Here is a 72,089-nt window from a genome sequence, read left to right on the forward strand (position 1 = left end):
ATGTTCAATAAATCCCAGTTAATAAAAAGTTAGAATATTATGGGACCTTAGAAAAAACCTAACCCAACTCCTTATTTTATAAATTCATTCAAAAATACATATTGTGAATGCACTTACTATACATCCTCATAAGTGCTGATGTGTATTAAAGTCTATTTGTATATGGCATCTGGGAAACTGGAGCCAAGAGAGACCAATTCACTTGAAAAATCTCATGTTAATAGGACTGGAGCCCAAGTCTCCTGACTTAAAGTCCAATGTTAAAAACCCATGTGACTTGCCAGGGTGCTATTCTGTGTAGTAATAAAATATAAGCTAGTCTGACCTACTTATAGTATGTGCTAAGCTTCATTCATTATCCTTGTGGCTTATAGAAAAAGACGGTACTAGTACTGACATGTATAATGCATTTATACCTTTTGAAGCTTAAGATTTTTATACAGTTGGTTTTCAAATTTCTAATCACAGATTAGCAACATTTTGAGATAGTTCCAGTGGCCTTGACTGATTTGCAGCTCTCTCTCTCTTTTTTCCCTTCTCATACAAAAATAATTCTTAAGGTCACATTATGTGTTCCTGAAACTAGCATTTGTATTCAAGTTCAGTAAATCTTACTGTCAACATTTTGTGACCGTTTCTGTTGAATTCTGTTGAATGCTTGATGTTGCATTACAATCCTTAACATATAAACATGTTCTAACTGGGCAGTTCAAGGATATTGTTGTTTTGAATTAAAAGGGTAGAATATTTTTAGTGCATTACCAGACACCTTGATCTCTTGCTCAGGGGCACCATTTACTGACCATGCATCTTCATTAGCATGGAGGACAAGTCAATGTAATGGAAAGGGAACTGGATTTGCCATGAGATGCCCTGGGCTCACATGACCTACTATTCTTGGCTTTCTTAAATCCTTGGCTTATGTGTCTTAAAAATGGGCAATAATATCCATTTCCTCGGGGTTGTTTTAAGATTTAATTGAAATAATGCATGTGAAAGCATCTTGGCACATATAAGGAGTTTAATAAAGCTAATTTCCTTTCCAGTTTACTTAATGTTTGCTACTTTCAAAACCATTCCTTCCCAATAATGTAATAACTGGCTTTGACAGCAGTAACAGAGCCATACGCAGCGTTCATGCTCTTTCCCTGAAGACCAGCTTTCTTCATTAGTATCTGAGCCCAGCAAATCAAAATCCTTTCTAAAATCTTCTAAGTGACTTCAAAATCCCTGTGTGCATTAGTCTGGATCACTTGAGTGTATCTTGTCCATTTAATTAAACCTTTTATTTCTGGAAACAAAAACAAAACATTTAGGAAGGAAGGGCTGAGAGAAACTGTTGCTTTTCCAGTAGTGCAACATGTGAATAGTTTAAGGAATCTTTTAAAGCTGTGCTTTATTTTAATTGGTTTCTGAATCCACTCATTTTCTGACTATGCCTTTATTTTCTTCACCTTCCATTGCCTTTTGCCACTTCTCTTTGAGGATATCCGTTATCCTTAAAAAAGGGACTAGATGGGAATTAATTTGCTCCTGACCATATCCATTTATCCACTTGAAGATCACCATGGCAAACTATGAAAAATGTGCTAGTTTTGAAAAATGACAAAGCTCCCAGGATTGAAAAGGTGCTTATCCTCTCACAGGAATCTATTTGTTCTGTTATTCTTGGCAGCTAGAGCTGGAATCTTCAAAAGGAGATGCAGATTCTATTTTTCTTTATCTTTCCTGCCCTGAAAATTATGTCTTGCTTCTGCATTGGGAAGGTTTTGGATCAAAAGTCCTTTCCTATTTGCACTGCAAATAAAAAACACAACCCCATTGTAAATTGCGTTAACACCTTTTCAACAATCTAAACCTCATGAGGAGAGGTATGCCGATTATTATGTGTACACTCTGAGTGCTGTGCACAGGTGTGTTTACAAGGAGGCTGTGTGTTTGATCTCGTCCATTCCTTAGTCCTTCCCTGAGCATTATCGGCATGTAGAAAATCGAATCTATCTAATCTGTTCCAACTGAGTTAAATCCATCAGATATAGTTCACTTTGAATTTCAATTGGACCAGAACCTTTGTCTTAGTAATAAAAAGTTAGCCACTTATGTTTTCCATCCTCTTGTGTTACTTCCTTCACGATCCAGGATGATGCCTTTGTTTCATTTTGGACAAGTTCAATGCCAAGTGCTCCTGTTCTTCAAACCCATCCACGGCTGCCCAGATATCAGGAGACACAAGTCCATTTCCCCTAAGAATCCCCTCATGCTCCATTCTTGTGATGACATAAGTCCTGTGGAATCCTCCTACATGGTTGGGGAGAGGGAAGAATAAGGAAATGAAAGGGCAATGCTAGAGCATTCATGTTAGACTTAGTCAGCTCTATTACAAAAATGGCCTTTCATTATCTTTAATTATCTTATATAGCTAGGCTGGAGGTAGATAGGGTTTCAAGATCACAATACCGTGTTTTGACTACTTCTTGGCAAGTCCTGCCTAGAGGGTCTATCTTCTCTCATTAGAATGTGAGGGTTTTGCCATCCATTGCTATCAACTTTGAGAGGTTTGGAAAAATTCCATTAACATTTTCTATGTCATGCATAACTCTGATAAAATAAAAACAAAACTTTAAGAGATAAAACCTATAAAGAATAAAAAACAATGATGGTAGACTTTGGTAGAAATTTCCATTGTGGCACAACCATGAGACTGACTCCAGCGTATTTTTCCCTTTTGCTTTGATTAAAAGTGCAATTTCACATGAAATATGTGATATTTCATCTCCTGTTTCCAGGGAGGCTCTCTGGAGACGGTCATTAACCAGTGTGGTCAGGCGAACCAGCAGCTTCCCTGATTAGTTTCCCCTGCTGTGCCGTATAGACAAAACCTTAATCATAGGACATTCCAGAGAGCTTGAGTGTCCATTCTCCAACTGTGCTACCTAGAGAACTGTCAAGTGCCTGTAAATATTTTGCAGTTCCATAGGAAAAGGTGTTAGCCTTCCGAAAACCAGCAGAGTGAGATTGTGCCTGCATCTAGCCCTGGTTCTTGGTGGATTTGGCTTGCAGGCTTGCTTTCGGTCATGTCATCTATTTCATGCAACCCATATTTGTACCTCCCTCTTATCTCTTTGTGTGGTTTCTGCTAAAGAGTATTTTTCTTCTGACACTTTATCTTTTTCCTAAAATGTGCAGGATAAACTGATTATCCTCGATTGATTCATTCATGACCTTAGTTGGGACTAAAAAGCCAGGCCACTGGACAGGAGAAATAAGCCTAAATATGAAACAGGGAGTGGGGGAGAGAGCCCATCTATTGCTCCTCACTATTTTCGGGGTTGATCATGCTCATTTTACTTTCCCCCTCACTTCCTTAGTTCCCATTGTTAAAGTGAAAAATGAACTTGGTCATCATTACATTAATTCCAAGTTCATTCCGATCATCTTGCCATTTTAACATGTTTTTGTCCCATTTTCTCTCCCAGATGGTGGGTTTGTGTCCTCTGAGAAGAATGACTAGCAACTTCAGAACCTTAAAGTGTGCATCCACCAAATAGAGCTATCTGTAAATACATTGTTTGTTTTGAACAAACCTTCTGTTCTGGTTCTATTTGATTAACAAGAATAATCAAACATCTAAATAAAAATCATTGTCTGTTACCACTGGAGAGTGTCCAACTAGTCACAGACAGCTTGGAAGGCTGGCAAAAGGCAAGATGCATTGTGCTGGGGGACATCCAGGCCAGTATGGAGGGACCTGTGTGCCATCTGCCCCCACCCCTTCTGCTCAGATCGCAGTCCAGTCATTTTAATCTCATTAGAGCAAGATTCTTATAAAGCCAAGAGATGGGATTCAGCTGTAGCTCCCAATTTTGCAAACTACAAAAAGCCTCACACTGAGAAAGCCAGCTTCTTGAAACACCTTGGATGACCTCCTGGCTCATAGGCACACCGATGCCTCCCAATACTGCATATTCTGTAAAGGGTTGAGTACCATTTCTCTGTGTTTTACTTTTTCACACCGTGAGAGAAGTTGAAACCTTTCAAGTTATAATGTGTATGTTCCCCATGCACAGTGCTGGGAGATGTTATGTGCTAATTGTTTGTTGCTTTAGAGCAAAGCAGGCCCACTGAGAAGCTGGCCCTTTTATGGTATTTGTAGAGCTGCATTTCCCAAGAAGCAAAGTTCAACAGCAAAAAAAAAAAAAAAAAAAAAAAAAATGACTTGAAACCCTTTCTTCGCAAAATAAGAAACATTTCTGACACCCTATTTAATGACAACATTCAACTGTTTCTTTTCCATCTTTATTTCCCCTCTAAGTTTCAGCTTATATGCTCGAGGAACATGAAAGATGATGAGGACATGGAATTCTGGCTCAGCAGTTTGGGAACCCAGCCCCCACTGGCTCAGCCTTCCCCCCCCTCCTCTCTCGCTGCTCTCCCTTCTTCCCCCAGCTCTCCCGCCTCCTGCTGTAGGTCTCTTTCTGCTGCCTGGCAACCGCTCCACAGGCAACGGCACGCAGGATTGCTTATTACAGCTTCAGAGAAATAAACAGGAGGGGAAAAGCCTTGCTGTTACCTTAGAACACTTATGTACAAATGCACCGAAGCCAGGTAATTCCAGGAGTGATATTATTGTAGGATTCTGCACCACGGTGCCTAGGTCTACCCTTAACGTGGGGAGAGAGAAGGGTGAGGGGGAAATAAAAAAGAGTTTTTAGATGGCTTTTAGCCAGTGGTGTATTAAATATATCCATTCTGTTGGCATAGACCTCAAATATCACTATTTCTGGGCTTTAAGGACTGTAGCAAGATATTTTGCAGTTGTCATTTGAAAAGTGCAATGTGCATGTGAAGAGCACATTTCTGTTGCTTATCATTATAATCTTGACTTTTGAAATGATTGCGTAGGTGGCTTTAACAAGACTTAAGGGTATCTCATCTGGTATCTGTGAAATGAGTTGGGCCCTGTCTTTCTTCAATATAGTGTATTTGCTAATATGAGGGTCTTTTGTTCTTTTCAACATTCACTGGTTCGTTGCTTCCAGCAACTGGCAGTGATCGAGCACATTCTTTGTATCCAACCCTGGACACGACAGGGAGCAGAAGGGCCCCGGTGGCCCTCCCAGGGATCACACCATCCCAGGGAGGACTGACAATTAGGCAAATCACTGCAATAAATTCTGCTAGAGGATAAAAGGCGAGAGCGGACAAAAAATGGAAAAGCCTGTTCCATTTTCCATGCAGGATCCTTTGCCTCCCTGTGACAGGAATACCTCTAAATCAGGATTTCCTTCTGTGCCCTATCTCCTTAGCCAGGCCATGGAAGGAAACAGGTTTCTTCCTCACTCAGTTTCCTGAGCATATCCAAATAGCACAAACACCATTTGAAGTGTATCTTATCTAGAAATCTGAACTCACCTTTAACTTGATTGTTAAATCCTTTCATGTTCCAGGTCCCTATCCTCGCTGGCCTGAAAACAGGGAGGGAGACTGGCCTGTTTGCTAGGACAAGTTCATGGTCAGTCCTAACTAAGATCTTACCCTTCTCTAGCTCCTCTTGCCCACAAATCAGTCTTAAAGGAATGCGTCTCCCCAGTGCAAACCACAGTATTTGAGAGCGTGCAGGGAACCCTAGGCACAGTGGGGCAGTATCCTATGCTGATAGGGCAGGACAGGGGTGGTGTCAGGGTTTCTAGAAGGGCTACTCACTGGTAACGGGTGGGTGTCCAAGATATAGGTAAGAAAAGTCAGTGTAGAATCACTGGTATGATATTGGAATCAGTGACCATTACCAAGGAAAACTGCTAACAAGAACTAGGCAGAAGTTTCAGGTAACCAAAGTTTGACAGCTGGAGTTCTGGACTAGGCTCACTTTTCAGGGAGTGGGAGTAGGAGAAGGAATAAGTCAGACGTCCAGGCAGGCAGACTGGTCAAACATTGATGGGGAAGATGGGGGGCCTCAGCCTGAGGCCCATACTGCCAACCAAACCAGAATATTCACCACCACGACCAACAGGTACGGTCTCAGCACCTCTGACTATCCATAGCCCCTCCACACTCCTAGAATTCAAGTTTGGCAGCCGGATGGGACTTCTCCTGGAGGGTGGGGGCTTCTGGTACCCCCAGCTTGTGGGGTAGGGCACACTGGGGAGAGGGGAAGCAAGGCTGGACTGCTAGCACTGAGTCCAGGCAGTTTGTTCAAGGCACAAGCTTCGTTTAGACAGACATAGCTTTGAATTCCCAGTTCTGACAATGGGACAATTACTCAAGTTTCCTGAGCCTCAGTTTCTTCATCTGTGAGCTTCTAATGGATGTCAGTAAAAACCATTTGATTAAGATTGCTATTATACTTCAAAGGACCAAAAATTGGTACTCAGGAATTTTTTGCTGTAAAATGAAAGAAAAATAAGAAGGAATAGAATTAATCCATCTGAATGTATGGGATTGGAAAATGATGATGTGTGGTATTCACGACATTAAGATGGCATACTGGTGAGAACTGAAATTGCAGAATGTATGTCAAACTCAAAAACTGTCCTTCTTCAATCCCCTGCCTAACTCCCACTTTGCCTAGCACATTGCAGTATGTGTGCCTGGTGCAAAAAATATCCATGACCTTGTCTTACTGGCTAAAACTCTTAGTCCAGTTCCCTCCCACTCTGTGCGACCTGGGAATTGAAGGGTTAGTGAAGGGCTTGCTGACTATTATATATTGTCACAGCATGTTCCTGGTACACTATTTATGGGGGGCAAAACTCTGTCTGTTTGCATTGTTACCACCTGGGCAAGTTTAACCTGCCCCAGGCAGTTTCTGAAGAGCTTGTGGTCCCATTTAGGAAAACCTCTGCTCCCATTCTAGGCTTCTTTTGTCCTCCTGTTACTGTATTCCTGGTCTTCTGGTTTCTTTGGCTCTGTCTCTGCTTCCTTACCTATACTCTCCACGTGGTCTTACAATAGAATGTCCAGAAGTTTTCGCTTTCAACTTGCTCATCAGCTGGGCTTCCTGATGGTTGACAGGTATCTCACATGACTGAGCTGTACTCTTAGGGAACCCAGCACTGGCACCTAAGTGACAACATTTGGTTCTCCGTTAGCAGTAAATCAGATAGGTACGTATCTATTTTTCTCAAAATTATGAAAGGAATTACAAAACCCACAGCCCGGTATTTCTCAAAGTGGTTCAAGGAGCAGCTACATCAACATCACCTGGGGGCTTATTAACAAATCAAGATTTAGAACTGAAAACCAGATTTACCAGCTAGCTTCCCTAGCTGATTATTGTGAACATTAAAGGTTAAGCCTCATTGCCATAATCGTTTAGAGATTTGGACAAAAACAAACCTTTCAGGTGACTAAGTGACAATAGAAATCCAAATTTTCAGCAATAGCAATAGTTTTTTTGTTTTGTTTTTTGCTGCTGTTTAAATCATATCTACCCAGACTTTTAGGATGGTTTCTCTGTAAGGGTGTAGCTATCTCCGTTTAAATTAGTGGACCACTGATATCAAAACAAACAAATGAACAAATAGCATACATAATTCATAAATAACAATAAAACCAGTCACATGATGACTTAGATTATCTTATTTACCCAGGACTTCTGAACGAGACAGACAAAGTCACTGTCCTCACTGAGCTTCCATTCTCATAGAGGAGGCAGGTGATGGACCGCTTAAAAAAAAAAAAAAAAATTCCAAGCAATAATGATGCCATGAAGAAAAGTAAAGCAGCATGTGGAGTTTGAGTTTAACCAGAGACTGGAGACATAGGGGAGAGCAGTTTTAAAGGGGGAGGGAGCAGGGGAAACTTCCCTGGGATGGTATCTCAGGAAGGACCTGGATGATGTAAAGGAGAAGTCTTGAGGCGATCAGAGGAAAGAGTGTTCCAGGCAAAGAAAGAAGCAAGTATCAGGCCGCGAGGGGGGGTTGGCCTTTGTGTGTTTGGAGGAAAGCAAGCAGGTCCGGGTGGCTGCAGCAGCGTGAGTGACAGGGAAGTGGCAGCTGGAGAGGCATAGGAGGCCATGCCAGGCTTTGTAAGCGATCGTCAGGAAGCTGTATTTTCCTTGACTTCTAATGGGAGCGATTTTAGAGTTTTGACCGGCAAGTTACATCATCTTATGTGCATTTATGTTTCAAATCACTCAGTTGTATAGACTGTCGAAGGGAAAGACTGAAGCTAGAAACCAGCCTAGGGGTGACTTCAGTAGTTTATGGGCAGAGATGATGGTAGCTTGGGTGAGGGTCCTGTCAGTGGAGACGGAAGGGAACAACTTCAGGATATATTTCGGAGAAAGAGACAGTCGCACTTTACTGTATATGGAAAAGGAAGGAAATAAAGGAACCAAGGATGCCCCATATGATATTGGCTTGACCAACCAGTTGAATGGTAGCACATTTTATTAAAATGGGAAGTCTAGAGGAAGTGTACTTTTGGAGAAAATATCAAAAGTTCTCTTTTTGTTGTGGTAAGCCTGTAAAACCTTACAGGTACTCAGTTAAGACGTTGAATAAGGAGTATAAAAATCTGGAGCTCAGAGCTCCAAAATGGAGAGAAAAACTCGAGAAGTTTTAGATATGTAATGCTAAAGGGATGAGGAGCTCTCCCAAGGAGCGAATGTCCCTAGAGAGGAGAAGCTAGAGAATTGAACACTAAACCTTCTGACATTTAAAGGATAGAGGGAGGAGAACCAGTTAAGGAGGCTGAAAAGGAAAAGCCAATGAGTAGGAAGAAAGTGAGTGTGGCATCTTGGAAGCCAAGGGAATGTTTGGGGCATAGGACTTACATCATGGTGTGTAATGACAGAGTTAGCTGCTCAGCAGCAGGAAAGGAGGCTCAGCGCCAAGGGTATTAAATATATTTGGATGTTAATGATTTGTATTTTATTTTTGTACATTAATAAATGAAAGAGATGTGAAAGGTACAAATGAACTCTCTCCAAGGACCTCCAAAATGGAGAAAGCAACTATTGAAAACATCCTGACAAGGAGTTACGTAAAATGCCATTTTCCTTAAGGAACTGAGACATGTTCAAAAGCTAGTGGATTTCTTTTTTTATAAACTTCCTTTAGCAGCAAATCAACATCACCAAACGGCTGATTGAAAAGGGCAGAATAAAATATACTGATTAGACCCGCTAGAACTGGGCATTTGGGAGAGGAAAGGTTAAGGTTTAATAAGTAGTAACTGAGAGCTAACATTTGTAGATTTCCAGTAGGTTTTACAGCAGCGGAAGGCACACGGAAAAGAGGAGGTGGGAGAGTGAAAGGCATATTTCAAGTTGTGGTGAACTATGTTTTTCTATGTGCTCACCAGCTCAGAGACTGTGCAGAAATAATGATAGCCTGACTAGACAGGAAAGGAAATTGCTGCCCTATTTAGTATTTATTGAGTGCCCAGAATGAGAGGCATTCAGGGTACTTACAAATTAGGTGACTAGAAAGTCGTGGGACTGATCCACATTTCATCTGTGGTCAAACCTTGTGTGATTTCTTCTCCATAAGTTTAGTTTATAAGGCATCTAAAAATATGTGTCTCACAGACAGTGTTTTTATATCCAGATGAACACGTCTTTCTCACACATAGTATTGATCACTCTTATGATTAATTCTGACTTTTGTTGACATTTAATTTAGTTCATGCGTGTTTAAAAAAAAATGTGCTAGCAGATTTGAAGTTAATCCCACAAAGGAGGCCAACTGCTGGCCAGACATTTTTCTGGGGACTATTTTTTTTAATCCATCTACTTGGATTTTTAGGAAGGATTCTCTCCTTAAGAGTATGAATATACCTATTTTAGGTTAGCAGACCACTAATTTACTGAATCAATAATAAAAATTCACTTGGTGGGAAATGAAGTCACAAAAATAAGGGAGAGTCTATACTGGCAGATTGAAAGAACAGACCAAACTAAATCTGCAGCTGTGATGGGACCAGATGTTTAGTAAAGTTGATCTCTTCCTTTTTCTGATTTATCCTCTTTACAATTTAGGATCCTTTACAGTGATATGCCTGTGCTGGATTAATCTGCTCTTTTTTGAAGTTACAGGAAACATGCGATTATCTTCACTAATGAAAGGGAACAAAAGTACAGGCAATCCAAAATGGCGGCAGACTCCCTGAATCATGCCCAGTTGGCTGTAGGATGTGTTTTGTACTTAAGTTTGGATATGGGTGTGTCTGATTTTCTGGGAATTTACTTCAAAGAGAAGAATGAAATGACACAGTGAAAACTTGGCTCTCTTGGAACTGGGAAACTCTCCAGTTTTCCTATCCTAACCCTGTTCATTCAGGAAACAGACATGACCTTGCTCAAAGATCTCTCTGAACAAAAAGCTCTGCACTGATCTTTTGTATTTCAAAGGGCTTCCTCGCAGAGATATGAGTTCCCTTAAAGCCACAGCAATAACTAAGCTAAGTGTTTGCCCGTGCTTCTGCTAGGACTGTTGAGTAGACAGACAGATACCAAGCCATCTGCTAGATGGGGCTGAGGAGGAATTGTGAGAGGGCAGAGGAACTCCCCGCATGCATTAAGTCTTGTCTTGCAAAGTACTATAGTATTTGTGATAAGGTCTCAATCAGGTTGATAAAGATTCTTTCTCTTACTAACTCTGAAATCTTTAGCAAAATACTTAATATGCCCAATCTCTCCATCTGTGAAATGGTACCCCATGGGCTTGTTGTGAAGATTAAATGAGCTAATACTCAGCACTTGGCTCCACACCAGGGGCATAGTCAGTGATCAAAATCACATTAGCAATTATTAGAGTCTATGGACTGAATTTAAAAATGCCTCTCACACAGAAATGTCTTATTGTTTTGCAAATATATTCAGTTGTAGTTGTGCTTAGTTAAATGCAATGACACCTAAAGACATTACCAAATTCATGTATTCAGCAAGAAAATGTTAAACACCTATCACATACTAGGTATCCTTGTTCACTCATTTATATATTTTTGCCATTTATATATTTTCTCAGTCAACCAGTACTGAATGAAAAACAACCACCACGTGAAAGCTCATGCAATCTATGTCACTATAAGTTGTCATGAATAATAACCACATGTAATGTAAGAAACAGAACTGGATCCTAAGTGCAGGTGGGGCAAAGGGAATAGAAAACTCAATTTTGAGACACATGGGGACATTTGAATTTGATTTGGATAAGAAACGCAATTAGGTAACTACTGTTACTTTTTAAAGTTGTGATAAATGTATGATAGTGATGCTGGAGAATGCCATGCTTAGGAGATTCATGCTGAAATATTTAAAAGTAAAGTGTCATGATGTCTGCAAATTACTTTTAAATGGTTCATAAAATTAAAACAAATGGAAAAATATTAACAATTTTTAAATATAGGTGACGGGTATATAGCAGATCATTGTATTGTTCTTTTATCTATCTTTATATATGAAAGTTTTCTTAATAAAATTGGAGCAGGGGAGACAAAAATATGGTCCACATACATTTTCAAAATTCTATATGGACATAGAATAATCTATTCCAAGTAACTGAGTTGAGAGGAGAAAGCTGAAGCCTGACCTGTTAAGTGACCTACCCAGATAACTGGATAATATTAGAGCCAGATCACTTTCCAGCAGAAAATGTGGCAGTACTCCGCTATCTACGTGGCTCCTTCTACCCTGGTCAACATTTCAGAAACTGTGCCTTCAACCACGAGAGAGACAAAGTAACAAGAGTGCAAATGGATCAATGAGAATCTATTCACACTAATGGAGAAACAAGAATCCTCCTGTGATAGGAAGGCAATAGTGTCATTTTCTTCTACTATAAAAGCCAGCAGAATTTTCTTCACCAGAAAGGAAAATAGTAGCTACTGGGTGCTGAAGGTATATAATTTCAGAGGAAAATGCTTTCAAATATTCCAACATTGTCAACAGTAAAATTCATCAAATATATTCATTTCATGTTATCATGAAGCAAAATATCCAACTGAAATTGTAACTAATGTCACAGGTGAAGAAATAAGTTTGTATGATTGAAACCTAAAGGACTTTTATTATTGCAAATGATATTTTCTAGAAGATATTCAGGGGGTTTCAAAGCAGTGATGAAGGAGGTTTATGACTTTTCGTAAGTATAAATATAGAAAAGCATCAATTGTCTATAACTCAACTAGAAAGAACTTTCAAGAAACCACAATGGGATAATGGACATGTTCAATTTTTAGAATTGGAAAGGCAAATTATAATACTAATATTCAGTAAGTCAAGCATAATGCCATGAGGTTAACATGCATTTTATATACCTCCCACAACTTCAAGTCTAGAGACCAATATTTTTCAGCTACCCAGACAATTTTATAATGCTGCACGTCCTTTTCCATTCCATCCACTCAGCACAACAATTGTAGCGTGGCCTTTTTCCCATTCTTCCCACTTCCAGGGTCTTCTGTATAGTTTGGAAAGTGAAACTTGGATCCATGCTATGGGGCACCATATTACCATGCAGAAATTCAAGTTCCCAAATCATCACAAACATAGTCTCAATATTGTATGCAATAAAATGGTAGAAAAAAAACAAAATGTGTATTTCACCACGTGAAAGGAAGAGCTCACACAACTCCATGCTAGTTACAGTCTTTGGTGCTCACAGAAAGGTGAGGGAAATTCTAACAATCTGGTGACTTGCAATTTCCATGAACAAAAACACACTACCTCCTCCCTGAATTCAAGACTCCATTTAATATCTACATCTGTTAAAAATGATACCCACACGTATCTGTATCTACACACACACACACACACACACATTTCCAGCATTCCAAAACACACACATATTTTCACCTTTGTGGTACCAAGAAAAAAATGTCTTCTCTGTTTTTTGTACTGCCACATGTCCATTTTGCCACAACATTCATGCAAATGGTCTCATGTTGTAGATAGACTTCTCCCGGGTTTGTGTCATTGTATTGAATGTGGGTCATTAGAAAACAGTCACAACTCCAGAATCTTGCTTAAACGGCAAAATAGAAGGTGCTTCTTTGATTCTATTTTTCATTGATTAGTCAGTGGTGTTTTGGTGAGATAGATTCCCCCCCCTCCTGGACGACTTTAACTTTATATAATGTAAATTTGCATCCCAAACAATTCACATAAAAATATAAAAGCACTCTCTCATTTTTGTCTCACACTGGTTACTATTTCAGGATATTTTATAATAAGAAATGAAAAGCAGGCTTTCAAACATAGTTCATGAAAAATGTGTCCATGGAGTGATATGATTAAAATTAAATACATCATATACTATTTCCCATTCTGTTGAACAAAATGAGAAAAACCTTCCATTTTTAATCACCCACTATAGAACACCTATTATACAGAAATGAGGGAGCAATGGCATGCTTTCTGGAAAGAGCTATGAGCTGAACGTGAGTCTTCTGGCTAGCAGTACGATCCTGCATAATGCTGCATTCTTCAATGTGTCAGCAGTTCAAAGCAATACTCTATTCTTTGGATCACTTATCCATTATTACTTCAGACAATGAGTATCTGTTACAAAATAAAAGTGATGGATGCCGAGTGAACTGGTGAGTGTGTTCCGAGTAAGAACAAACAGGAAAAACACTGTGGTTCATTGCCCGATGAAATTACTTTTGGGTATTTAAATACATCTTACATTATGTTATGCATGGACTGTTGATGTGAACTCTGGAAATCAGCCCTGGAAAATTAACTGTTTCTACCCCATGAAAATATTATCTAAATCTCCTTAATTGCATATTGAAAACAATTATTAAATAAAGTTCCTTGTATTTGTACTTGAGACATCAATATTTTAGAGTCATTATTTTAAAATCCAATTGGCACTCAGAGCTATCATTTGTCTTCCCCACCCTACTTTTTTTTTAATAAAAAGGGCAAAGAGAACAAGTATGGAAAGAGTAAATATGTCTTCCAAGATACTGCATAATAAACATCCCTGTTTGATTTTGAAATAGTGAATTTCAGACAGGAAAATGATTCATCTTCTTGGAAAAACAGTTTTTTGTAGACCTATGCTCTTCTTGGCATTTGGTTACATAGAAATGATCTGTCTCCTGCAGTTAAAACCACGTAGCTCTCTGACTTGGCATAACATCCATGTGCATGACCCCATGTTGTCAACTTTGTGATGTCCTCATCTGTCCAAAATCAAGTTTGATAATTTCACTCCTCTACTAAAAAATTCTTGGTGTTTTTCTCCCACATAAGCCATTTCTACAGAATGAAAATCCAACTCTGTAGTTTTATATCCAAGTTCTACCATTATGGAGCTCTCTATGACAAACTAGTCTCTCAGGAAAAAGAACTTTGCATTTAGCTCAACTCTCCTCTTCATCAGAACAATATTCTAGTGGAGTTGTGGACTTCTTATAAACAGAAAAAAAAAGTAGAATTTTGGTGAATAATTGATGACGTGGAAGCTGGATTTTAGGAGACTATTCAGTACTTTATCTAACCAGCTATCAAGTCCTTTCCAGGAACCCCCATATTCCTAGGGAAATGAGGTTTGAAGAAAGCAGTTTTCCTCTAAAATATGCCCCAACTATAAAATGCAGAGTAGAATTCCTCTGAACTATACTCAAGTTATTAAGATTTCCTCTCTCAAAAGGTATGGATCACTTTTGAAACTCCTATCACTGTCAAACTTCAGGACATCATCTGTAAAGTCTACAAACACACATATTTCAGTAAGTCTCTCATATTTTGGATATCAGTCCCTTGAAACTTATTCTGAAAGAATAGATCTTAAAGCTATTTTTTCAAAAATAAAAGAACAAATTTGCATCTTGTATTCATTCAATGAATGTTCTACAGGGAGAAATTTACTAAAAATTTCAACAAAAATGTTAATAACAATGACCATAATGAATCACTTCTAGAATGACCAATTAGAGCTCTAAGAGGTAACTTAAATTTGGGAATTACCATGACACAGGAATCAATATATGATGAATGTATTTCTACTTGCCAATTCAAAATAAATTTCCCCAAACAGATTAAAATTCTCAAGTGTCAAATTTGTTAAGTACATTCATCTCAAGAGATAAATTATAATTAAACTACTATTAAATGTCCAGCTTGTCTGGTGTGTGATTTAGAATGAAATATTTTGCCTCTAACAAGCGAAGGCTAGAGAAGTGTTGATAAACTTGTGTTTCAAGGATTTAAATGCGTTGCAGCTGAATCTCATATAATTCATCTGTTAAGATCCCAGTGTTCATACTTCTTGGTTATGGAAAATGAACACTTGAGTACTGGAAAGAAAAGCTGACACCTTTTCTGAGCCTGAATGTGTTTTGGCAGTGGGATCCTCATGGAAAGAGACAAACACTAGTGAATTGGGGCTCTGTAGAAGAAGAGGGAAGGAAGAGGAAATTCCCCAGTGGGTGACCGTACTAAGGAGTGATTTAGGGGAAATGAGTTAGGGAGGTACTCCAGGTGATATGCGTACAGTAAGCCTTCCCTGACACTCAAGTCTTTAACGAAATGTTCATGTGTGGTATGAGATGGTAAAGATGATATGGAGATACACATAGTCAGCTATTGAGAAGAAAGACCTGGCATAAGAAAATTTATTGACCATCTCTCTACTTGACCGAGGGCTATTTGTGTTTAGGGACTATGTATTGTATTTCTATGACCATGGTCTTTTACATTGTGCCTACTCAATATAAGATGCTTAATAAATATTAGCTGAATTGAACTAAATATGTAAATACATACAGGAGGTTGGCATCCCGTAGGCTGCTTTCATTTTCTGTTTTTGCTGAATGGGAGGTTCCCACTAACAGACATCAAGGAACGCCCTTATGTAGCAAATTTGAATGGTGTCAGCTAAAATATGCAGTGAATATATCTTTTCCGGCTCCAATTTCCTGTCAGCCTTTCAAAACAGACAGATTGTCTTTTTCATTCAGGAGAAGCAGGGGGAAGTGGGGAACAGACTTCACCCTGTCTGAACTACTCACCTTGTTGGATATTTGAGAACCACTGGATGGCTCAAGAGATGCCAAAAGAAACTGTTGATTCTATTCTGCCTGGTTGCTATAAAAGAAAAAAATACATATTTTTTCCTGAGCTCTCTTACCAAGTGTTAGTTTTAACATCTGGCACCAGCAAACCTGCAAAAAGATAATAAAATGTGTTTGGGGACTTGCAGGCCCAGAGATGAGGATAATTTGTAGACCCAATTTCTAATAGTACAGGGGGAAATGCTTTCATCTGAATCACTGATGTGATCAAATAAAAATGAGTGAATACTCGCCAATTGCTAAAGCAATTTATCTCTCCAAATGTATTCGAAATGTTAATTTTATCAGGGTGCAAGCTGCTAAAATGCAGCTAGTAGATCATTAAATTTCAATAGGGAATAGACTTCATATTTAACATAAACAGTCAAGTCATTTTGGCTGCCTGCATCTTGTGCCACATTTAGAAAGCCTTCTGTGTAACCATAGGAACGGTTTTGCTTAAGCACTGTTGCTTGTGTAAATCCAATTCATTCTGAATTAGCTGAAAAAAAGGGAGGGTTGCCTGATTTGTTTCTGTCCATTGCTTCCCAAGTTGCCTCTTTAGAAGATGCAAAAAGAAAATTAAAAATAAGGTTTTTTTCTTTCCTCTTTTGGGAGAAGGGTAGGTATGAGATTGGGAGGCAGAATTCTTCTGGCAACATTGGCATGATGGAGAATAAAAAATAATGAAGTGGTCTTCTACAGCTCAAAATCTTTGCTGCTTAATTAGGCACTTTTACCATTTGGAATACTTCCTATGCTTATCATTTTCTTCGTTTAGAGTAATCTTCTTTAATAGAAGTGATTTAGGAATACACTCTTCCTGGATAAAATTTTACACATGGCATAAAGTCCCAACAGAAATTTATTGGTGTTAAGAAACTCCTCTTATTGTTCTAGGGGATTTTAGGAGCTATCAGCCTCATACACCATATAGTGAATTAGATTAATCGTATTATTTTCCTTTCAACATCTAGAGTGAAGCAGCTAATTGGAGGGAGACTTAGAGAAGAGGATATTTTCCCACATAGTGCACTGAGGAGAAAGCAGTTTTGTATAGGTTGACCCAGGGGGAATGTTTAAGGCAGCCAGAGGGAAGGGAGAAGATAGTGATTTTTCTAGAGAAATGAGAGAGAGCTCTTTTTCTTCTGTGCCTTTCTCCTGTCTGTAAAATTTCTCCAACATTATTAAGTCATTGACATCCTTCTTATCTTCAAGGCCCAGTTCAAATTTCATTGGCTCCAAGATACTTTCTCTAACCTCTCTCTCAATAACAATCATTAATTCCTTTATTACCTTACTGTGCATTGCAGACCCTTCTGTGTAAGTCATATAACTCTTCTCCTTTACATTACAAGTGGTTATTTCACTATCCATCTCCCACTCCAAAGAGTAAACTACTGTGACTAGGGAATGCTTCTTCTCCTTTTTCTTTTTTTTAATCCCCCAAAGTCTAAGACATTGCACTTAGTGACTCCTAAATAAATGTTTTTTTTTTTTTTTTTTTTTAGATTTTATTTATTTATTTGAGAGAGAGCACATGAGAGGGGGGAGGGTCAGAGGGAGAAGCAGACTCCCTGCCGAGCAGGGAGCCCGATGCGGGACTTGATCCAGGGACTCCAGGATCATGACCTGAGCTGAAGGCAGTCGCTTAACCAACTGAGCCACCCAGGTGCCCTAAATGTTTTTTTTTTAAAGTGAACTTACAAATTTTATTTATTTATTTATTTATTTTTAAGATTTTATTATTTTTAAAGATTTTATTAATTTATTTGACAGAGAGCAAGTGAGAGAGCACAAGCAGGGGAAGGGGCAGAGGGAGAGGGAGAGGGAGAGGGAGAAGCAGACTCCCTGCCTAGCAGGGAGAAGCAGGCTCCCAGTTGAGCAAGGAGCCCGATGCGAGACTCGGTCCCGGGACCTCAAGATCTTGACCTGAGCAGAGGGCAGATGATTAACCGACTGAGCCACCCAGGTGCCCCAATGGTTTTAACTAATTATGAAGGAAAGACTGGAAGGCACGGGGATACCAAGGGCAGGCATAGCGTATTTTATAGTTTTATCTAGCTTGTAGGTGGAAGCAGGTGTTATGGAGGACAGGTATGGAGATTTGGAGGAAGAGAGGGAAAAAGAATAGGAAAGGGAAGTTTATTGAATTCATAAAACATGCTAGACATTGTAAGATAAACCCAAGGAAGATACCTGTAATGGGCTGAAAAATGCCCCTTGCCCAAAACATAGCCACATCCTAATCTATGGAACCTGTAAATGTTGCCTGATTAGGAAATAGGGTCTTTGCAGATGTGACTAAATTAAGGATCTTGAGATGGTGAGATTATTTTTTTTTTAAGATTTTATTTTATTAAGTAACCTCTACAGCCAATGTGGGGTTCAAACTTACAATCCCAAGATCAAGAGTTACATACTCTTCTGACTGAGCCAGCCAGGTACCCTGAGATGGTGAGATTATTTTGAAAATCTGGACCAATATTGCACTGTTTGTTAACTAACTAGAATTTATTTATTTATTTATTTATTTATTTATTTATTTATAAAATTTTATTTATTTGACATAGAGAGAGAGATTGGGAACACAAGCAGGGGGAGTAGGAGAGGGGGAAGCAGGCTCCCTGCAGAGCAGGGAGCCCGATGCGGGGCTCGATCCCAGGACGCTGGGATCATGACCCGAGCTGAAGGCAGACGCTTAACCGTCTGAGCTACCCAGGAACCTCAACTAACTAGAATTTAAATAAAAATTTGAAAGAAAAAAAAAATCTGGGTGAGCCCTAAAAGCAATCACAAGTGTCTTTATAAGAGAGAAGCCAAGGGCAATCATGTTGACAAAAGAAGAGAAGGCTATATGAAGACAGAGGCAGAGATTAGGCAGAGATTAGAGTTGGCATCCCATTGCCACAAGCAATGGGATGCCAACAGCTGCAAGAAACTGGAAGAGGCAAAAAAAAAAAAAAAAAATTCTACCCTACAGACTCCAGAGGATGTGTGGTCCTGCCCACACCTGAGTTTTAGCCCAGTAATTCTGATTTAGGACTTCTGGCCTCCAGAACTATGAGACAATAAATTTCTGGGTTTTCTAAGGCACAGAGTTTGTATTAATTTGTTACAGCAACCAGAGGAAACTAATACAAAACCCCATAGAATCCCTATTTATTAAGGAAAAAAAATGAAATTTAAGAAGGGGTCAGCCCCTTAGCCAAGTGTATATTAAAAATCATGGGTGCAGTTGGGACTCAAATCCAAGTCTGACCAACCTCAAAGCTGCTTAGATACTTTTTCTCATCCATGTGTTCATGTGCGGGGCAAAACTCCCTCCAAGCCAAATCGTTTTATTCAATCAATAGGGCATTGTTCCTTGGGCTGAGATGCTACATGTGGATTGTCTCCTGCAGCAAAATGGAAATAGAGATTTAAATTACTTAACTAATTTAGGTAAACCTGTAGGCCTCTCTCATAATTTTGTTTTTATTGAGGTTTAATTCACATACGATATTATATTAATTTCAAAAGCACAACATAGTGATTCGACATTTGTATAGACTGCAAGATGGTCACCACAAAAAGTCTAGTTATCATCTGTCACCATATGAAATTAATACAATATTATTGATTATATTTCCCGTGTTGTACATTCCCATGACTTATTTTATAACTGGAAGTCTGTACTTCTTGATTCTCTTCACCCATTTCACCCTCCCAATCTCTTCCCCTCTGGTAACAACCAATCAGTTCTGATATCCAAGAGATACAAGTTTTATTTTGCTTGTTTGCTTGTTTTGTTTTTTTAGAATTCACATATAAGTGAAATTATGTGGTATTTGTCTTTTCTGTCTGACTTACTTTGCTTAACATAATACTCTCAGGATCCATCCATGTTGCCATATATGGCAAGATTTCATTCTTTTTAATGGCTGAATATACGTGTGTGTGTGTGTGTGTGTGTGTGTGTGTGTGTGTGTGTGTATATCTCACCTCTTTATCCATTCATCCATCCACAGACACTGAGGTTGTTTCCGTATCTTGACTATTGTAAATAATGCTTGCAATGAACACACAGATATATGTATCTTTTTGAATTAGTGTTTTCATTTTCTTCAGATAGTTATCCAGTAGTGGAATTGCTGGATCACATGATAATTCTATTTTTAATTTTTTGAGGAATCCCCATACTGTTTTCCATAATGACTGCACTGGTTTACATTCCTACCAACAATGCACAAGGGTCTCCTTTCCTCCACATCCTCCCCAACATTTGTTATTTCTTGTCTTTTTGATAATAGCCATTCTGACAGGTGTGAGGTGATATCTCATTATGGTTTTGATTTGCATTTTCCTGATGATAGTGATGGTTAATAATATTGAGCAGTTTTTCATGTGTCTGTTGCCCATCTGTATGTCTTCTTTGGAAAAATGTCTATTCAGATCCTTTGGCCATTTTTTAATCGGAATGTTTGTTTTTTTGTTACTGAGTAGTCTGAGTTCTTTATATATTTTGGATATTAGCCCCTTATTGGATATATTATTTGCACATATCTTCTTCCATTCACTAGGTTGCTTGTTCATTTTGTTGATGGTTTCCTTTTCTGTGCAGAATCTTTTTAGTTTGATGTAACCCTATGTGTTTATTAACTTTGGGCTTCACTTGTTCTTTTTTTATTCCTTTAGGTTAAGTTATTTACTTGATATTTCTCTTGTTTCTACCTAAAGGTATGCCTATATTGCTATAAACTTCCCTCTTAGAACCACTTTTGCGGCATTCCATAGATTTTGGTATGTTGTGTTTCTGTTTTCATTTATCTCTAGGCATTTTTTAATTTCTCCTGTGATTTCTTCTATGACCCAGTAGTTATTCAGTAACATGTTGTTTAGTTTCCATGTATCTGTAGTTTTTGTTTCATAATTGAGTTCTAGTTTCATACCACTGTGGTCAGAAGAGATGCTTGATATGATTTCAATCTTCTTGAATTTACTGAAATTTATTTTGTGGCCTAGCATGTGATCTGTCTTGGAGAATGTTTCATGTGTACTTGAGAAGATTGTTTATCCTGCTTTTGGATGGAATGGTCTGTATATCTCTATTAAGCCATCTGGTCTTATGTGTCATTCAAGGTCAATACTTCCTTATTGATTTTCTGTCTGGATGATCAACATCAACATTCATTGATGGAAGTGGGGGTTTAAGTCTCTTATTATTATTGTGTTGTTGTCTATTTCTGACCTTAGGTCTGTTAATATTTGCTTTATATATTTTGATCCTTCTATGTTGGGTGCATATGTATTTATAAATGTTATATTTTTTTGCTAGATTAACCCTTTTATCATCATGTAGTATTCCTTATTGTCTTTTATTACAGTCTTTGTTTTAAAGTCTATTTTATCTGATATGAGTATAGCTATATCAGCTTTCTTTTCATTTGCATTTGCATGGAATAACTCTTTTCCTCCCTTTATTTTCATTTTGTGTGTGTTCTTACTTCTGAAGTGAGTTTGTTGTAGGCAGTATATAGATGCATTTTTTTTTTTTTTAAATCTCTTCAGCTATCTTATGTCTTTTGATTGGAGAATTTAATCCATTTACATTTAAAGTAATTATCGATAAGTATGCACTTGCTGCCATTTGTTACTTGTTTCCTGGCCAATTATATAGTTCCCTGTTCCTTCCTACTTCTCTTTGTCTCTTTCCTTGTGATTTGATTCCTTTCTTTACTGTTATGTTTAAATTCTTCTCTCATTTTCTTTTGAGTATTTACTATAAGTTTTCTTTTTGTGGTTACTGTGAGGTTCATATATAACATCCTATGTATATAGCACTCTATTTTAAGTTGATTAGCAACTTAAATTTAAACACATTCCAAAACTCTACAATTTTACTACCCTTTCACTACATTTTATGTTTCTGAAGTCACATTTTACATCTTTTTATTTTATGTATCCCTTAACTAATTATTGTAGTCTTAGCTAATTTTACCACTTTTGTCTTTTAACCTTCATAGTAGCTTTATAAGTGATTAATCCACTACCTTTACTGTATATTTACCTTTCTAGTGAGATTTTTATGTTTGCATGTTTCTTTGTTATTAATTAGTGCTATTTCTTTGCAGCTTAAAGAATCCTCTTTAACATTTCTTGTAAGACTAGTTTAATAGCATTTGTTTGTCTGGAAAACTCTATATTTCCTTCGATTCTGAATGATAATCTTGCCAGATCATGTATTATTGGCTGAATGGTTCCTTTCAGGCCTTTGAATATGTCATGCTACTCTCTCCTGGCCTGCAGTTTCTACTGAGAAATCTGCTGATAGCTTTCTGGAGTTTCCCGTGTATGCAGCGATTTGTTTTCTCTTGCTGCTTTTAAGATTCTCTCTTTAACTTTTGACATTTTAATTATGTGTCCTGGCGTGGCTCTCTTTGGTTTCATCTTACTTGGAATTCTCTGGGCTTCCTGGACATGGATATCCCTGTTTCCCTCCACAGGTTGGGAAAGTTTTCAGCCATTATTTCTTCAAATAAGTTTTCTGCCCCTTTCTCTCTTCTCCTTCTGAGACCCCATAGTGCAAATGTTAGTCCCAGAGGTTCCTAAATTTTCTTCATAATTTTTTTTTCTTTTTTTTCTCTGAATGAGTTCCATTGCTTTTTCTTCCAGCTTGCTGACCCATTCTTCTGTTTCACCCAGTTTGCTGTTAAACCCCTCTAGTGTATTTTCAGTTCAGTTATTGTATTCTTTAGCTATGTGAGTTTTGTTTGGTACTTTCTTATAATCTCTCTCTCTTTGTTGAAGTTCCCATCCATTCTTCTTCTGAGTTTGGTGAGCATCTTTACCATCATCACTTTGAATTCTTTGTCAGGTAGATTACTTATCTTTTTCTTTTCTGAAGAAAAGGTATCTTTTCTTTACTTTTCTATTATTTCACTTGGAACATATTTCTCTGTTTTTTTCATTTTGCTTGACTTTTTGTGTTTGTTTTTGTGTGTTATGCCAAACAGCTACCTCCTTAAGTCTTGAAGGAGTGGCCTTGAGTAGGTAATGATCCTTCTTGTTCAATCTAGTCCTAACTCTTAGTTGTCTCTTGAACCATTATGATTGTCTAAACTGCTTGTTTTATTCTTGATACATCCCAATTGTTGAGGGTGTACCAAGACCTGTCAGTGTTCCAAGGAGAGGAAACTCACTTAGCACCTAGTTTTGGACTGATTGTGAGCCAGACCCTCAGGAAGCAGCTTTTAAAGTATGCAATATACAGTCCTGTGGGCCTACAATTATAATCCCTCCTGGCCGCCAGATAAGGGGATCTAGAGATGCCCCCTGAGTGACAGTTGCAAGTTTTGGGGCTCCATATGAGTGCATAAGCTCCTTTCTGGGGACCTCATTGGCTATATTAAAGCCAAGGGGGTGCACAAGGATGATGTCTCCCTCCTTACATTCCCTGGAAGTGCCTCCTTGGCCTCTAAATATGTGGGAAGCCTAAAGCCTGTCCCTCAGGCTAAAGCTTCAGGATAATAGGCCTTTTTCACAGGAACACTGGGTGTGCGTTTCAGTCTGCTGTCTGCAATACCCTGGGGGTTGTGGCCTGTCAAGAACTGTCTTTCTGATTGTTGCATTCCTGTGGTGCTCAGGAACACCAGCCACCTTGGGCACCAGAACCAGTCGAAGGGCATCCCCTTGGTAAACTGTGCATGCCTGCTGACTTTAGCTAGGCAGTTGGAGAGTGTAGGGGGCAGGGCATACCTACAAGCACCAGAAAGGCAACAGGAAAATGTCTTGATTGCACATGTCCATGAGATTCAGGAATGCAGTGGGAGATTGCCTTGTCTGTGGGCACATACTAGCTTTAGGCTGGGAGCAAGAGAATGACCGTTCACACTTGCCTGCCCCAGCCAAGGAGTGTGGAATGCTGCAACCATTATGCTTCCCAGCTTCAGCAAGGCAACCAGGTAGAGCTGTAAATGCTTGCCCCTTCAGTCTAGTAAGGCACCCTGGGAGAGGGGATTCGGCATCCAAGTTCACCCAAGGGTGCTAGCAGTGTAGATGGAGAGTGCAAAACTGCTAGCACTTCCATTGCCAGGGAGAGTTTCAACTGTTTCCTACCCCTCCAGCAGTAGTTGCTTTTAGATTAGCAAATGAATCTCCTTTACATACAGTCTAGGTGCTTTTTTTAAACTACTATTTTTTCACTGAGTCTCAGAGTGAGTGAGACTCCACATGAGTCCTTTAAAAAGAGAATCTCAGTTTCCTATAGCACTTTGGGTCACTTTGACGTCAGCCCCATTGATTTTCTAATCCAGACTTTTGGGGACTTGTCTCTCCAGTGCAGATCCCTGAGTTTGGGGTGCCTGATTTGGGGTACCAACCCCTTGCTCCTTTGGGAGAAGTGTGGACTGGTGAGATCCTTCCCTATTATGTATTTCTGCACTAATGGTAAGGTTTTTGGTGAGACTATCTCTGCCTCTCCTTGCCATCTCCATGTGGTTTTTATATCCTTTGTTGTGGAGAAGCAGTTCATCTAGATTTCAGATCTTTTCCAGGGAGAAATGTTCCATATATAGCTATACATTTGGTATGTCTGTGGGAGAAGGTGATTCAGGATTTCCTACACCACCATCTGCGGAAGTCTCCTCAGGCCTTTCTCATAATTATATCCCAAAGAAGGAAACTACATAAATAACCTTTTTCAAAAAAATTAATTTTAGGTATCCAACCAGTGACTTTGCCTCTTCTGCTTCCTTTGGACTACAGTTCTTTATAAATATCAAGGGAGAAATGGCAGGTTTCTTTCAGCTTCTATTGACAGATGACTTATTCGTCTATTAAGCATTTATCCACAAATATCTACCATACTATGTGCCAGAACTTGTTTTATGTGTTCTAAATGCATTACTTTACTAATCAGCTAGGGATCCCTGCACTTAGATTTGCATTTTAGTAGGGAATAGAAAGACAAAACAAACAAATGACAACCAATATGTAATATATTTAGTGTTAGATTTTGAAAAGTGCTAAGAAGAAAAATAAAGCCAAGGGAAATAAGAAACAGTAGGAGTCAGGGTGGAGGAGGCTGTGTAAAGTGGCCAATGAAGATATCCCTGAAAAAGGAATAGTCAACCAAAGATCCAAAGGAGATGAGAGAATAAACCATTAGGACATCTTGGGGGAAAAACAGTTTAGGCACCTGGATGGGCAAATTTGAAGATGCTAAGAAGAGAAAGGAGGTCAATGGAACAGGGGATACAAACTGGATAGGACCATGTAAGGTCACTGACAGAACTCTGGATTTTATTCTGAGATGAAAAGTCATTGGAGGGTTTTGGGTTGACATGATCTGGTTTACATTTCAAAAGGACCACTCAGGGGATCTTGTAAAGAATAGACTTGACCAAGGTAAGTAGGCCATTTGGAAGGTCATAACTATATGTATATAGAAAAAAGGCAAATTGTCTGATTTATTCTTTATCTTGAAGTTGTCTCACCACTGTCTCAGAGACACTGAGGATTGCATGTACTACACTCTACTTTACTTTTGCCCTTTTTGATTTTCATAATGAAATTCAAAACACAAATGACCTACACAGTTAAATGTCTTGCTGCAATACTAAGCCTCTCTATCTGAAGAGAAGAAAAACAGAAAGAAAACTAATTTTTTAAAAAGCTGCCCTTTTCCTAATGCCCCAAATTTCTTATAGCTTAAGCCAATAAGAACAATGTTAACTTTGCTTTCTTTATAGTTCTGGGAGTCCTTTAAAAATGTTGCTCCACCTTTCTGCTTCATCAAGGACCCTTATATTAAATGGACTTGTAATTCAGAATTTTCCTTACATATAAATATAAATAAATCTAGAGTTGAATTAAATATAGGCATTATTTTATTTTCTTAATATTAGCATTATTTTAATACATGGTACAAATTCTACACATATGGAATGTAAGACAAGGAACAAAGAAGAGAAGAAAGACTAACAGATTTGAGGAGAGTGGGGATGAGAAAAGGAGGGGCAGGAAGTAGACTCAAAATCCCCAAGTGCTATATTTTATATCACCTATTTACAACTTTAGAAGATCCTAACTATGTGGTTTATAATCCATAAACCCCTTCACCACTACCTGGTAACAGCTTCATCAATTGTAGATATAGTACCCTGCAATTTCTAAACAATCTCTCATAACATGCACGATCTCTCCAATTTTAGTGACATAAACAGCTCAGGAGGCTTGGAAATCTAGTTTGAGACATATTTGAAAATAAGGATGACAACTTTAAAACATCTTGGGACTTTAACATCACACCAACTAGTTTTCATATTGGGACTTCAAAAAAATTCTGCCCAGATTTTATCCCATTTCTTGTTCTCAATAAGGCAAAATACCACAAGAATCATTCCTAGGACAGTGCTTCTCACTTAAGAGAAAAACATGAGAAGTTACTTCATGAATAGGTAAACAGAATAATGAGAAATTCGTCAAACTCAGTTTAACAGCTTTCCTATAACCCAAGTCCGTTTGATTTCACATTAAAGAAAGAACTACTGGCTCTTTCATCTGCGTCAGATTATGCAACTTCAGAAACGCTTTTTGAAATAAAGATTCCAAAATGCCCTTATAGTAAATAACAAAATACGGTAAAAAACAAAATACCTTGTTTTCAAAATACAAAAATATAAATTTTTGAATAATCCATTGTTTATATTTTAAAATTCCATTTTCCTTCCTGCATTTGAAACAAAATATTTACCATTTGGGAATTTTGCATTGCCATTTTTCTTTCATTTTTCTCTGATAGCATTGCTAGCATTGACTTTATTTTTCATGAATATTTTCTGTGTTTATCCTAAGAAGCCAGGAAACAAACTTGAAAGGACAAATGTTAAAAAAAAAAAAAAAGAGTTGATTCTAGTCAACAACCCCAAACTCTGTTACTGGATAAGGACAATAGCACTGGGATTCCCCAGGGATTCATGGTTTGTTTCTTTTTTTTAAGACCCCAATGGGGAAGGGTTGGTTGGCAGGTAATAGAAAGGTCAAGGTGTCAACACTAAGAGCTTCAACTTGTGAAACAGGCTCCAAATTTAGAAAATAATAGGATGCTTTTTGACTCTTAAGATGTATTTTCATGGATATGTGGGTTTTCATATGAATAAAACATCAAACACATGAAACCTAAAAAGAGTGATGTGTGGAAAGTCTTTCATTCCTACACTAGTTGAAATATCTTGGGATAACAGTGAGAAAAATGGCAAGATGTTCAATATTTTGCTAAACATCTGATACCCTGTAAATAACGCAGTTCTCTCAAAGGTTAACAGCACAGTCTCTAGGGGTACATTACCTGGGTTCAAATCCTGGCTTCCTAACTTACTAGTTTTATGATTTTGGACAAATAATTTAACCTGGCAAAGTTTCAGTTCCCTTATCTGTAATATGGGAACAATAATAATAGCTACCTCAAAGGATTATTAAGGCAATTAAATGAGTTTTGAGTTACTGAGACAGTTAATTGAGTAAAGATATGTAGAGAGCTGAGAACAATGCCTAGGCACAGAATTAGCACTCTCTAAGCATGAACTATTGCTTTGCTTACGTATAAGGAAATTTAGCTAAATTTGTGTCTTCTTTTATGTTAAAAGTTATAGCCTTACAGGGTTACAAAAGTAATTCAATGGAGGAAATATGGTATTTTCAACAAATGGCACCAGAACAACTGAACATAGACACACACACACACACACACACACACAAAATGAAATGTCCCAAAGCCTCATACCTTACACAAAAATTAACTCAAAATGAATTATGGACTTAAATGTAAAGTCTTAAACTGTAAAACTTTTAGAAAAAATAAATAAGAGAAAATCTTCAGAATCTAAGCCTAGATAAAGAGTTTATAAGCTTGAACCATAAAAGGAAAAATTGATAATTTGAATCTGAACAAAATTTTAAAACACTGAACTCCAAAAGACCATGTTAAGAGGATGAAAACACAGACCTATCCATCTGTTCAAATGATAGCATTTTGGTTTCTTTCATTTCCTTAGTCTGGGAAAGAGAAAACAAACCAATCAAAAGCCTGCGTCCTCACTTCTAGCTTTTCCTGTTTTAGTGAAAGGTGATGAACTACTTTTCTTTTGTCAATATTTCTCCTTCTTTAAGGAGAAATATTGGTACTTTTGGTGCTAATTGTATCAATGGGACATTTCTACTGTGGAGGAGAATATTCATCCTTGAGCAAGCATATACCTTAACTTTCTGGTTTTCTTCCAAAACCTTTCTTTTTTTCCAAGGTTGGTAAGTCAGTCGCCATTTTGAAAGAGAAATGACTAGGCCTGGAGCCATCCTTAAATTTTAGACTGCATTATTTTAGGTGGGATATGGTTGCACTGACAGAGCTATCACTGGGGTGTGAGATCGTCAGAGTCCAACTGGTTGAGGAATTCATCTTTACTGCGTCTGCTCAATGAATTACATCATGCTTCCTTCTTGGGAGGAGGTTGGTGCTGCTAGTCCCAAGAAAGCAAACATTAATCTCCTATTACCCCTTTGGCCTTAATAAAATTTACTCAACTGATCCTTGAAGCCATGTGTCATTCTCTCAAATACAATCAACTTTTATTAGTTAGAGGGAAACTGATCTGGGGCCTTTCATGATAGAAAAAAATAATGCAAATAAATATGTCATTTATCTGTAAAAGCTTTTTTCTGGTTGTCAAAGTTATTTGTCGTCTGCTTTTCTTTCTTAAAAACAAAACAATAGACACAATACAAAGCTTCTGCCTTGTTTTCTTGACTTTATTGGTGACAGTTGGCTCCAATAGTGCAGGAATGGGCTGAAGTACAGCAGCTCAGTAGGAAGATAACATCATGATGAGAAGTTGTGATCTAGCATGAAAGAGTTGGTGTGGTTTCAATGCCAGTGTTTTTTAAGGTAGGACTTATTTTTATTTTTTCCCTTAGGCTAAGAGCCAAAAATGGACCCAGAGACTGATTTAATACAAGATAGAAATCTAGTTTAGGACATACACTTTTAATGTCTATAACAAAAGATCAGCCTCTTCTCTATGCTGTCAGCATGATCTTAAATTACCATGACTTTCCATTGGTTGCTTCTAATTCCCACAAACTAGATGCAAGAAAGAACAAAGCGTGTTTGGTTTTCACCATCAGCGGGATGCTGGTTGGGGAACTATCTTTAAAACAAAATGAAACAGGGGTGCCTGGGTGGTTCAGTTGGTTAAGCGTCTGCCTTTGGCTCTGGTCATGATCCTGGGGTCCTGGGCTCAAGCCCCATTTTGGGCTCTCTGCTCTGTGGGAAGCCTGCTTCTCCCTCTCCCTCTGCTGCTCCCCCGCTTGTGCTCTCTCTCTGTGTCAAATAAATAAATAAAATCTTTTAAAAATGAAACAATAAATGAGTGTGATAGTGCTTTGTACACTGTCAAGTGTATACAAATAAAAGTTGTTTTTGTGATAGAACAAAATAAACGCTAAATATAGGTGAGAGCAGATTTCTGCGTGTGTTCTCTAATAGTAAGTGAGGTCTTTGAAAATAGACATGTTTGCCATCATATTTATCTTTGTAATTTCCCTCTCTGAAAAACACCTCAGTTTTCGGATCTCTATCCAAGCTGGTGTTGAACATATAAGCAATGTTTCTTAAATGACTGCTTGAGTTAATTTAATTAATTAATATAATTAATTAATATGATAGATGAGGTGCTGGCCCATCAGCCGTAGCAAACCTTGTGCCTGTGTTATTTCTCCACCCTGTTGTGAATTTGAACATAATCTTCAGAGTACCCTCACCTGGGAACCACGTGACAAATGGCTCACCTGGGTAAAGGAACCTGGTTAGGGCTCAAGTTATTTTATAAAAATTGATCCGTTAACTTGACCTTTGTCCCTTCTCATTTTTTAGGCATTTTAAAACTGAAAATAAAAATGTCTAAATATATGAAATAGAAGCAGAATGTCTTAAATGAGATTTAACTCAATTGGACAGTCTCTCCTCAGCCTGGCACTGTGCTTTGGAAATGAAGCTGCAAGTGGGATATAGATGTTGCCTTCTAGAAATCTGCAGAGAAGAGCACAGGAAAGAAGAAATGATATGCACAAAGCATGGTGGGGCTGTGCAAGAAAGAAAGAGTGCTTACTACCAACTGCAGGTGGAGGGTGTTTCTGGAAGTTTCCTCAGAGTAGATGACATCTGACTTGAGCCTGACAATGGGAGTGAAGTGCTGAGAGACCAAGACAATCATTACTGTTGAAGAGCACTCATTCTCGATCTCTTCCTTTCCATGTGGGAAAGGATTCTACAAAATGAGTCTTAGCATCACTGAATTCTACAAGAAGCATGCTGTATTAACCCAAGACATTAAAAGTATTGCCCAGAGAGAGCCTTGTGACAAATTTTAGATCTCTCTTGCTCCTTTACATTTTGGAGAAAAGCCTGTATACTATGGTAAAAAGCATGGGATTTGGTATCAGACAAGATTGGAGTTCAAAACTCAGCTGTGCCACTTGAGCAAGTTATTTAACCTTTATAAACCTCAGTTTCTTTTTCATTAATATGAGGATTATAGTGGCATTTAACTCATTAGGATTTTGTTAGGATTAAATGGTATATAATACAGGAAAGGGGCTTAAGCTAATGCCTTGCTCACAGAAAGCACCTAATAAACATAAGCTATGGTCATTACAAGAAATTCCACCCTCGACTACTTATCCCTCTTCCCTACATTGTGCTAAGGCAAAAAGTTTAATTTTAAAACATGGATTTAGCTTACCAATGTTAATAAGAGGAAAAGGTTATTTGAGTATACCCAACTCCTCCATGAATGGAATCATGTTGAGAGCTAAATTGGGGTTATAGTGCCTCCCTCACTACCACTGAGGAAACCTACATGGCTGCTTCTCCTTGTTCCCAGCAGCAGTGATAGCTAGCATTGCTTCGCAGGGCCTCACAGAGGCCATCTGGGATTCCTGTGGAAATCATTAGGCTTGGGAGGGTCCCTGTTTAGACTTGAACAATCTGTGTAAGCTTGGACTCTCCACCAGAAATGTGGCTCATTATGCTGCTAGGCTATTAACTATCAACTTTCATTTTGAAATATAAATTCTGCTCTCTTGGCTGCCCCACTGATCTGGTTATAATGTGCTGTCTGTAATGGAAAAGTACAAAGGGAAAAGATGGAAATTTAAAGACTTACAAAAACTACGAGAGCAGTTGATGACAACCCGATTTCTACATGCAAATGAATTCCTTTTGCTGAACATCAGTGTTCCAATTTAACCCATTGCCCCAATTTTAAATATGTTTAATTAGGTATGTAATGTTCCTGCTATTATTCATATGGCTTTTTTCCCCAACCAGACTGTTACTCTTATTTGGGGTTTCTCTTGTCTTTTCATTTGTTACTCTAATTTATTTATTTTTCTTTCATTTATGTTTTTCTAATTTTAGATTTTTTGGGGGGGAAGAGGAGCAACATAAAGAATGTTTTAAAGAATATTATGCTAAGATTTCAGCTTAGCATTAACAAAAAAAAACAAACATTATGCTGATTCATCCGAGGGCATATACACACAAAAATCATTGCTAAACAGAACAAAACAAAACAAAAACTACATGCCATGCATTTCACTCGGCACCAAACATAGTAAAGATGAATACAATATGCTTCTTATATTAATAGGGTAGTCCTTATCGATGAGGCTTATGCTTGCCAGTTCCTTCTTGTGAAAGCATTCTGGGGTTTTACCTAGTTCCTTAATTGTAATGGAAGGGACGCAACCATTTTTTTCAATGGGTCTGGCTTGCTGAGGACTACGGGGTTAAACATTTACTGCTGATCTTCCCTGCAGAAAACTACCAATTAAATGTGGGGGATAATATTAGATTTAAAGAATAGCATGCAATAGTTCTATATTACATAAAATGCCCCCATGCATTTAATAGTATTTGCATACCTAATAGAGCTGCCTTACCGTGCACTTATTTTGTAATAGCTTTCTCATTCTTAATTTCTTTATAAGCCATGGGCCCTTCTACAGCTTCAATTGCTTTTACCGGCCTTAGTTTGGTTTCTCTTTTCTCTCTCCCAAATTGTTTAATCACCTTCACCTGTAGGTCCCATACCTTAGGTTGAACCACTGCTCATTTCAACATGTCTCTGTCTTAAAGTATTCCCTATAACAAACTGATACCTAACTACAGATGGATATCCCAGAGCCATCTCACCCCCTGTTTGGAAAGGTAAGTTTTCCTATTTCCCGAAGGACTCACTTCAACCATAACCCTACATGATCCTTTCTCTTGAAATTCAAAGAACTGTTTGTGTCTGATTTTGGAAAAATGCCAGTAACTGTAGGAGAAACTATTTTTGCAAAGCTACTTCCTGTGTAACAGCAAAATGTTCTAATTTCTCTGAACTGCGATCTCACTGCTCTGTTTCTTTTTGTATAGTATCCAATCTTATCTTACTTTTATTTTTAAATTCATTCAGTAGATCACTCTAATTCTCAGAACCTTCTAAACAAACCCAACCTAACTAAAAACCCAACTTTAAATTCTCATATCCAGGCTTCCTTAAATCCATATCTTACCCATATGTTTTTTTTTGAAAGGTTGCTTTATCATCTGCATTGATCCAATAGATGTTCATATTTGTAAATTGCTGTGACCATGGTGTTCTCATGGAGATTTCTCATCCCCACGGTTTGAATGAAGCTGGATCAGCGCAATCTACTGGGGTCCGTTAGGTATCTCTGATAACTGAAGTACAAGGGCAGCTGGGAGGCAGTGAAAACACTCAATGTTAAACTCCCCCCTGTTAGTCTAACTGTAAACCTAACTGGTGCCATAAAGAGTTTCTTGGAAGGTATAAATCATAATGTCTTGAGAATCCAAAAGGCTGATATGAGTAATTGTTCTGTGTAGGACCAGATGTGGACAAGGAAAAACACTGGGGAAAAAAAAACCCAAAAAACAAAACACTGTCCCTCTGCTTAGCCAAAGTAAAGACAATCCTTTAAAGCTGATCCAAAAGTTATAATAAAATTGTACCTGAGGAAATGGTCAATCTAATCATTTTCCCGACTCTCCTTGATTTTTACCAATCACATTTCAAGTATTAAGGAAAACCAGCTGTAGTCACTTGGATGTACTGCCAGTAATCTTACTGTTTATAACCATTCCCTTATAAAAAAGGTAAGCAAGTTTTCCTGAAAAGAACAGATCACAGGAACAGGGATGATGAAGAAGGTATTTTTAACATGCTTTCAATTAACAATTAATGATGGAACAAATACCTTCTCAGGGCTTATAGTCTTCTTCCTGGATTTGTCCTCAAATAGTCCATCTGCTTCCTCATGACCCCCAGCTTTCTTTACTCTGCCCTTCTCTACTTCCTGTGGTGTCATCAGGCCTTCTTTATTTGCTACCACATTACCTGCAAAATAGCTTCCAGCAATGACTCTGTAGAATCTTGTGAACCAAACTGGATTTAAATGGGGAAGGGACCTTTAAGGTACATTCATTTCCTCCAGATAGATAGACAGATACTTACATAGATACTCAAAATTCAATCTTTCCATAATTTTGGATTAAATCTAGTACTAAAGAAGATGCTATTACCTAAGAATCCCCAAAGGTAGCTCTAACATCTTAAGTCAAATTTGCAATACCTGACCCCAAGAGGTAATTCCAATATAGTTCAATGTCAAATATCTGCACTGACCTAGATCTCTTACCTGATGGGCTCACCTATTGAACATAAAAGTCTTTTATGTAGTATTGAATATATAGAGGATCATTTAATCCTTCCATATAATACATGCTACCAACCTTTGCAGTTATATTTCTATTTCTATCTCCAAGTAATAGTCACTGCTAATTACATTTAGTGTTTCTGAAGGAGATTTGTGTAAGGTGATGATTATTCAGCATCTATTTCTCATACAAGATGGGAGAGACTATTTGCTATCTTCTAAATTGTTCATTGTACTTCTATTAATGTGTTTTCTTTGTGCATCAACTTCTGAAAGAATTCTGATGCATCTCACGTATTACCTTAATTCTAGTGGAAAGAATAAGCTGGAAGCTATGGCTATGAATTAACTCTTTACTGCCCAACATATGCAAAATAGTATATACTGCTAGGTTAATAATCACTTTAAAATTTTCCTCAAAGCATTGTGAGGCACCTGATGTTTTTTAAAACTTTTCCTCCTCCTTTCCTCACACTTGTAAAAAGAGTTACACACACATAATAAACGTTAGTGATCTTTGCAGTGCTCATTGGCTTTGCACTACTCATTGTCCTCCCTCATCACTGCAATACACTGAAATACATCTTCTGCAGCAGCCATTCTCACATGTTATTTTCCAGAGAAGAGTTATAACATCAAACAGAGAGAATGAGAAGAACATCAGAGACCAGTAAATGTTCCACAAAGCCTGGTTTTGTGCATGTTGCCTGGGTTGTCTGCCTACATAATGCCTAAGGTATACTCTGTAGTGACCAGAAATTCCTATCAAGTGACATGATTAAAGGGATAAGAAAGGGTAAGTGACTTAATGTAAGAGTGTAATACCATTTCTAATAAACTATTGTCCATGGACCACTTACATAAGGAAAACAAATGAGTGCAGAAAATTCAGATTCTTGGATGTCATCTCAGAGCTAATGAATCCTAGTCTCCGTGGACTGTTTCCCGTATTTTTGGCAGCCCTCCTAGGTGTGTTATAAACATACTAAAGTTTAGAATTACTCTATGGGTGTGGTCAGTAAGTAATACTATGTTTACTGAAGAAGGCTAGGCATAGCACTTAGTTAATAGTGTTAATAGGTATGAATAGGTAATAACAATATTTGCAAATAGTGTTAATTATGTGTTATTAAAAGATTAACAGTCATTGGATGCAGTTAGAGGAAGAAAAGTGATTATGCAAAACACTTCTCAAACTTTACTATGCATACAGAGCAGCTGGGGATCTTATTGAAATGAAGATCCTGATTCAGTAGTTCTTGGGTATGACTTGAGACTCTACATTTCTAACAAGTTCCCAGGGAATACTCCAGCTGTCGGTCTCTGAATCACAGTTTGAGTAGCAAGGATTAAGAAGGTTTAAAAGGTTTAAAAGAAAGTTCCCAAGAACCTCTGGTGAATAGTTACTTCAAATAGTTATTTGAAGCATAAAAAAAAAAATACTATAACTATCTGAATTATAATAAATGCATTTTATTGAACAGAATCCATAATTTCAAGTGGAAATCCCAAAAGTTGTTCAATTTGAGGCCCAGGAAATATGAACACCTTTGGAACTGTTTCCTACCTACCTATGTTCTGTTTGATTTCCTACCAGATGTGATTTGGGTTGGGGGAGCCATAAATATACACTGTTTTTCCTTCTAGAAGGGAAAATGAACCCATTTCAAGAATGTCTGCAGAAGTTGCAGCATTTTATGGAGATGAATATAAGAGAGTGCATGAAATAATCCAGGGAGAATATGACCCTAAGACGATGGAAGGTAATTGGTATCAATAAATTGATGAGTTGAAGATGGAAGGTAACTGGTATCAATTAATTGATGAGTTGACCAATATGAACTAAAATAATAACCAGAGAATTAAACTTACATGAGAGGCATTGTGCTAAGAATTGAACAGCGATTTTAAAATTTAATCCCCTATCTTATGAACAAAGTGTAGTTTCCTATATTTTACTCTTCATGAAATAAGGCTCAGAGATATTGTCCTAAGATCACACAGCTAGTCATGGAAGAATTAGGACTCCACTTCTATGATTCCCCAGTCTCCAATCCTTCTATTATATCAAACTGCCCGCCTCCAGAAAAGAGAAGAAAGAAAGAAAGAAAGAAAGAAAGAAAGAAAGAAAGAAAAGAAGATAAAGAAAAGAAAGAAAAGAAAGAAAAAAAAGAAAAGAAAAAGAAAGGAAAGGAAAGGAAAGAAAAAAAGGAAAGGAAAGGAAAGGAAAGGAAAGGAAAGGAAAGGAAAGGAAAGGAAAGGAAAGAGTGAGCATCTGGGTGGCTCAGTCAGTTAAGCGTCTGACTCTTGATTTTGGCTCAGGTCCTGATCTCAGGGTTGTGGGATCGAGCCCCATATCAGATTCCCCACTCAGTGGGGAGTCTGCTTGAGATTCTCTTTCTCTTCTCCCTCTACCCCTCCCCTTACTTGCACTCTCTCTCTCTCAAATAAATAAATAAATCTGAAAGAAAGAAAGAAAGAAAGAAAGAAAGAAAGAAAGAAAATGATATAAGCACAGAGTTGTCCAGTACCTATGCCATTCTTTTCACAGAACGTGCACTTTACATGGGGATTGATATTGATTGCTGCAAGGGTAAAAACTGATTCCTAGGAGAGGGTGAAAAAAACCTTAGTTATTACAATGGTTGGAGGGCCATGGTGCATAAACAGATGAAAGGTATATCTGTGGTATTAAAATATCACAGGGGATGAAGGAAGTGATTAGGAAAAACTAAAAAATGCTCTTGGTGGGGTTGGGGGAGGGCAGGAAGGAGAGAGTGATAATGAAAAAAAAAGATTGAGAAACACATCATAGAGGGTGAAGTTCAACCTCAAAAGAAACACTGACTTCCTTCAGCATTGCCACAAACAATAGTAATGACCCACAGATTCTAGCATATGGAAGTTATCCATCACCAACCAAGGAAAATGCAACTCACAGGGTGGTAGATGACTCCATATTGAGGCAACCATGTTAACCATTCATATGGCTGACAAGGCTAATGTGGAATTCTGCCGCCTTCCACAAACAACTTATTCAGAAAAGAAAAAAATGTAAGAAGGAAGGAAGGAAAAAGCTGATAGCATTAATCTTTACTAGGCACCATTTACCCAGTAAAACCAGAATATTTTCTACAGTTCTCAGAGTTCATCTGAGCCAAGTATCTACCCAAAACAGTACCATAAATCATCTGTTAACTTAGTACTTTACAAGAAGGATTAATTAATTGATAGCAGCTGATCCCACATGATAGAATGAGAACTGCATGCAGGTTTTAAATGGTCTAGATATGAGCTAGAATAGCTGAGCCTGAATAGAAAGGGGTGGGGGTATGAGCTCTGGGTGCTGAGGTGCTTTCTGGCACAGAATTCTTCGTAAGGAGAGATGGACCCAGACATATTCATGTGGCTCATTCACAGCACCATATTCTGAAAGGATGATTGTGAATACAGGACATCATATGTTCCTCAACTTATTCTCCCAAACCGGAGCCTCAGAAATAAAAACAAAACATAACAACAACAACAAAAAATGATGGTCTACAGATTCTGAGTGAAGGAGTCCTGTCTGGGGAGAGAAAGGTGCAAGTCAGATGGGAAGAACTGTTTTCCTTCACAGGGAGTACAGGATGAGGTGTTTAGAATCCATACACAGGAGTGTGGTACCCCAACTAGGAAGAGGAATTCTTCCTTGTCTAGCAGAAAGTGCCGGCTGGTCTCGCTACATCAATGGCACAGCAACGTTTTTTTTTTTTTTTTTTTTTGGCAGAGCGGGACAGCTTCGGAACAACATGGTGTTGGCAGAGCATTGTTTTGGCAAGCCACAGTGGAAAATGGTGTGAATAATAGTGGTAGCACATTCAAAGGGATCCAAAAGCAACAGAAATCACCTAACAAAGGCAGAACTAGCATAGCAGAAGAGGAAAACAGTATATTCCTGAGAACTGGGCCTGTGAACCCAATGAATGAAGTGACTTCTGGGAGTTCTACAAGAAAATGGGGAGACTTGGATGGTAGCTGGAGATCCTGTCAAAAAGAAGGTAGAACAAAAGACACCCACATTGCGATGTTACTTTTTTTTTTTTTTTTACTCATCAGGTTGGTCTGTCTTGGCTATGGGCAAAATGAAACTTATATAAAAACAAGCTACAAATAATATAGAGTGCATTTCAGAGAACTTTCCTTCTCTCTTGGGGTTATTGGACATAAGCTGGGATAAATATCTCTCCAGCTCTGGTCTACACCCCTTTCTTTCACCAACCAGCTTTTCAGCATCTGCTCACACCCTTCTGTGCCCACTGCTGTCTAAGCACTACCCTTTCTGAAATGGACTTGTAATTTCTTGAGTGAAAGGTCTTAAAAAAAAAAAAAAGCAGAAGTGTATACCACTCTCCCCTCCTGCCACTCCACCTTACTGCCTTTCAAAAGGGGAAACATCATTTTCAGGTTTTGCCACTACTAACCTTTATTTTGCTCACTGGCATTAGAGGAGAAGAGAAATAAGGTCAGAGACTGAGATCAGACAGCGTGCTCGATCTTTCATGTGAACAGATGAGAGAGAAAGGAGAGCAAAGAAATGAGGAAAAGAAGAGAAGGGAATAAGAGAAAGAAAAAGAGATCACCAGAGTGGTTTAAAAAACTTCTGTAAACATAAAAGCTACAATTATAAAATTTCTAGAAGAAAACCCTGGAGAAACTCTTTGATGCCATGAGTAGGCACAGATTTTGTAAAGAGGCCACAAAAAGCAATAACCATAGAAGGAAAAAATATAAACTAAACTTCATCAAAATTAAAGCCTTCTGTTCTTCAAAAGATATTATTAGGAAAATTAAGCAAAGGTAAGGGAGAAAATATTTGCAGCATGTATGTTTGACAAGGATTCATTTGCAGAATACGTAAGAAAGTCTTATAATTCAATAATTAAAAATTATTTTTTTAAAAAGGAAGATTTTGCCACAGACTCTACATACACACAAAAATATACAGATGACCAATACCACTTGAAAAGAGATATTCAACATCATTAGTCATCAGTAAAATGTAAATAAAACCCCCCATAGGATACAACTAAATGGCTAAAATAAAAAAGAACAAAATACCAAGTATTAGTGAGGACATGGAGCAACTAGAACTCTTATATAAAGCTAGAGGTAGGACAAAATGGTGCGAACATTTTGGAGAGCAATTGGGCAGTTTCTTGTAAACGTAAATAATAACTTACTATATTACCTAAAAGAAATAAAAACATATGTCCAAAAAGACTTGTGCATGAAGGTTCATAGTAGCTTTTCTCAAACAGCTAAAATCTGGAAATAATGCAATAACTATAGAAGAATGGATAAACAGAATGTATTTTCATGAAATCAAATACTACTCACCAATGTAAAAATATGAACTATTGATAAAACCAGGATGAAACTCAAAAACATTCTGCTGATTCAAAGCAAGTAGATACTACAGAATTATATAAAGTTGTATGGAGTTCTGGGACAAAGCTATGCAAGGTTCTAGAAAATTTTAAATTACCTATGTGGTTCTTATTATATTTCTATTTGACAGAGATGCTCTGGAACAAGAAAACTGATGAGATCAGTGGCTATAAGAAGTCAGATCAGAGACTACCTGTCAGGGGCATGGGGGCCTGACTGCCGAGGAATATTGGTGAACTTTCTATGGTGATAAAAGTGCCCTACTTCTTAATTGAGGTTGTTGCTACTCAGGTGTATCTATTTCTCCAAACTCAGTAAACTGTGTACAAAGAATATGTGTAATTTTTTTATGTAAATTTCATTTCTGTGAAGTTGACATAAATAAACAAACAAGACAATTTTAGATAGTGATTAATGCTAGGAAGGAATCAGAAGAGTCAGAGGATAGAGAAGGGGAGTGGAAATGGAGAAACTGACTTTGGATGACGTAGCCGGGGAAGGCCTGGACTCAAATCCTGATCATGACAATCAGCCAATCAGTCAAATCCTGATCATGACTATCAGATGCGAGGATCTGAGCATGAGGGTTCCAGACAAAGTGCAGAGATCCTGAGGCAGTAACAAGTTTGGCATACTCCAGGAATGGACGGAAGGCTGGTGGTCTGGCTGAAACATAGTGGAAATGGAAGAGAGAGGTAGAAAATGAAGTCAAAGTGGTAGGTCATGAGGAGCTTGACCTACCGCATACTTCTAAATGTAACGAGAAGCCACTGGAGGCTGTTAAACAGGGAAATAACATAACCCAATTGACTGTTTTTAAATCTTATTGTGATTCTTTTGTGGGAATTTTTTTTTAAATGCTAGGTGAATGTATGGGGATCAAGAGAGAAGTAGCAAATGGAGTTAGGAAGCTACAGACATTGTGGCTTGGTCTAAGGTGGCAGCACAGGCAGTGACTTAGAGAAGTTAGGGTATGTATTAGAGGACCTTTTGATGCTTATGGTTGGGGATAAAAGAAAGAAAGGAGCCAGATATGCCCACCAAATTGAGTTCTAGATCTGCTGGGAGTGTGATGGTGCCATTTGTGGAAATAATGAAGATTTGGGGAAGAAAGGTTGGGGAGAGTGTAAATCAAGTAAGTATTTTGACATATATGTTGAAGTCTCGGAAACATTAGGGCTGGAGATTTAGGAAGGTGTCATCCCCACACAGATGGCATTTGAAACTGTTGGATTCAAAAGTTCTCCTCCCTAGAGGAAAGTGAAGAAGGCTAATGTCATAGGCAGAATAAGAGACCCCCAAAGATTGCCAGGTTTTAATCCACAGAATCTGAGAATATGTCACCTTACATGACAAGAGGGGACTTGGCAGATGTGAGTAAATTAAAGATCTTGAGATGGACAGACTTTCCTTGATTACCTGGGTAAGCCCGACATAGCCACAAGAGGTCTTCCAGGTAGAGAACTTTTCTTGGGTGTAATTGGGGGGGGTGACTACAAAAGCAGTTTTCTTGACAGATGTGACATTGCCTGCTGGGAAGATAGGGGAAGACATCAGCGAGCTGGAATGCAGGCAGCTCTAGAAGGTGGAAAATACAGGAAAATGGTTCTCTCCAAGAGCCTTCAGAAAGGAACATAACCCTGATGAACCTTGCTTTTAGTCCAAGAAGACTATGTCAGACTTCTGAACAGTAACATAATAAAGTTGGTCATCTTCAGTCACTAAAGTGGTGGTAATTTTGAATGGCAACAATAAAAAGTGAAATATAGGGAAGGACTCGGTTTTAGGAACTTTCATTATTTTGGAGGTCAACCCAAAAAGGTCAGGAAAAAAGCCCAAGGACATGGAACCAATAAGAGAATAAGAAATCGAGGAGAGGGTGGCATCATGAAAACCAAGAGGAGAAAGAAGGGAGTGACTGTTACCACATGTGCCCAAGAGCAGCACGGTACGGTGAGGGCAGGAAAGTGGTCATTGGATTCACCAGTGTGGAGGGGGTGATGCTTGCTGGTGTAGCTTCAGTTTCAGTGGTGGAGACAGAAAACTACTTGAGTGAAGAATGGTGTGTGAGAAGTGAAATGTGTGTGATGATTACCCACAACTCTTTTAATGTGTTTTCTTGTGAAGACGAGCAGAGAATTGGGGTCAACATTTCTAGCTGGGACAACTGGATAGATGGCAAACTGTGGATAAAAGAAGGAGCAGTGATGGGGAGAGACTATGAGTTCAGGTGTGAACATGTTGTATTTGAGGTGCCCGAGGGTGGCGGTGTCCAAGAGTCACTTGTGCGTGTTTGTTTGCAGCTTGGGATTCACGGAGGACCTAGAGATAAAGAGATAAAGGCTTTTGGATCACAGAGATAGAAATGTTCATTTAAGTCTCAAGTGAGCATATGAGGTCAGTCAGAGAGATTTAGAAATAAAGGGGAAGGGAAGTAGCTTTATGTATAAACACAGTATTAGCCTGCATGGAAATTTACAATTTATAAAGTTGGAAGTATATGATCTACCTGAAAATGAGGGGAGAAAAAGGTATTGATGCTGTTTTAGAAGCGCACTTCAGAGTTTGAGATAAAAAAATAAATGATCAATAAATCACAAAACTGGTGCTGAGGCAAGATAAAGTAGCTTCAACTATCATTATAGCTGCTGGAAGCCTTATTTTGCTAAAGGTAGAGCATCAGAAAGTTCTTGACATGCCCCGCTGATAGTTTTGTGGCTCAAAAGGCAGAGGGATAAAGGCAGAATGAGAGGACTTGCTATTGGCACCTAATTCTGATCAACAATGAGAACTGATGGGAACTTGGGGAGAAAATGATTATGTCACCTTTAAATTTATAACAATGTAAGTGAAAAATAATATTGTGCAGTTATTAAGCGTCTACCTCTAAAGTGCAACTTGCTGGGTTTCAATTCTACCTCTGACACCAGCTGGATGGACTGAAGTGTGCACATAATCACTCTATGCCTCAGTTTCCTCTTCTGCAAACAGGAATGATCAAAGTACTTAATTCATGGGGTTGCTGTAATCATTGAATGATTTACTACTTATAAAGTATTTAGGACAGCGCACAATAAAAATATTCAGTAAATGCAAGCTAATAATAACAATAATGATATCAACGGATGTGTACCTTAAATTTCAGGGAAGTTATTTTTGAAAAATTTGTAGAGAAGGTGCATTCTCTAATCCACAGAGAATGGGTGATGAAGTTTTCAGGGGATGATCCTACTTCACTGGGTGTCAGATGATATTCACCTATGACACCATCTAGGTCATCCGGCACTGGAACCAGGGTTAGTGTGGTAACCTGCAGTAGTCAAAAGAAGGAAGCATCAGAAGCTGATTTAAAGTCATGTATTTTTGAGGGACCAAATGAGGGAATCAAAATGAGGGAATCAAATTCAATAAGTCTCAGTTGCAAGGTTGGGGTAGAGACATGGGACAAAGTTTAAAGATGATGGCACAGAAAAAGAAGTGACAACAAGGGTGGGAGGAAGCTAAAGGGCCCATGACAGTTAACACCTGGGACCTCATGTTTCCAGAGTCTGTTTTATGTCCTTAGCCATATGGTGTGACTAAGGATCATGTAGATTTTGAAACTCAAATTAAATTCTTACTGTGTGATCACAAAGATTCCAAGACAGAGTGGAGGACACTGTTGGGAAACAAGCAAAATACAAAATAATCTGTCTTTTACTTCACATACATCTGTAGCCCCCTCCCCACACACACACATAGTCACCTTATAAATTGGTGATATTAGGGTTTAGAGCTATGGAAAATACTTATTAAGAAAGTTGAAATTGGGGCATCTGGGTGGCACAGTTAGTTGAGCGTCCAACTCTTGGTTTTGGCTCGGGTCGTGGTCTCAGAGTTGTGAGATTGAGCCCCGGTGGGGTGCTCAATGTGGAGTCTGCTCAAGTCCCCACCGCCCACCCTGCTGTCTCCCTCCACACCTCCCCTCTAAGCACTCAATCTCTCTCTCCAGTAAATAAACAAAATCTTAAAAAAAAAAAAAGTTGATATCTAAATGCCAAACCTGAGAGGGGATGAAATGGAAAAATAAACTTATTGTAAGAGTGATGGTTACTTTTATGTGTCAGTTTGACTGGCTATGAAGCAAAGTAGATTGTCCTCCTCAGTGTGGGTGGGCACCATCCAATCAACTCAGGGCTTGAGTAAAACAAAAGGCAAGGCAGAGGAAGGAGGAATTCTCTCTTTTTCTTGCCTCACTGCTTAGCTGGGACATCTCATCTCATCCCCTCTAGTCCTCCTCATACTGGGACCTTCGCCATTGTATCCTCTGGTTCTTGGGCATTTGTACTTGCATTGAATTACTACCACTAGCTTTTCTCGGTCCCCAGCTTGCAGATAGCAGATTGAGGGACCTCTCAGCCTCCATAATTGTGTGGGCCAATTCCTTATTTTTTTCTATATATACTACTGGTTCTGCTTCTCCAGAGAACCTTGAGAAATGAAAGTGGATATAGAATAAAGAATGAAGACTGGAGGTCTCTGACTGAATTCATCTAATTAAATTTTGTTATTTGTGATTTACATGGCGTATTGACCTAAATAAAAAAAATTATTAACTACTTATATTAAAATTCTGGAAATCTCTCTCTCTCACTCTACTTCTTTTTCTCCTTAATACACACACACTTATATTTTCAGCATCTTCAAAAAATCAGAGGATTTTACCAGAATGGGCCATCAGTCCTGTGAGGTAGATGAGTAACAGCTGCCCTCTTTGTAGATGGGCTCCAGGCTCTCCAATTCTTCACCTTTTATTAGCTGGGGCACTGCAGGTTTTGAATTTGTGAAGCATGGTCAAACACTGAGAGTCAAGGAAAAGAGCATAATACCCAAAGCAGTTGGCAAAGAAGGAAAAGGTACCAAAAAGAGAAAAACAGCACCTGTAGCCTGCATGTGTGATGGGTTAATGGACTGACCTGGCTTCAAGGGCCATAGATACAAAACCCTTTGTAGTTGCAAAGGACACTGTTCGATGAGGTCACATTTTAAAGGAACATCAGAAAGGTTTTCAAAGAGAAGGAAAGGACATAAAACTAAACATTAAATCAGAAGATCAGTTAGCATCTGTAAGGAGGTTGAATACTCAAAGTGAGCTCAACTTTGCAAAAACTTTCTGAAGACAAAATGGTGGACTGTTTTCCTTTTTGCTAAGTTCTGAGCAAGAAGGAGATGAAGGAAGGCAATCTGCTGGTAACAGATGGCACACACAATGCTAACAGACGACAAAAAGCAAACAAGACTCATCAACTAACTCCTATTTAGTTTTCATCTTCTCCAACCAGGCAAATGATCTCCAAAGTAGCAAAAGGAGAGCAAACATGGTTAGGAGGAAATTGAAAACCAAGATAGGCAAGGAGGTAGTGTGAAAATATAGAGCTGTTTTAATCCTCCAGTCTCAGAAAAATTACATCTTAGGGAGTGAAAGGGCTAGAGATTTGATTACAAAACCACCACAATCTTTGAGAACGCCTAAAAATGGAAGAAATTGGAAGTGGAAGAAAAGCAATTTTTTTCTTCCAATTACCGGCATCTCATTTTCTCTTTATTAAGATAATCCACATTGGAAATAGGAAATTGAGAACCTACAGAAAGGTCATAGGAAGCAGAAATCACCTATAGTTTCACTTATAGTTATACCTTTCTGGCATATTTTCTTTCTGAAATTTCATATGCATTTTTACATAGTTGTGATAACATAGACTACACAATTGTTTGCCAGGCTTTCTTGAATTCAGCAATAAATCAGAAATATTCTTCAATGCAATGATAACTCTTCAAAAACATCTCTTAGTAACTATATATCTTATATATCATGATATCACATATATATGATGTAATATGTAATTATTAAATTATGTTAATATTTATAATATGTGGTTACTAAATTATATGTAATTTATTTAGTGCTTTTCTTCTTCAGCGATATTTGTTTCTAATTTTAGACTGTTGTAAAGTGTGATGGACATCATTACATTACATATAAATATGTTACTTTTTCAGATTTTTGCCTTAGCATTCATTCCTTTACTATAATTGGGAATAAAATGACTATATAAAATGTCTCTATGTGCATTATTTAACTGCTTTCCAGAGTTTTTATTCAATGTACATATGTGAGAATACCTTCCCAAGGAATCCTCAAAAAATTGACTGTCATAATTACATAAGATTTTACAACTTAAAGGTAAAAACAATATCTTGTTATTTCGATTTGCATTCTCAGAATCTCAGTGAGGAAGAAGAGTTTGATATTTTTATTAACCATTTATATTTCCCCTGTTAATTACCTCTTTGTATTAATTTTTCTTTGATTAATTTTTTTTGATAAATGTGTCTATATGAGGCTAGAAATTTTTATTCCGTTTTAGGGTAAAAAAAGGTTATCAATGCAAAAAATCTAATCTTCATTAATTATTTTTTATTTGGATATCTTGCTTAATCAATAACTGAATATCTTCTTTTTTATTTCTGATTTTCTGGTATATCCTTGGTCTGTCTTCTTATAGACATCCTGTTCTAAGCAACATAGAGAACATTTTCTTAACCTTTATATTTATAACCATTATGAAATGATTGAATCATACCTCTTAATTTTTTTATGCCTTCTAATTTGATGTGCTTCCATATACTTCAGTTGGTTTTTATTTTTATTTTTGCAAAAGTCTATTTTTTGTTTTATTTCATAGTAGTTTGGGAAGTTATTTTTTGTTTTTAATTTTACTAGTGATAACATTTCTCATATATTTTTAAACTTGTGTTTTTCTATTTCTAGGGCAAAAAGAAATGACTTTGAGTCATTTCTTTGCTAAAGGGATTTATCACTTCTTGTTATTCCTTTCCTACCCATTTCTTAGTTTTGTTTATTTTTATTTTTCTGAATGAGAGTTATGAAACTGCTTATTAGTATATATATTGTTCTACTATATAAAATACCACTTTCAATAGTTTTGTATTTTGCATTCAGTTGAATAATCATACTACCATAGCTATTTATACTTCATCCAATTAGGTTGCTTACAATCCAACAACCAGTCTTTTTATATTACTACATTACTATTCTTAGGTTCTTAAAGTGACTGAGGAATGTCTCTTTCTGAAAGAATATATAAGTCTTGTGTTTAATGGGGCTTTTAATACCTAAGAAAAATCTTCTGTTGTCTTTACGTTTGAATGACATCTTAGATGAGTATTTGAATCTTGGATCCCTACCACTTAACTTCAAAAAAATTTAATACAACACTTTTTTCTAGCTTGAGTTACCCACTTACGTATATCTTCAATTGCAAGGAAAGGAAAATAAGGAATATATTTTCAGAATTCTTAAACACAGCTATTCTTTTGTTTTCAAACTAGATTGACTATAGTACTACACATAGAATTCTTAAATTACATTTTTTTCTTCTAAAAATTCTACAGGCATTGTTGTTTACAATTTAGTACCGCACAATAAAAGTCTAAGACTAGTATAATTTTTGTCCCATTTTATGTAGTTTTTAATTTCCCTGACAATATACTTGTAGGATTTAAGAATGTAAAAGTATGGGTCTCTTACTATTCATTTTACCTGGAACATATGTGATCACATTTAATCTATAGGCTCAAGTCAATTTTCACCCATGAAAATGTTCCTTCTGAAGTCTTTGATAATCTTTCATCCAATTTTTTCCCTTTATTTATCATGATAAGCATACGTTTTAGTCTCTATTCTCTTCCTTCCATATCTTTTTTAGCTTTCTAAAATCTTTAAGTCCTTTTTACCACACAAGGAGAGCTTCTTTAGTTTATTATTGTCAATCCAATGTTCTCAATTTCATTCCTGCTCTTTACTTTTTCCAGTGTGCATTCTAATTTTTCTCTTTAGGTAGTTCCCTTCTACAACCTACTACTTCATCCCATCTTTTTCTCTCTCTATAGCCCTGTAATGGATGTGATAATCTCCCCAAGTAATTTGTCTAAGCCAGTCATAGTTATTTCACATTTCAGTAATTGCCTAAGGAACATTCATATAATTCAGTTCAGATCAATGTGAAGAGAAGCTGACCAGGAGCTTCTGCACAATAGTTTTCTCTCTTAAGAAAGAGACTTAGGAAGATTCATCCCTTTTTATCATGTGCACATTGGTATGCATAGATGTGACACATGGAACTGCTGTAGCCATCTTGAGACTTGAGATAAGCCAGCCTGAAAAAAAACAAGCAAACAAAAAACAACACAATTAGGTTGGAAGAACACAAAGTCCCTGATGACAACTTGACCTCTGTAATGACCCTACATGAGAATCCACTCTGCCTTCACATTCTAGTTATGTAAGAAAATAATGTATTTATAAATAATCCAGTTAAGAAATGGGCAGAAGACATGAATAGACATTTTTCCAAAGAAGACATCCAGATGGCTAATACACATATGAAAAGGTGCTCAACATCACTCATCATCAGGGAAATACAAACCAAAACTACAATGAGATATCACCTCAAACCTGTCAGAATGGCTAAATTTGACAACACAGGAAATAACAGTTGATGTCAAGGATGCGGAGAAAGGGACCCCTATTCACTGCTGTTGGGAATGCAAACTGGTGCAGCTACTCTGGAAAACAGTATGGAGTTTCCCCAAAAAGTTAAAAATCCAGCAATTGCACTACTAGGTGTTTACCGAAAGAACACAAAAATACTGATTCAAAGGGCCACCCTGATGTTTATGGCAGCATTATCAACAATAACCAAATTACTTTTTTAAAAAGATTTTTATTTATTTATTTGAGAGAGACAGAGGGAGCCAGCATGAGCAGGGGGAAGGGAAGATGGAGAGGGAGAAGCAGATGCCCTGCTGAGCAGGAAGCCAGACATGGGGCTAGATCCCAGGACCCTGGGATCATGACCCAAGCCAAAGGCAGATGCTTAACCAAGACTGAGCCACCCAGGTGTCCCCCAAATTACTTTAAGAGCCCAAATATCCATTGATAGATGAATGGATAAAGAAGAGGTAGTGTATATATACAATGGAATATATTCAGGATCTGAACCATCAAAAAGTATGAAATCTTGCCATTTACAATGATGTAGCTGGAGCTAGAGTATATTATGCTGAGCGAAATAAGTTGGTCAGAGAAAGACAAATACCATATGATTTCGCTCATATTTAAGAAACTTAACAGATGAACATGGGGGAAGAAAAAAAAAAGAAAGAGAGAGAGAGAGGGAAACCATAACAGAGACTCTTAACTATAGAATACAAACCGAGGGTTGCTGGAAGGGGGTTGGATTAAATGGTGGGTATTAAGGAGGGGACTTGTTGTGATGAGCACTGGGTGTTATATGTAAGTGATGAATCTCTAAATTCTACTCCTGAAACTAATATTACATTATATGTTAACTAACTAAAATTTAAATAAAAACTTGAAGCAAAAAAAAAAAAGGAAAAAAGAAAAGAATGCGTTTATTGTTTAAGCCATCCCACATCAGAATTGTTACTTGCAGCCAAAAACATACTAATTAATACTGGCTTCTATTTCTACTTCATAGTGGTCATGCTGTTAGACTTTTACTAGGAGGGTAAGACAAATATTCTCAAGTACTTCCCACTTATTCTTATAAAAATTATTTCAGAAGTTTGTTCTTTCTCTGAATCTTCAGGATAGTTCTTTGACTTTATGTTGAAACACTTTTCCATAAACCCTATGTCATGCTATTTAATACCACCTGGTTTAATCATATTTGATACTTCTATGCTGATGCTTTATTTTACAGAATACAGAGTACATATCCTTTTCCTATCTAGATACGCAGCCTATTGCATACTGGTAAATTCTTGCTTTTAGATCTAGACCTGTAACAATGTGCTCAGTAGGAATAATGTGGATGGATGGATGGAGAGATAGAGGGAGGGAGAGAGAGAGAGAGATCATCTTTATTGGAGTTTTTGGGCATCAGGGTTTAGTTGGCTGCCAGATTTTCTGGTCAACATAATCCTTAAGTCATAAGGTTATGAGCAGACCCTAGGGATGCAGCTGTTTATGCAATGCTGGTACAGTAAATGGACTAGATCTACACTAGAATGTGTATTCCAAGTCATTGAAAATTCCCTTCACCCAACACCATATGGCCTGTTCTTATTTTTAGTTTCCTGAGCCATTGCAATTTTGGTTCCTTAATTGATCTTTATCAAGATCTCACATAAGTATTTAGGTGAGAGTTGTAAGAGGATATACCAGATACCAGGATCTAACTTCTGCATTAACTATAATTCCTCTATTATAAAAGGTGAACGTATAGACCATTAAGCTTGGAAGTATTTCTCTGAGACATTATATTATCTGATAAAATTATTAAACAGATTCTAAGGAGTAACCTCAAATAGAAGAGTGGACCCCAAAGCATGAGCATGTATTCTTCTTGTTTATGCCATACTGAATTAGTCTCATGTCCTTCCTGGTGAGGCTGACTCTACTGATAGTTAAGACAGGATGTCATTTGTGTCCTCAAATGTCTTCCTTGGAGCCCTGAGGTGTGTGGGCAGCCATGGCTTAGGAAGAGCATGAGAGGAATGGGGGTGATGATTGTAGGTGTCCCATCTTTACACGCACATTTCAACTACAGCAGCTCCACTTTTTTATGTTCTATAAATTATTATTCCACATAAGATTGTAATTTTTAAAAAGATAATTATGTTTCTTTAAAAAAAAATAGCAATCAGAAAACCTTATTGATGAAGTATTCTTCCTGCAGGAAGAGATTTAATAAAGTCTCTCATGATATTTCTGAGACTATGAAAATAAAGTGTGAATTGGACAAAAAAGACAGTCAGCCAGGTCATAGCTAGCTAGACAGACACAACTACCATTTAACCTGGTCTTCTCGAGGCAGGTTATATGGCAATGAGATCCTGACCAGTTCAATATTTTGGTTACCACATTGAAAGCAGATATAAATCGCATGCTATTTAAATTAGCAGATAATTAAAAACTGAGTTAACCAGGTAACAGGTTAGTGGAAATCAACATTTAAAATTATTTCAACAGACTGAAAAGTAATAAGATTAAGTTAGAGATATATTACAGATCCACCCTTGAGCCTTAAAAAATAATTCACTCAATTGAAGAACAGAGGAAGTATAACTTAAGTAGTTCATGTGAAAAAAAAACGACATGTTTATGAACAGCAAGCTCAACATGAGCCAAAATCTATTCTAAAAAAAGTGTAATTTAAACTGTATTATGTGTAGAACCTACAACATTCCCATTGGCCTCTATAGTGGCAGGTCTATATCTGGAAAGCATATTTGATTTGGGTTGGCTAAACTAAGGTTCTATCATGGAAGGTAAAGAAAATGCTGAGTTCAGCTGTGTTACATGAGATAGGGTTGGAGGGGTTGAGGATGTTAGGGCTGGAGATAAGAAGACAAAGGACAATATCAAAGTGGCTCCAAATATCTAAAGGCCTGCCACATGAAGTACTTCTTCTCTATGTTTTAAAAGAATAAAACCAGGTCCAGTGGGCAGAAATTACAGAGGCAGATTTGGTTCATTACATGGAAGAAAATTGTAATTAGAACTATCCTGAAAGGATTGGTCAGCCTCGCAAATCAGACTTAAAAGTAAATCTTCAAGCAGAGGCATTATGTAAAAGATTAAATCATAAATACCTGAAGCATTTCTTTTAGAACTTAAGCCTCTGTAATTCCATATACAATAGAAGAGCAAGAGGATCTTAGCTCTGTAGCAAGTCACCCCCAAGGGAGCATGGGAGGCCTCCATGATTCTCTGCTAAGGGTGTGGGAAGGCTGTAAGGGAGATTAAGCTCATGGTTGTTTTATCACTTTATTTCTTCTAACTGAAAATAAAGCATTCTAAAGTATACGACTTTAGAAAAAAAATAAACAATTGATTAATGTTTTCTGAGTTTATAAATTATTTAGGACCCCACTTGCTGTTTTTTCATTTTTGTTTTATTGAAAGATGGTACATCAACTCTATTAGACATTTTAAGAGTAAGAAGTGTTCTCTTTATCTCTGACATACTATTTTTCATGCCATCTGACTATTTCTGTCCTCATGTATTCATATTTTTATGTTTGCCATTATCAGGTACAGACATTTGCTTTCACGTGTAGCATTAAAATCATTACCATTTACCATTATCTTATAGGATTCATAACATGTTTCAATAACTCTTTCCACATATTTCATAATTTGCTAATCAATCTTGGGGGGGTTTACTATTATATATAATGTTAAAATAAACAGCTTGATGAATTCTAAGTTTTTCTTGGTTATTATAAATGCTTACACTTCCAGAAAAAAAAAAAAAACACAACTTTAGGATCAATTTGTAAAGTTCAGAAAAGGTCCCATTGTAATTTTGACTGAAATTGCACTGAGTTTATATGGTAATTTGGGATAGATAATATCTTTACAATATTGAATCTATTAAGGAACAACATATTTGGCTTTAATTAAGATCTTTCTTTAATGGATTTTTGCATACTTTTACAATTTTGTTCACATAGGTCATAAATATTTCTTAAGCTTATAATTATACTTCTGATGCTATTGAGAAAGATATTTTTAATGTAACTTTCTAGTGGTTTCTTTGCAGAAGTACAAACATAAAAGTCTTTGTGATCCAAGATGGTAACATAAATGATCCTATCCTCCTTTAATCTTTTAGGGGAGAAATTATGGTAATACATTTCCTACTATTGAGCTGACTTTGAATTCCTGAAATAAAAATCATGGTTTATTATATTGTATTATTAATTTTAATCCATTCCTAATATGTGTTTTTAACATTTTACTTAAAATTTTACCTCTACATTCATAGGTGAGGTTGCTCTGAAGTTTTTCTGCCTTATTTTAGTATCAACATTAGGCTACTCTTTTTCCTTCCAAACTTTTCTGATTATGATCAAGTTTTCTTTTATCTTTTTGGTTACTTTGAGTGATAGGGCAGTTCTATCTTATTTTTATAGCATTATATATTTCATCTTAAGTTTATAAAAATATATTTAAAATGTTTTCTCTTAATTGCAAAACCAATCATATGCATAGCCTCTTACCATCTTATATGGAAGAAGCTCCAACAAGCTCATTTCCCCCATTCTCGCACATTTGGCTAAATTCATGTAGAATTCTAACTCCCCATTGACTGTAATTTTACTGTCTATTCTCCTTCGCATATTTCAGGAGCTCCTTCTTAACAATCATTTTAAATTTCATAACCATAGTATCAACAACTGCCTACATTCAATTAGAAGTTTTACTGAATACTTCTCTCGCCATGGCTTTCTAGATTAAAGGTCTTTCCCTTTGAATTCAATTTTGTTTTACTAAAGCATTACCTTAAATAATTTTTTTCTAGTACTCACCTAAGTGGCATATTGATTTTATTTTGTTGTCATATTTTGGTATAGTATTATGTAATCAAATCCTTTTATGAAGTTGTAAACACTGCTCCACAACCCCTTAGCACCCAGCTTAACAACTAATAATTCATTTGTAAGGATCCTCTTTTCTCCTAGATTTTCTTTGCATTTTGGAATCCAAAAATTTTACCAAGATTTATCAAAATTGTGTTTTTCTCCTCATTCACAATATTATCTTAAAATGTTTAAAGGGCTCTTTAGAGTGAAGAAAGACCTGAATTTCTTCAGTTTAGGAAAATTTTCTTCTAATAAACTATTTTTAAATTACATTTTCTTCTTGAACTTCTGTTAAGCTGATATCAGATGTTTTAGATTTGTCTTCTGTCTCTTTTCTCATGATTGAATCATTTTTTATTATTGCACTTGCACTCGATACATTAGCTTCCAGATTAACAGTTTAGCTGTCAGTCATATCCCTTTTGCAATTCAAATTTTCTGTTGACTTCTTTAAATGATAATACGCTTTTAATTTCCCCAAAGTTTGTTTATTCTTCAATTCTCCTTTTCTTTTTCCAACAAACTACTACTGCTCTATGGATGTGGTATCTTCATAAAAAACACTCTAAGAATATTAAATAGATTTATTTGAAGAATTTGTTTCCTTCAGTAACTGTTTCTTCAGAGATTAGATCTTTTGTTTGTTCACATTACTGCCTTCATTTCCTTCAAGGGATTTTTGGTTATTTCTTCATTTTACTTAGGAATGTCTGGAATTAATGGGTTTGATAGCTTATGTTTCCTCAGCACTTGTGAAAAACCACTCTTCTCCTTTCAGTGAATATGATTCAAAACTGCCTGAGCCATACGGTGGGAGGGAGATGGAATATACAGACGAGCTTCCTTTCATGCCCATGGTGCTTTCTTGACATGAATTCCAGAAGCCAAGAGTTACTAGTCCTGCTTATTTCTCCAGCCCTAATGCCCTGGCTGGAAATTCACCCTTACAAACTCTATTTCATTTAGAGATCTATACTTAGTAGATATAATCCGGAGGCAGAAACTAATCCAGGAATTCTGCAAAATATGAGTGGTTAACTGGAAATCTTTCAGTGATTTACTTGCCAGTTTTCCTGTGCTTAACATCAGGCTGTGCTTACTTTATTCTTAGAGTCTCCCAGTGTTCTTTTAGGGAAAGCAACACTCATTTTTTAGTGATCTTTCAACCACTATAGCAGCCCCCATGTCAATCCTGACAGGTCTATTCTTCATTTCTCATTTTCTCAGTTTCTGATCTATTGATGGCATCCTTCCCAGTTCTTCAGGATTACTATGGGTTTCTTTATGTCACTTCAATGAGATTTGAGAACAGATTAGAGTTAAAGGTATGCGCTCAGTCCCTCACCTTGAACTTGAAGTCTCCATTACATTTTGTCTTTATTCTGAGGATTTTGCCAGTGGTCACCAAAAATTACTTTCTATTCCCTTTGGAATCCTACCACAATTTTTATATAACTCTATTCTTATTCTATCACGTTGAATTATAATTATGCACTTGTTTTTCTCCTAAATTGACGATGAAATTTATGAGGGTAGTGACAATCTTATTCATGTTTGCATTTTCCAGGGCTTAATGCAGTGTAGACTGGTGTAGAGTGAGCACCTAAAAATTAATTTAACAAACAGATGAAGGAGTGCATAGTCTAATAAAAGTGCTAGCATGATATACCAAGGTATTGGTCTTGGAAGTCTTACATGAGTGATTTTTTAGAATTTTTAGAACTACAGCGAGTGGAATTCAAACTTCATAAACCTGCCTCTGTCATGATTCCTTATGATTTTAAATATTTATGAAACACAAGTATCAGCTATAGTTACCCAGACTTTTTAGAAGGAAGGATGATTGCCAGAAGCTCTTTCCCTATTGATGCCTCAAGGGAAGATGAGTGTCCCTCCAAAGATTCTGCACATTTTCCATGGATACTTCTGACCTTAGTTAGCTCTTGCTTCTATAGAATTATTTCAAGAGGAGTCTGGCTGTCTCTTGTGTGTTATGCTTTTCTTCACTGTATCAATACAAATGGTGCTTGATCGTGGTCATTACTTAAAAATATATACCAAGGCCAAGAACTGAAAATTGAATGCTACATTTTCCTGCTCTGAAACCCCTTTCATTTGGCCTATTATAACGGGAAATTTTTCATTAGCTACCTGACCCCAAAGAGCACACAGGCTTCTGTGGAATTGTTCCCTTCACCCTTCACCCTCATTTTGTCTCTGTGGCCCATTCCATCACTTCCAGACTGCTTCTAATGCCAAATTCTCCTCGCTCTAATATTCATCTTTCTTTGGCCCCATCTTTTGAACTCAGTCCCAGGAACACTTCTGAATATTTACAAATGATCCAACTGTTCACATGAAGGAGCTCTATTAGCAGCTTAGTCAGCAATGACCATCAGATTTTATTTAAGGATCCATCTTCCTTAAAAGGAAGTTGTGCTTTTAAATAATGAAGTTTTCATATTTCCATTAAATATAAAAAATGACTTGGCATACTTAATTATCTGCTTATTTCCAAAATATTAGAACCTTTATCCAGAACATAAGCCCTTAAAATCAATCATTCACACACAACAATTGTTGACAATTCACATAGGCTACATGACAGAAACAGACTAAGAAACGTTAAAATAATCCATACATAAGAAAAGCAGCTATTTTAGAATATTCATGTTTACTCGTTCCACAAGCTAATCCAACTGCAAATGCCGTATATTCAAATAATTGCAGAGGAAAATATCAAAATCATTGTTATGTCTTCTGTTGACAATGATAACTCCTAGATGCCAATCCACAGAGAAAGAAGGAGATAGCTATTTTATAATTTAGAACATATATTCATTGGTGGTCTTTTTCTACCTAAAAAAAAGGACTCAAAATAACATACTTAGGTTTGTGCTTATCTGTACAGTGGTACTAATCACTATAAAACAGAATTCATCAGTGGTATTTTCTGCTTACTTAAAAAAAAATTAATAAAAATCAATTCCCTTACATGGTTCTGTGAAACAAAACATTACCCATGTGTGATTTGTAATAAATATTTTCTGCATTTGTTTACAATGAACACTGCTGCAAAAGGGGTGCCTGCTCTCTGTCCAGGAGCCACTTGCTAGCTCTAGAGAAAATCCCAAATGCTATGAGATTTCACTGCAGTGCAGAAGGAGGGAGGAAAGTTCAGCTAACTTGTGCTTAAAAGTCTTCCATTTTTCCATTAAGCAGCAATTACTCTTTCCTTTTTGTTTTTTAAGAAATGCTACTATTTTTATTTTTACTGGTTCTAAAGGTAATATTTGTTTCTGGTTAAATTTGTAAATAGTATAGAAGTAGATAAAATAAAAATCATATCTACTTCTAATTTTACCTTATGGAGTCTGAGTGCTCTTATAATTTACTAATTTGGAAGAATAAGTACATAGTTAACATACATACATAAAATATAGTTCTGACCTCAAAAGGAAAATGTTGGTTTATATCTTATTAGAAAGGGTCTTCTTAATTAAGAGCAACGTGCTCTTCTTCTTCTTTTTTTTTAAGAAAGGGTTAAGTAATCTTTTATTACCTATGGCAAGGGCAATTACTCCTTTCTTCTTCCATCCTGATAAAGCCCCCCCAGAAAATTCTAAGACCTAATTAAAGAATGATAACAGGAGTAACAAAACTATTATGTTTCCTATCATACTGTCTTTGAGTTCTGAGATTTTCTTTGTATTGGTAAACCCAATTTCAACTCATATACCCAAAATTATGGATATAACTTCAATATTACATGCATTATAATAACCTTTCTAATATATTTTGTTGCTCTATAACACATTATATTGGGATTTGACAGTGTTTTCCATTCATAAAATTTCTTGTAGAGTCTAAAGGAAAGTTTTCTTAAGCCATTATCAATTAATTAATTGTTATTGATCAATTTTAAAGATTTAATTTATTATTCAACATTTCAGAAAAAGTTCTGGTCTATTTCCCCTAATAAAGTCTATAAGTAAATCTGCTACAAGTATTTCCACTCAAAATTTTTTCAGATGACAAATTAAATTTTAGGATTTAGAAAATAAAACATCATTTATTGTAATCTCCATTCAGTTATATTTGCAGCAAATTTATATCAGGTGAGTAGAAAATAAATAAATCTTTTTATATTCATTGTACAGCAGCATAAATGTGTACACTTGTTATACAAGCAGGAAAGTAGCTAATTAGTGGGATGGATTTTAGGGGGTAATTTATTTAGTCAATCAGCTATTATGAATAGGCAATTAAAATGCAGAACTTTGGTTTAAAATATGCACAAAATTAAATATGCAACAGGAATACAAATCCATTTTACAAAAGCAAACAGAATGTGGTGTGACAAAGATATATCAAGTGTAACTAGCTTTTCTAATGAAGATTATGCTATAAGACTTTAGTGAACTAGTAAGAGAATAATTCAAATTTATCTCCTTAACAAAGGTATCAAAATACATCATACAATCTATTATTTAGTATCATCAAGGAAAAATAAGGCTATATAAATACGGGGCTATGTATAAAACACTCTACTAAAAGTTGAACTTTCTTTTTATGTTATTTTCAACTGCCTTTGTGTGAAAAACAGCACACTTCTTTTAAAGCACCCATAACTATATTATGTGTGGTGGCCCTTTTAGAATCCTGATGTCAGAAAACAGTACTAACACCAATAAACAGTGATTCATCGATTGTGATGATAATAACCTGATTCTTTCACTTTGTTTTCTAGATATCTAGGCAAACAGCTCCAAACAAGACAATCAATGCATCTTTAAATAGAAAGATGAGCAACAAATCACACTGAAAATTTCTGGAAGAATATCAGATTGTGAGGAAACAAACCAATTATGCTAACAGAATTCTGTTTTACTAAGCGGAATGTGACCAAGTTACAAACCTTTGGTGCGATCTTTTTATAGATACACACCAATCTTTGATTAGACTCATGTTAAATTAGGAAACAAATGAGGGCCTTCCAGAGAACAACCAGTCTGTCAGATGATAAAGTATCCAGTGTAGGAAATAGCCCTGACCTACATAAGTAAGAGAAGCTCTTTTGCCCAAATTCAAAGTCATGTTTTACCCTTTTATAATATGAAAGCATAAATAGAATTTGGGGAGGAGGATACTGCTGCATATTACAATAGCATATTTTTTTCCCTTAAAAAGATCTCAGGTTATTTTTGCAACCTCTAGTTGCATGCTTCCACCTTAAGTCCTCAGGCAGTGGCAATATACCCTTTAAATCACCTGGCAGAACTGTACTCATTTATCTCATTTTGATGGAAAAACTCAAAATCTTCTACTGCCTTCACTGACAGGCCTTTCCAAATCCCCTCCCTGCCCAGAGCAGTACAGCTCTCCTTAAAGTCATAGGGTGAGTAGATCACCTTCTAATAAATCATTTATCAGACAGAGGCATCATTCATCAAAGGACGAATTCATTAAGGGATAAAGGAGGGAGGGGTTTAGCCACTACAAATGTTGTAAAAGAGTGAATTCGAGGTTACGTGTCAAGTTAATAAGACCTATTGGAGAGAGAGTCAGAATAAGGAAGGTTACACCACAGAATATTTGTAATCACCAACGTGGGGTGAGTCAAGCACAGATTTTTATCTAATAAAGCAGAAAGCCCAACTGAGGATAAGCTGCTCATGTTATCCTCCCAAGATATAACGTGGGGATCCTTATCCATTATGATGACAGCATATTTGTGATATTATAATGAGGAAAAACACAGGCAAATAGAATAAACAAGTATTACGAGGCAGCAAAACACTTGGCCTAAAAACTTGATGAAAGATCTTGGGAAACGTGTAGTAGAGGTTTATGCCACAAAGAATGACAGCATGAAGGCTAAGAATCTGATGTCTGTATAAAAAGGTTAATATAAGTATTCAGTTCTGAGTGCTACTGACCTCTTGTTTTTTTCACTGACTGTGCTCAGGTCAGTATAGGAGAAGAATTATGCAACATATGGCCTACTTTACTCCTCGGCTTGGGTGTCCAGGAATTACCTTCTCTGGCTCTCTGGGTAAGTTGGCCTGGAGTGGTACTAGCCTTGAAACGGCCTTCAGTGTTGCTCAGAAGGGTTGTACCTTCTCAGAAGGGTTGTTCAGAAGGATTGGACTTTCTCAGAAGGGTTGCTCATAAGGGTTGGACCCACCTGTAGGGTTGATCAAACATATAGTCAACAGAAAATAATTCAGGAGTTTATTCTTCCCCCCTCAAATTCAATAGTGAAATCTTTGCTTAGATTATGAAGTTTGGTTTGCATATCACCCAGATTTTCTGAAGCACAGCTCTGATCAGAGAGCCTTGTAGAGTGCTTTGGCACCTATGAGAGACTCAGCATTCTATATAAAAAAGTATCATTGCTTGCCATGTCACTGGCTCCCTATTCCTTACCAAATAAAATGTAGTTGCTTTATCTCAGTAGATTTAATTAAGCACTAAATTACCTTTCCAACATCATCTCTCTCACCTTTAATCTTGAAACATTTTGTTCACAGATCTAAGAGAATGTTGTGAAACCATGGATCTTCTCATAAACTTTTAAGTTGGTATTGAAAAAATGTTATTATAAGTTTAAACAGTTATAAAAATATAATTCTAAGTATTTATGTCTTTAATAAACATTGTAATAACATTTATATTATACAGTATAATTATTACTTTATATGTATCCCGTGAAATCTAAATAATATAGTAACTTGATAACCACCAAAACCTATTTAAAAGGCACTTAAACATGATCTTCTTTAACAGTCAGAATTTTTACATCACTCACTTTTGTGCCTGAACTCACATTTCCATACTTCTTCCTCAGAATTTTATCCTAATGTAGTTTTATACTTGAAAGCCTTTTATTGATCATTTCATTCTATGTCCCTGCAACAACTATCCATCTGTCTAGATACACAGTTTTTTCTGTGACCATAAGGGACTAAACATTAAATACTAAAGTTACAATAATCTAATATTTGGGGGGCCAAAGTAGATGGTAACACTCTTCCCTGAATCTAACTTTTCAATGAAATACAAAATACTAATTTGCATGTCATATGCATTCCTTTTCCTCGAATATGCAATAATCTTTTGGAAGTGATGTTTCATTTTCTCGCTTTCCTTGAAATCATCCAAAAATATGCCCCTAAGATGCCGACAGACACACAGGGACATGTAATCACTCACCAAGCTCTCGAGACTGAGATTGGCGGATGTGCAGAGGGCACTCTGAAGAGATTGGTATTTACCAGCCTGCGTTTTACAAATCTTGATTATTCTAATATCAAGCTAGACAGATATATTGAGCATTGCCATGAGTTTGTTGCCTGGATGAAAAAAAGATGTCACAACCTTCACTACTTCTTACCACCAGGACCGATCCTCAGAAGAAATGTAGTACTTGACAACACTTAGAGGATGGAAGAAGCTAGCTCGTTCAACAAAATATGCCATCATCAATTCTGCTAGCCAATTCTATAATATTTATGAATTCCTCTCATCTTGACCCAGGCCATAATATCCTGTTTCTAATGCCAAGCTTTGCCTTAACCTTAATGCATGTAAGACAGAGAGGGATATGGAGCCCTACCACAGACAATGACTTGATGCCAGGAGGCTCTGCAGACCCCACTATTGTAAACATTTGTTTTGTTTTCTGTTTGTCACCTCACAGCATTTTCAGCCAGGGTAATCTTAACAGAGTAAGATTCAGGGTGGGCGAGAGCTGAACTTTCTTTGTTAAAATAGAAGATTGTTAACGGCAAGGAGAGAAAGGAAACATAGCCCATTTTCAGGCAGATCAGTGTGGGGAAAGACATGTAGATGTTGGGTGTCTGGGAATAATTCCACTGAACTTTCCATGCCCCTGAACACTTAGAGAGCCATTGTCTACCCCAGGAGCACATGCACTTCATTTTGAAGGTCCTGATATAATCTGTATTTAAGTGTATTGGCATTTTTTTGTGCTGTGTTACAATTTAATACAGATTAGCAGATTGCAATAACATCCATTTGTTATCTCACAGTCTCTGGATCAGGAGTCTGGGAAGGGCCTAACTGGGCCCTCTGCTCAGAGTCTCACAGATTGCAAATGACGTGTCAGCCAGAGATACAGCGCAGCTGAGACTCAGGGTCCTCCTCCAAGCTCACATGGCTGTTGGTAGAATTTCCCTGCAATTGTAGAGCTCATGATGGCTTGCTTCTTCAAGGTCAGCAGGAAAGCTTCTATACTGCTTTGAGTTTTTGACTGCTAAACGCTCTTCAAACGGTTCATCTGATTAGGTCAGACCCACCCAACAGAGGTTCCCTTTTGACTTTTAACTCAAAGTCAACTAATTAGGGACTTTAATTACATCTGCAAAAATCCCTTCATCTTTTTCATATGACCTAATGACCTAATTTAACCTAAGCACAGAATGTAACCTACAATATTTACAGACTCCATCCATACTGAAGGGAGAGGACAATAGGGAGCATGAAGTCAGGGAGCAGGAAACTTGGTGGTCATCTTAGAATTCTGCTTACCATACAGAACCAAACAGAACTTTCTAAATATCAAAATTTGCTGACACTCTCTAATGCTATTCATTTACAAATAAGTTCTATACATATTCTCTTCAACTAAATGCCCTTTTTCTATCTGACCCTGCTTTTAAGGTTTACTTCCAACTCCTTCTTTCCACAGCCCTCTCTCTGTATTTCCCCTATGGTAGCCTTGTTATTTGTGTAAATATTTTATTCCCTCCATAGATAAGTAACTCCTTGAATCATGTATGATTTATCTTTACATCATCCATAGGACCAATGCAGTGCCTTGAAATAGAAGGCACTGAAATATTTGATTAACAATTAAGTGGATAAATTAAAATTTGCCAATGTCTAAACTTGAGGATGTTTCTAACTCTGACTTCTCAGCCTTCCTCCATTCTTATATTCAGCTATGTCCATCACTATGTTGTGAATGTATAAAGAACAGGGCCAATGACTTCTCTGTCTTTCCTAATACATTTCAACAGAAATCATAGCTCTAATTCTTACACGTGTTCACATGTGTTTAAAACTGAGTGCCCTTAAGAGAGGAAAAAATGAAACAAGACGAAACCAGAGAGGGAGACAAACCATAAGAGACTCTTAATCTCAGGAAACAAACTGAGGGTTGCTGGGGTGAGGGGTGTGGGAGGGATGGGGTGGCTGGGTGATGGACACTGGGGAGGGTAAGTGCTATGGTGAGCACTGTGAATTGTGTAAGACTGATGAATCACAGACCTGTACCCCTGAAACAAATAATACATTATATGATAATTAATTGAATTTAAATAAGAAAAAGAAAAAGAAAAAGAAAAAAAAAGAAAATGTAAACCTTTGCTTAAAAATAAACAAACAAAAAAACCCCAAAACAACAACAACAGCAACTAAGTAACCTTATCTCACTGACAAAGGCTGACTAAGAGTAATCAAGCCTATGCCTGGTGTGGTTTATGGTATTGTATTTTTTTATTGTTTCCATTTATTTTGTTGGTGGGGAAAATTAGTACTGTTAAAGTTTCTGAGGGAAAAGTGAGAGATGCTGGGGACTCCAGGTTTCCAGTGTTTAACAATTATCCTCCTACCACCAGATTCTTTAGGAAAATTTGAATAGAGGACCTACTACTACAAAATATCACTCTTCATGTGGCTGTGGCCATAAACTCTTCTGTGGAGCCCCCCCCACTCTGGTGAGATGGGCCGGATTGCTTGCAAGCTACAGTGAAAATATTTGGCCTTTAGTCTAAAACCAAGAGATAACCAAAAACAAATGAACAAAAACCACAATGTCTTGTCAGATTTATGACAGATTCACATCCTAATATTGACCCTCATGATCTTGCCACTCAGATGGCCAGAGGGAACCCCCAGAGGCGGTGGGGGAAGCATGGAAGGAAAGAAAGTGTCTTTCTCTTGGGCTGAGAGCAGCATTAAACTAACTCACACACTATTAAGCCTTCCTATTCTAGAGTGCTCCCCTCCTTTGGAAGTCACCCAAGACCCATCTACCATACAAAAGAGGAAGCCAACCACCAGATCAAGTCATTCCAATAGAGAGAACGCCTAGGAGAGCAAGTCAGGCAGATATACATATTTTGAAACTGTCAGGGGTGGGGAAAACCCACTTACCCTGAATTTAAGGATTAATACTATACTTGAACTTGCCCATAGTGGTCCTTGCCTTCTCAGGTAGAGAGAAGTTTGGGAGACAACTCTGGGAGGGCTCCTACCTGCCTAGGGACCTGAAATGATGAGAAATCTTTCCTTCTCCTTTATGGATCACATTTCATTAGCTGCTTACTGGTTTTGGTGACTGGCTCCCTTCATTTCCTCTTTTCCTAACTACCTATCAGATATACATGAAAAGAATGAATAAGCTTGACATTAAAAAAAAAAAAAAACAAACACACACACACACAAACAAAACCTAAACTAAAATCCTTTAAGTTAAATAGGCCACTCTCTGCAACAGAGGAAGTTGCATAACGAGGAAAACTCCTTTGGGGGGTGGGGTGGGGGTAGAAGAAGCATACATGCAGGATTTAACTGCCAGAGTCTAATCAGTTTTTCACTAGGGCTATAAAACTTAGAGAGAAGCAAAGATAAATATTTCAGCTAATTTCCCTATGTACTGTGAATAAAAGAATGGAAATGATTCTCAAAATTGAATGTTATGAAGTCATTTGCAAAGTATATTAAGTCAGTTCTTCTATGTAATGAAGTGTCCTTTACAGTTTAAGAGACTTTCCAGGAGCTGACATTTCTCTCACAAAGAGCATGGCTCTTGTGGCTTCATTATGACTTCTTGAAACAATCTGAACTTTGGACCTTTTCATCGGCCAGCAGAGGACACAGCTACACAGGAACTGGTGTTTAATAGCAATGCAGGGCACCGAGGCTCAAAGTTATTTCAACTGTCATCTCTGGTTGGGCCACAACATGTTGAAAGCCTCCCTGATAATGCCTAATTGCTAACACCCCCCGACCCCCCCACCCCCCCGCCACATTCACGGAGAGAGTTGCACATTGTGCTGATTTCTTTCTTTCTTTTTTAATTGGATGGTGTGGTAGAAAGTCACTGAGAAATGAATGTCATCACAAAACAATTCAAGGCATCACTTCCTTTCCTTTGATCAGTTTGATTCCCTTCATGGGAGGCCCAATAACTCCCCCAAAAGTGGTCTCCAGGGCACGATTACCTTGAGGCAATCTAGATGATGCTACATTAGGGAGGTGAGAAAGAGCAAATATCAAACCAGAAATTACTATGTATAAGTTTGCAAATGAGTCAAGAATGTTCCCTTTGCCACCTTCACTTAGAAAAGAAATATATCGATTTTATTTTGAGTTATAGAGATTCTGTTGCTCCTACCTTTAGCTTGGTGGCTGGTAAATCTATCTAACATATGATTTCAGTTTATTTAAGAGTTACTTTTTAATAGATCTTTATAGTTCTTATATTCATTGGTAGGGTTTATCCCTATATGTTTGTACTGCAAAAGAACATATTTTCTTTTCTAATTCAAAAGACATCCATGGTGTATTCTATTCTAGAATGATTATGTTTGCTTTATAATGAAAGTGTTTTCTTTCATTATGTATTTATACACTTATAATTTGTTGACACCATCTTTTTTTTTCAATGCACAATTCATTATTTTTATCAGGAGAAGAAAACATAAGACAAAAGAAACTGCTATTTCCTGCACGTTCCTTGAAGGGAGTGAAAATAATTCCTAGCACAGTCTTTGGGAAATAGCAAAAATTATTTGTTAAATTAGTAAATGAATTAGTGAAATAGCAATATTTAAAAGAATATATGTGAATACATACAAAATTTTACAAAATGAATTCACTATGCTTAGGAATTAACTATATTAATTATTGATAGCAACTGGCTCAAGATTTGGCCTTCATATATTTGGAAATATCAGATGCAATTTAGAGGCAACCAAATGCTATTTTTCATAAATAGCCCAAGGAAATAGAGAAAAAGTTGAGAAAAGAAAATATGACATAGTTTTCAAAAATGGAAATGGATAAAATCTTGGCATTTACCTCCTGATATATTTATAATATCATTTTTATAATTTTATGTCTATGGCTATTGTAGGCAAGCATAAAAATTGTCATCAATTCTAAGATAATTAAATGGAAACATTGCATGTTGACATCATTCATTCATGTAAAAGTATTTGTTTAAGTTTTATTAAATTGATTAAACTATATTGAAGCAAATTATATTAAACTGCCTTCAATCGTGAGTGTCTATGAGTAATTCTGGGGCTCCATAATTTTGACTCCCCAAAATAGATTCTATCATTAAACAATGAACTTCCTAAGGTCTAGGAACACATTTTATTTATCTTGTTATTCTCTTCACCTTGCACCTAAATTTTTATGGAATGAAATGTTCATCGATTTCTGAGAATCAACCAAAAAAAAACCCTCCAGGCTTCCTATAAAAACATAAAATTAGAAAACTTGTTTAACAGTTTATAAATGTGAAATCCGCATTTACTAGGTTATCCAAGGAAGAATGAGGATTACGGCTGACTTTAATTGCTTGGGGAAACCCTGTGGGTCAATGGGAAGAGTGCTGGCCTAGGAGTGGAGCCTTTGGTCTTCTTATGATCTTATCCACTTGACTTCTTTGGACTTTTATTTTCTCAAGTGGAGAATGACAGACTAAACCAGATCCACAGTTGTTAATATTTTTAATTCACAATAGCTTTGTTCAAACAAAAATCTTTCTTGGAACTTACATAAGCAAAATGAGATGCTGCTATTGAAATTGGGTGAGGGTTCCCCTCCCCAGCTGGCAGTGCCCTCATTTACCCATCTGTCTTTCATCTACCTCATTTCCTTCATTAGGGTCTCCGGGGTGGGGCTGGGGGGGCAGAGGGGTGGGGGAGTGAAGCTCAAGACACTCTCATGCACCAAATACTAGTTTACGTTGCTGATCACTAAAATATTTTAGTTCTGAAATTGTGATTTTAGGTTTTGGTCCTAATGCTAACCTAGGATATATCTCTATCGATATGAGATGGAATATAGCCAATTATACAATGTGGCTATTATCCATACTGTTGTTTTCTAAGCTAAACCCATTTTGATCATGATGAGTGGAATAATGAAGGAGTATACAACAGTAGAGAAAAGTGATAAAAACTAGATCTCTTTTTTTAATTCTAGTGATCAGAGAGTAATGATTGACTATGTTCTCACTTTTACCTTTAAAGGGTAGCTAAAAGTGGCCAGGCCAGACCACCATTCTGGGATTATTTGTTGTAATCAGAAGTGGAGTCTGAAGTCTTCACCAAGAGAATTACAGCCTTATAAATAGATAATCTTTAGAAATGATAAATAATAAAGTGACTAAGATAAAATAAAATATAAATAATAAAATGATAAAGCCTTAGAAAGAAATAAGTAAAAACTGTGCAATCGTGCCCAGGTCCAAGTTGGCAAGAGAGAGGGTTAGAAAGATCATGTAATTTTGAGAGACCAAAGGTTGAAATCTAAGAGTAAATGATGAAGCTAAACTTCAAGATCATAGAGACAAGAGTAAAAGAAAAGAAATCAGAAATTAAAGAATCAGAAGTTTCTGAGTTATTCCAAAGTCAGGATCTAGCAAGTGTGAGTTATAGGCAGGCTGTGCATGTGAATAAGTCTGGCATAAAGAACCAGGAATGGAGGGAACAGTTGGATTTTTTTCCTGTGGCTAAAATGATTATCAAGGGATTCTATATGTCTTAATTTCCCCCTTTCCCTGTTACCACAGATAATTAAGAATTAGTGCTAATTAAATATGTCAGTTTATAGTTGAGCAAAAACAAAGACATCCGTTATTTAAACAGGGCTCACCAGTGGAGAAGGGAACCATAAAGATGGCTTCAATTTTCTATCAAGGGTCTTAAAAAGTAGAAATACACACAGTTCACTTAAAGTTCTGTCTCTAGGACTCAGAGACTAGAAGAACTCAGTTTTGACCCTGGATTATGAAATCTCAAATCTCGATAGACCCTGAACTTTTTGCACTAGATTCAAATCTGACCTTTCCCTCTTTGCTAATAAAACTACTCTCCAGAGTGCACGTAGGGTTTCGCCACCCTCAAATGCCCCTTATCCTCACAGAAATTTAACTGTCTCTGTCAAAAATGCATCTTTTAGACTCTATCACATATTTCCCCCCTCAAGGTACAATCATGTGTTAGAGATTCAAAAGAAATAAAGGTAGATTGCACAAAATATAGCTCAGTTCCCCAGAAGGGAAATGGTAAAGGCTGATGTCTCAGCAGCCCATGTTACTCCTTTGCAAAAGGCTTTAATCTCTTCAAGTCCTGATTTTCCTGGTTGAAAGATGGAAAATCAAGATTAAAGTAGTAAAATCACAGCTTCAGTTAGTGAAGATGCCTGACTTAATTTGATCTCAGGCTAGCCTGGTAACTGCCTCTCCCCAGTTCTCTCTAGGCACACACCCACACCCAGACACTCTGTGATGGTGTCCAAATGCAGACACCGATAGATAACCACTAGAAATGTTCCTTCCAAAAATAAGGCCAGTGTCAATTGTAGGGGGAAGAAAATGAGTAGCCTGATACATGATAGATAGTTAGATAGATAGATAGATAGATAGATAGATAGATAGATAGATAGATAATTTTTTTTTCTTTTCTTTACTTCATAAAACATAACACTCCTTCATACCTAAAAGAACGTGGGAAAATACCTATTGCTCTTTTCCTAGATCAGAGAATCCCTACTAGTGATTCTCAACCCTGCTTACACATAAAAGCCCCTGGAGATGGCCTGAGGTAGGGAGAATCCTAAAGATGTCCCTTACCCTCCTTCGGCATTCCCATGCCCTGGTTATCTGATCAAACTAATCTAAGTATGGCTGTGAAAATTTTGTAGATGGAATTAAGGCTAGTCACTAGTCAAATAATTTTAAAATAGAAAGATGATCCTGAACTACCCAGGTGTGCCAGGGAAATTACATGGGACCTGAGAAGCAGACAAGGAAGGCAGAAGAATCAGAGACAGCAGAAGAGAAGGCAGGAGAGATGGGGCAGAAGTGGAGATCACAGAGATCCAAAGCATTGGAAGGACTCAACCCACCATTACTCACTTTGAAGACAAAGAGGCCAGGAGTCAAGAAATGCAGGAGGCCCCTAGAAGTTGAGTATGAACCCCAGCCACAGTCGACAAAGAAACAGGGACCTCAGTTCCACCATGGCACAGAAAGGAATTCTGCCAACAAGCCAGTCCAGAAGCTATGTCCCCTAGAGCCACCAGAAAGGAACACAACCCTGCCTGCAACTTCATATGAGCCTTGAGAACTTGCAGTGGAAAAACTAGATGAGCTCAATAGACTTCCCAACTACAAAACTATGAAATAATAAATGAATGTTGCTATAAGCCATTAAATTTGTGGTAACCTCTTCCAGTACATGGCTTCACTCTAAAATCAATCAATATCTGGGGGATAAAGCCAGGCACCAAAATTTTTCAAAAGTTTCTAAATCAGTGCTACTCAAACTCTAATGTACATAGGAATTTAATGCATCTTGTAAAAATACAGATTCTGATTAGTAGGTCTGGGTGAGACCTGAGTTCAGAGAATTCCCAAGTGTGGGGCACCTGGGTGGCTCAGTTGGTTAAGCATCTGCCTTTGGCTCAGGTCATGATCCCAGGGTCCTGGGATTGGGCATTGCTCAACAGGGGAGTCTGCTTGTCTCTCTACCTCTGCCCCTCCCCCCCCACCGCTTGTGCTCTCTCACCTCTTTCTCAAATAAAATCTTAAACACACACACACACACACACACACACACACAAAGAAACCATAGGTGAATGCTAATGTCCCTGGTCAGGAGACCACGCTGGGAGAAGGAAGGCCTTAGATGAGTCTATATTCACCAGTCCTCTCAATACTTTGTGGATATCACATTTATAAGTGCCCACCGGACTATTATTTCAGCAACCCTACTGTTCTACATAATGTCAAGACTGAAATTTGGTGGCTTGGAGGTAGTTATATAGAAAGTGAAGGCAGAGGGGGCAGAGTACACCTTGATGGGTGTGGACCAACAAAGAAACCACAGCAGGTAGGGTTTTCAAAAACTGAACTTTGGCAGGGTGCAAGTAGAGATTCTAATGTTTCAGTCCTTACTTGGTTCATAACACCACAGATAGAGGCAGTGGGAATAGTGGGGAATCTCATCCTTATAGGGCAACAATTGATGACAAACTAGGTTCTACTGATAATCAGCTGAAGACCTGAGAAATGGATTCAGCCAGTAGGCAGTTTACAAATATGAAGAGCCAACAGGAAATCCAGATAACTTACTTTAGCAAACTGTGAGTTTGAATACATGTTTCCTCATTTTCTGAAAAAGAAAAATGTGGTTGGGGTATGACAATACACTAACAAAAGGGAAAAAGGGAGCATCATGAAAATTGAGTAAAAGAACATATATCTGAAGATAATCTACTACAGGAACCTGGAGAAAATTTAAGAATAATATTTTGCATCCTTCCTGAGATATAAGTAGACATGACATCTATTAAAAAAAGAAGAAAACAAGGAAAAAACATGAAAGAAAAGACAGTGGAGTAACTTTTGAGGGCAATAGTGGAACATGAAGGATGTTTCTGGAGGCTGGTGATGTTCTGAATCTTGAACTTGGAGCTGGTTACACAGTTGTTTGTACAAAGTAAAAATCCACCAGGGTGCATTTTTTTGATACATATTCTGTTCTGTACATATATTTAAGTGCAGTAACAGAATTTAAAGGGACAGAAGTGACTAATGAATCAGCAGGGAAGAAAGGCAATAGAATACATGAAAGAAGGCTCAGGGTGGGAATAAAGAACTAAAACTGAAAAAGCAGAACTATAACTGGAAATGAAACACTGAATAGCAAAAATGACACTCGGAAATCTAATAAGTTCTGTAGAGTAACTAATTTGCATAGCTCTCAGACTGCAAAAGCAAATGAAAAGTTTATAAAAATTTTCAGAGGAAAGATGACATTTATAATGGAAAATAAAGATGCAACTGAGAATCATAGGTTCCCCTAGGGAAAAAAAATATTGAAAAATTGAGGCTTAAGTAGAAAGGACAGTCTGGAGCTGAAAATACATTTGCTTTTGTTGTTTTAAGAAAGCTACCTTAGTTTTAGTTCATGCAGAATTTATGAAAAGATCGGTCAAAAAGATATATCTAAGAACAAAAACTTAAATACAATCATAAAATTTAAAATCATGTAAGCATTTAAGAGAAAAAAATGTAATCCCATGAGGACAGAAATGTTTGTCTATTTAATTCCCCATCATGTCTCCAGTGACAAGATAAAAGCCTGGCCCATACTAGTTGCTTAACGAATCTTTGGTGAATAAACGGATCAAAAAAAGAAAAATATATTTTCCAAACTGTTTATCATAAAAAAAGGAAGAAAACTTCACATTTGTCTTCAGCAAAATAAACACAAAAGAAAATAAAATTATATGTACTCACATTTGAGGGACAACAACAAAGAATTTCGTATGCAGTTAAGTTTATCTTCATAGATGAAGACAATAGAGACACTTTCAGATGTAGAAAGACTCAGAAATAGATCACTTACCAATCATTGTGGAAAGAAAAATTCTTTGACAGAGTGTTCCAACTTACTGGAAGATGATCAACAGAAGAATCTAAGATTATGGGTATGTTTAAAAAGGCAGTGATGAGTACTCAAACATGTTAAACATAGAACTAGATCTAATGAAAACTTTAATATATAGTGATAAAATAAATATCAAGAGATTGCTTAAAATAAAAGATAGTTAATGTGAGAGTCATGTTTTACCAATAATTACAAGAATACGTTGACAAAAAACAATTGTACCACACATTAAGTTAAAAATAAAGTAAGATAAATTTCAGTTAAATTTATATAATACAAATTAAACTCTGGCCCAGTTTCACGGCCCATGAAAAATGTGCAGTTCCTTGTTACCTGGTTCCTCAAGTAAACCTCCCACTTCTGGCTGATGGATTGCCTGGAAATATGTTGTTACTACCGTCACACCAGGCTTTGACATTCTATTACCTAGAACCTTCTCCAGTGCATATTAACTGAAAACAAAGCTAATTTGCTACTCCCTTTTAATCACTGGATACTCATTCTAGTTTTGGCCTACCATTTATAGCTATGGAGCTTTCCTTGGACAGGGGTCAACTAGGCCTTTTCTTCCCTAGTGGCCCATGCACTGAACTTCCCGTATGTCTCAGGCCTGAGTCCGCCTCTACTCTGGTCAAGATACAAGAGGCTGGAGTTGTAGATATATCAAAAACAGATTTTGAAAGATAGGAAGAACCAGCACAAAGGTAAGTGTAAAGAAGTGTAATGGTCCCAGAAAGTATGATTAAGACGACACTAGAATTGCCAAAGATACATTTATAACAATAAACTTATTTCACATTGAATAAGCTACAACCCCTGCCCTCAAGCCACTTCTAGAAAAGGAACAAAACACTTAACCTTATCACTTAAAGTTTATAAGGTATTCTTGTGTGCATGATCTCACCTTTCATAATAGTCCAGTCAGGTAGGTCAAAAGCTATTGCTGTTCCCATCTTACAGATGAGGAAAACTGAGGCTCATGATGGCTGACATGATCACAGCTAAGGCAGAATTAGGAACTAGACCCAGGTCTTCTAAATCCAAATGCAACACTCCTTTGATTCTTTTGAAAAAAACAAAAAACTTTTTTCTCTCCCATCTTAGGTTCTCCAGTGATGACTCTGTGGATTAGACTGACAAAAGACAGATTAATAAGAGAAAAACAAACAGAAGTTTATTAACATGTGCATCTCACATATACATGGGAACACTTAGTGATAAGCAACTTACAGGGGTGGTTAGAACAGGGGTTTTGGGGCACCTGGGTGGCTCAATCGTTAAGCGTCTGCCTTCGGCTCAGGTCATGATCCCAGGGTCCTGGGATTGAGCCCTGCATTGGGCTCCCTGCTCAGCGGGAAGCCTGCTTCTCTCTCTCCCACACCCCTTGCTTGCGTTCCCTCTCTCGCTGTGTCTCTCTCTAATACATAAATAAAATCTTAAAAAAAAAAAAGTTAAAAAAAAAGAACAGGGGCTTAGGTAGCATCTTAACAAAAGAACACATTTTTAGAGAAGTGAGAAGACTAAGGAAAAGGACTTTGAGCTTCTAGGGGTGGCAAATTGTGGGAGAACAAATATACTGGAAAACAAATGGCAGATAAAGGCTAGTTTTAGTAATGTTCATTATGTAGATTCCCCGCAGTGTCTTTGGGCTAATAATGGCCTTAGAGTTGTCTTTGGTGGTTAACTTCTGTCCTTTCTGGTAGAGAGGGA

This window comes from Phoca vitulina, unplaced genomic scaffold (assembly GCF_004348235.1).
Source record: "Phoca vitulina isolate PV1807 unplaced genomic scaffold, GSC_HSeal_1.0 scaffold8, whole genome shotgun sequence".
Classification (NCBI taxonomy): Eukaryota; Metazoa; Chordata; class Mammalia; order Carnivora; family Phocidae; genus Phoca; species Phoca vitulina.